Here is a 72,089-nt window from a genome sequence, read left to right as displayed (position 1 = left end):
CAGAGCAACCTTTACATGAAACAAATGTATCTTTGAACAATAAAGGTCAGGATATTATGGACCAAGTTTTTATTTCCACAAATAAGGAAGCGCTACATATAAAATCATAGAACACCTTAGATTGGAAGGGATCTTTAAAGACATTTAGTCCAACCACCCTGCAGTGAGCAGGGACACTTCTCAACTAGATCAGGCTGCTCAGAGCCCCACCAAGCCAGACCATGGATGTCACCAGGGATGGGGCCTCTGTCAACTCTCTGGGCAACCTCTTCCAGTGTTTAACCACCCTCACAGTAAAGAACTCCTTCCTAATGTCAAATCTAAATCTACCCTGCTCCAATTTAAGACTGTTGCCCCTTGTCCTCTCTCTACATGCTCTCGTAAACAGTCCCTTCCCTTTTTCTTGTAGGCCTCCTTCAGATGCTGAAAGGCTGCTCTAAGGTCTCCCTGGAGCCTTCTCTTTTCCAAGCTGAACAATCCCAACTCTCTCAGCATGTCTTCATAGGAGAGGGGTTCAGTTCTCTGATCATCTTTGTGGCCTTCCTCTGGACCTGCTCTAACAGGTCCATGTTCTCCCTGTGCTGGGGGCTCCTAAACTGGACACAGTTCACTAGCTGGGTCTCAACAGAGCAGAGTAGAGGAACAGAATCACCTCACTTGACCTGCTGGCCATGCTTCTTTTGATGCAGCCCAGGATGCAATTTGCCCTCTGGGATGCGTGCACTGTTGGTTCGTGTCCAGCTTTTGTCCACCAGTATCCCCAAGTCCTTTTCCACAGGGCTGCTGTCTATCACATCAAATTAATAAAAGATATCACTTAATACAAGTCTGCATTTCTAGAAGTGTTTCACATGGTATTTGGAAAGTGCAGGAGGCACATTAAAGTAACATGCCCTGTAAAGAAAATATGAACCTGCCTACTAAATTTTGCACATCTTTTTTCAACATCATTGTACTGAAAATAAGCTATTTGATTTCTTTAGCGAGAAAACAGATGAATGGGTGTTTCAAGAAAAGACTTTATATGTTAACTTCAAAATTTTATTCTGCTTTCACGCTTTTGAATATCATGTCTATATATCCAACTGGTCTTTCTGGAAAGGTTAAAAAATATTCAAAGTCACTCTTGCCTTCCACTGGGACCACTCACCTACTTTGTGATTTAGCAAGTAACAAAAAGTGGCATAAGTAAAAAGCAGCAAAGAAGAAAACAACAACAAAAAGTTTTAACAACAGAATTCAGAATGTTCTACTGGAAATACTATGGCATTCCTTTCCACAGTACATAATCATATGGCATGCATTGCAAATTACATCTGTAAATGAAAGATCCTCTCACAGGTGAAAAAATACGGTACTGTAATACAGAAACTTAAGAACATGGTATTCACTAATATCATGCAAACAACAGAAAAAGCAATTGAAGAAGGGAATAGTGACACAAGCCACCAGGTGGCAAATAAACTACAAATTCCAGTTCTATGAGCTGCAGTCAGGTGCAATGATTTCACTTTGCAAGTGTTGAAAGACACAACCTACATTTTTTTCCCTAAGTGGTTGAAGAAAGGCAAAACAAGGTTTTATTGCTCTCACTTGTCATACTTGGAAATCAGAAGAATCCTGACCTAAAACACGAAACAAAATGTTTTCAGACCAAGTCATTGTTTCATGACTCCTTAACTCACTAGTACATTTCTGGAGTGATTTGGAACATCCTTTCATGTATCAATCTCCTTAGAGGAGTCCTTAGGGATTTAAATTGGCACCTAGGGCCAGCTCCAATGTGTTCAAGCAAGCCTTGATTAAAAGGAGTTTATTCAGAAAGTAAGAGGAAGAAGAAACTGAACTGAAATGTACAGAACAGTAGGCTGATTTCCAAATGCCAGACTATACTAAGGTCTTTCTCTCCTTCCCAACTAAACACAGACAAATGTAGTTAGTCACCATGACTGGTTGAAAAAGACACTGAAATATATTAATATGCTACTTTTCCCACTGGTGATTCACTTGCAAACGCAAGGACAGAAGGTAAAAGTCCATCTTACAAAGGGCAAGGAGGAAAAGGGTTGTTTTGCTGCAAGTTTGAACAGTTTAGCCCAACCCTAGCTGAGACAGAAGGCAATTTTCAGGTCTCACATAAGGTCAGTTTCATTTAACCAAGGCACGGCCAGCCATGGATAGGACTTTAATTATTGTTCAGCATGACCTTCCCCCAGGAGAACCATGCTGTTTAAGGAAATCTGCAAAGACCAGAGACCAAAAATGGCAGCTTTCAAACATAACTTTGGCTGAAAAAACAGTATTTTCAAGACTAATACTGCACTAAATGACACGGCACAGAGTCACTTTAGAAACTACCCTGAAAAATCTCAGGCTTGTGTGTAGCACAAGGACAACAAGAGATCCCTATTACATCTAGTAGCTCAAACCAGTAACTACAGGTTTTAGTTCAACAGATTTTTTTTATTTTTTTTCAACATACAGGTGGCAAAAGGCAGAATAAATCAGTAGAAAGTGCCAAGGAGGAATTCCTCATACTGAAACAAACATAGAGCTGCTGCATCAGTTTCACATTCATAGTGCATGAAGAAGAATTTATCAGGAGAAAAAAGAAGTTTGCCCAGAACCTGCTGAACTGTTCAGAGGCTCTAGCTATTATTAGCTGTATGCTGGACCCCCAGGAAGGCTGTCACAACTCATTTAAATGAAATAAATTGACAGCTTGTGGACTAGTCCCTGTCAGAGCAGAAAATGTGGAAAGTGCACAAGTAACTCCAAGGAAACCTTTGCCTTTTCATTTCCTTCCCTTTTCTCTTTCCCTTTCCCTCTCTCTTTTTCTCTTCTTCTCTTCTTCTCTTCTTCTCTTCTTCTCTTCTTCTCTTCTCTTCTCTTCTCTTCTCTTCTCTTCTCTTCTCTTCTCTTCTCTTCTCTTCTCTTCCCTTCTCTTCTCGTAAATATTGCTATTTTCTACACCAATTTTAACTATCTACTTTTACTAATTTAGTTGAAATTTCACAACCAAGAGGAAGTTTTCTCTTTTTGGAGCAAAACACTTTACAAATTAAAGAAAAAGTTAATAAAACTTTGCCTTACTTTTCAATAAAACCAGGTTGCTATAGAAGGGCACATATTCCCCACTGTACTCAAGAAAAGATATAGCTGATTTAATCCATTGAGCTATGTATCTCCTTAGTGCTATTTGTAGAACTATGCCCTCATCACACACTGGATTCTTCATTAAATGGAGCCACCACTTTATTATCAATCAGATTTAAAAGTGAGTTTGGGCTACTATGGCTACATTTTCCCTGATGTGTTAGAAACTGTGGGTTTGTGATATTAATCCAATATCTATTCACTTCACTCCAGATCCCCCATCTAATGTTTTGTTCAATAGAAACAGATTGAAGCTTCAGAGATGGGGATATTTCAGTTGAGAAATTGCAAAGCTGTGACCTCAAAAATGCTGCTGCACCAAGGGACAGCCTAAAATCAGTGGCAAATCTTATGTCCATAGCTGGGAACTGAACGTCATCTAAGGACAGAGACAGCCAAGGCTGACAAAAATTGAAGCCACTTTGGTACACAGTATGAAAGAGGTTCAAGATATGAGGGGACAGACAAAGAGGTCACAATACTGAAAAAAATCACACCACATCAAGGAGATACAATGAAGTGAATAAATAAAAAACTGAACAAGACTAAAACCACAGATGACTGTGGGAAGTCTGCTGATGGCACTGCTGGCACTACGAGTGGGGATCAGTGAAGGACAGGATGGTGGTTGATGAAACGGACAGAAAATATGAGAACACAACAGGGAGGTTGCTTGACCTAAAGTTTGAGGAAATATTTAGAGCTATAAATGGGATGTTTTGTCACAAAGCAGGAGTTCAGAATAGGGGAGCATGAAATACTAACTTTGCCTAGCATGGCACTCATAATTAACAAGCTGCTTTTCATGAAAATGTGCTGCCGGGAAATTTTTTTAACAAGACCTTTAATAAATACACTTTATTCATACACCACAGTTATTTTTGAACAGCTAGGCAGCTATACTTGGTTTTTCTCCTCTTCTGTGCTCCCTCCCAGATGTACTTTTTCACAACTATTTCTCAACCCATTTGGGCAATGAGGTTGATGAAACTTTGTATGCAATATATAACAATGTGAAGGCATCAGTTCTGTCACATAAAATGCACTTCAGCAGTATCCTCAGCTTCTACTGCTCCTCACATCTGTTTTTCTACTGCATCTCTGTGACCTGCTATAGAATTCATGCCATCAGTTCCTTAAAACAAGAATGACTTCTACAGAGGAAAAAAGGTGAAAAAGCCCTATGTGGAAAAGGAGTGTATTGGCCCAGAAGCCACTGTAGGCTCAGTGCAGAACAGGTAACCTAAGTCATGAAGTGCCTTTGGCTCTTTGTGTTTAAGACCACCACCCTATGGAATTTAAACATTGCAGTGGGGGACAGAAGCCAGATATAGTTGCTGTTCATGGGCAGGGGAGTACAAGGTCAGCAGAGAGCTTACAGAAACCTCAGGTCTCAGCTATTTACTGGTTCTGCCAGACAATGAGATGGTGCCTAAGGCAGAGATGGTGCCTAAGGCAGTCTCACTCTTGCTGATTCAAGTTTTCAGGTTCTAATTTAGGGGCTATCTGCAGCACTAGAATTTCACAGTGTATCTGTGTTAAGATGGTTTTCTCTGTGAGTCTTTGTTTTTTTCCCCCTATCAAGTAATATTTTCTATTTCTTCAAGCTCACCCAAACCTAAAGTTAAGCCATCACATATAATTTTACATGTATGTATAGCAAGCCTGAACTCAATAAAAGGACATGGAGTTCGGTTTTAGCACAAGTAGCAAATATATGCTGACTGATACAAGTTTAAGAACAATGACCCATTTTTGAATTTTCACTTTGAGCCCTTTTTTACCTTCAAGCCTACAGCTGAAGAGGTAGCCTCTAACCCAGGAGTGAACCTTAGCCAACTGGCAACACAGTTGCTGTGATGTTTATGCAAATAGTAAAGGTATGAGGTGCCAGAAAGAAGGATGAGGAGACATGAAGAGATTAAAAAAAAGGACAAAGGCTCACCCTGTTACAGTTTGTCCTCATTCTATATGTCAGAAACCTTTCTTCTTCTTTAGATATTTCTCTCAAGGTGAATATATAGTAGTGAACAAGAAAGAAATTAATATTATTAAATATTAATTTAAAAATAGTAGGATAGAAGATTATGAAAAATAGCTATATTTTAGTAATCTAAGAAACAATTGCAGTAAGAGAACAGGAAAAGTTCATCTCTTCGTTCCATGCCAGCCAGCAAGTCCCAGGCTAAAACTTATCTATATTAGTGCACCATAATGTTAGTGTAATGCCTTATCAGAGAGACAGATAAAATAAATCCTTTTTTAAAATTTATTTGGTTAAAGGATATATTCAAAGTACTTCTCCTCTGTCTAATACAGATGCCATATTTTTATTATCTTCTATTGCTAGGGTAAGTACCGGAATGTCCACTGACTAAATAAAGCTGACCATGTGGATTCTCTCACTCTGTATATCTCAAATAACTTTGCTTCTGGTAAAATGTACTTCAGTCCTTCTCTTTCCTCATCCAGCTGCCTGAGACTGATTTCTAGAGGAAAGGATGCAATAGTTTTTGCACTCATTAGTGACATATGCCAGATGCATACATCTCCTCCTTTTATAATACTCAAATTATCTCATGCAAAATCTTAGGTGTCAGGGGAAAAAAAAAAGCTATTCTTTGTATTACTGAATGTTTGATAGGTATTTAAGCACTACCAATCGAAAACTACCTAAGTGCATTGGCACGGAGATGATCCCAACAGCCTCTTCAACAATCCAAGCCTCTCTCCATTGGAGAATAATTACACCAGTTGAGCACAGTGTGAAAATGAGGTTTATTCCTTCCTTTATGTTCATGATTGAAGTAGGAGAATATTTTTTAAACACCATTAGGTATATCCTTTTGCCTGCAAGGCAAATAAGTACTTATTTATGTATAAGCCTAAATCTTACATATAATTTCTATACATAGCCTCTATGACCCTCCACATGGCCTGCAGACTGCTACTGTGTGTTAAGAAACTCTGGGTCTTAACAGAGGAAATAAGCAAGTTCCTCTGTCCTTTATCCCCTGTACAGGTATGTTTATCTCTGTGTTGAAAGGTTGCTGGTACATCTCAATGTTGTATACTTCTTCCATCTTAAAACTATTTCTCTTTCTTTAAAAAGGTGCTTTTTTTTTTTTTTTCCTTGTGGAAAAGAATTAGCCAGAACCACAAGTATAAGGAAGAAAGGTGCAAACAAGAAAAAGTTTATAAAGATAAGATCTAGCAACTCACTTAAGTAAAAAGATGTCCCGGTGGAACTGCTCCTGCTTTTAAGACTAGATAAAAACAGAGGATGTGTAAGGAAGAAGAAAAGCTCTGAAGTACTGCAGAAAGTACTCAGCTTCTCTAGATCTCTTGATCTTCTGTACAATAACTACTGGCTTTTTCTTACACTTTGGGTAAGGGTGGTATTCATTTGAGGGAGATGGGGCAGAGGCATTTCTACAGAAAAACTGGAATTTGCTAACTCTCGCATGAATAATAATTTAAAAGAAATGTTCTCAATAGCATTTTAGACAAAATATTCAGAAGTGCAATGAATATGCACAACACTTTGGAGGAAAAGGCTGAGCTAGCAAACACCAGTGTACACTGCTTCACAGCAAATGGGTTCCAGAGGCTGCAAAGCTTTTTGCATTCATTCAGTGACAGATCAGCCTAGGAGAATGGTAGCATCTGGATAAGGGCAGATGGCTAAACTGTCAAATAATGACATTTTATAAAAATTCAGCAGCCTAAGCGCAATATGGTTCCAATCCCAAAGGCAGACAGGTAAACAATGGAGCAGAAATTATACCATTAGCATATAAGATTATTGATTATAATTATTCTAGGGGAAAGAATTCTTCTCAGAAGATTAGGCTGACAGGAAGATTGAGAGCTCTTTCAAGAAGAATTAGGTGACTGCTCCCTGATTTTGTTTAGGCATCTATTTTGCTACATTTTCATCTCAGAGGAGCTTGTTGTGATAAGTTTAGATAAAACAAAACTTCTCTGTGTAAAAATGTTCAAATCCACCATCTCTCTGATATTCACCTTCCTCTGCAAAAATTTCCACTGGATTCCAGAAATTTACCACTGACTCAGGGATATCTGCTAACAGAAACCTTTGTCCTTACAACATGAACGCACTTGAAAGCAAAAAAGTCTTATTGTTTGTATAGGTCAGAGAAAGAAATGAATTCATTACTATACCAGAGAAGAAGTAATTGATTATGTACAGAGAAACTAAAACATCTTTCCACTCAGCTGAACTTACATGGAGAAAAAATTTAGAGTTTGATTAGACATTCCTAAATCTACATAATATCAAGCTTCTGTAAAAAACAAGAAAAAAGTTTTTTCTGTGGTAACTGGCGTGTGTTTTGGAAGAAAAATAAATAAACTAGGAGAGGATACTTCCACTTTAAATATGAATTCCTGTTTCTCTTGTACAGGAGGAGCAGTAAAGTACCTTAGTGATGGTGAACCACAGGTGAACCATAACTTGCAGCTCATACTGTCATACTCGAAGAGAAAGTGGAGAGTCCTAGTTGAAATTTTTACATCTGCAAACAACCACTGAGACATCCAGCTATTCAGTTACCATGAGTGGCAGTAAAGCCTTACAGAAGTGACAGAAGGATTCTCCTCTCTCTTTGGTCCCTGCTTCCTGGTGTTAATGTGTGGTTGTTTTCCAGCTCCACATCCACAGGTATGCATCACTTGGCAGATTGCCAGTCTGCCAAGCACCCTGTTAAACTTACAGCTACCATGCTCATACAAGCACCTTTCCAGAGATTGGGCAGATAGACCTATGAAAGGCAGATAATCAGAGAGATAAGTCTCTCAAAACAGAGGGGAAAAAAAAAAAAAAAAATGGGGAAAAGAAAAAAAAAGAAAACACCCAAACAAACCTAGAAACCTAGAGCTATTCTGCTGGAAATATTAATAATATTTAAAATATTATAAAGTTTTCAAAAGTCTTCATCTGCTTTTCATTAAGCTCATATACATAAATTTCTGTGCTTTATAGTGCTTGACAGATGTGATAAAATTACATGGATGGTGTGAATTAACTGAAGTTCAATCTAAATAAAACTGAAGTAATACAGATTGGCAAGAAAAAGACTGTAAAAGAGTAAGTGAAGGAGTAAGGAAACCTGTTTTTTTAAATTGTGTATTATTTCTGGTATGGGTCTTTAACAGGCATTTCATATTAGATTTGCATTTTCTTAGTTCATAGTTGGCAACAGTACCTCAGAAAATATTACTATTCCTCTTAGATACTTCTTTTAACATTGTCATTGATACAGTGATAATATTGAGGATATCTTTAAGAAAGATCATTCTGCTTGGATACATCACAGAAATATCTATAGCTTAATCATCTGCAGAACAGATTAATCTAACCTCAATGTGTGTTGATTGCTATAGCTGAATGATATTAATGCATGTATCAATGCATATGCTATTAATTATGCAACAGTTTAGATCCAGAGTGAATTAATTGAATTAAGTGACATCAAACAGTTCAGAACCTTTTTTTCCCTCCACAGGAATATTCTCACTCTCAACACAAAGAATAAAACTTCCAATGTTAGAGCCAGAGTTTTCTCAAAGAAAACTTATTCCTTTTGAATTTCATTTTCTCAGTAAAATCATTAATGTCTAAAATGGGACTTGAACTGTTGTTTGTTTTGGTTTTTTTTACATTGATAGCAAGGATTACCAGAGGGCAGATAGGGTAGAGTAGTTTAACTCACCTGTTTGTAGTGGAGCAAATTGTCTCTTTCTTGCAAAGGAGAATCACTGGTAACTGCCAGGTACACAAAATGAGATTTATCTATCTGTAAATGATTGATTTAATAAGAGTTAACTGTTTCTTCAAAAGAACCAGAGTAAAATTCTGCAGCACATATCCAGCTGGCTTTTCTCGTATTGACAAGAAGTCATTTGGTGTACATAGTATTTATGGCCTAGAGTACATCTAGTTCTTAACTATATGATAGTAAGGACAGCAGAATCTGCCTTATAGAGCATCATAGATTTTGAGACTTGTTTTAATTACTCATGGAAAAGCAGAGAATTCTGTTCTTGCACATGTTAATAGTGTGGTTGTTCTTATAAAGAATTCTACCATCAGTTACAGAATCTTCTGCTCTGCTGTGCTCACTGCTAAAATTTCAAAACCGAATTCCAAAGTAACTGATCATGGTTTAAATGTTCTGTGTGTAACCACAATCATAAGATAAAGTTTCAGTTTGTTACAACTTTTACTGCTCTTCTTAATCTAAAATCTCTATATTTTGTTTCTTGTTTCTAAATTAATTTGCAACTTTCACTTAGGGAAGATAAATAAGCAAATTCATTCATATAGGTTAAAAGAAAATAAGACTGGAAAAGATACTAAAGAGCAACTCAAGCCATCTCCTTGCCAAAGAGAATAAACTATATCTGAGTTAATAAGTTAATAAACTATATCTGAGTTAATAAAAGAGAGAATAAACTATATCTGAAGTGCTCCCCACAAACATTTGTCTGACCTTCTGTTAAAGTCTTGCATTATAGCAGTTCCACAACCTGCATAAGGTAAAATATTTCTATAGTCACCTGCTCTTACTGCTTTTACCTGTCATAAATGTCATTAGCTGCAATTTGGCAGCTCATTTGCCCTCATGGACCTCATGCTTCATTTAGGAGTAGGACACAACTATCTCTGCGAGTAGACCTCAGTTTCCTGAACTTCTTGAATCAGCTTTAAAAGCTCTTGAAGACTGCAAAGAAAATGTAAATGAAAATGTATGCATGCAATGGATAAAGGTCCTGGTTTGCATGGTTTCACAAGGCAAATCTGGGACAAGTACCAGGGCTATGTTCATTCTACAGTAACATTCTGTTACTTTTCCTTTTAATAAGAAAAGATTAAACTGCTACTAAGTATTTAGGTATATAAGCTGTTACCAGCTCAGCAATCAAGTATGAAAATATGAAGGTGGGATGAATCCAAAAATACATAGGCACAAGCTAATTCGTATTCTTAATCTAAAACTTTTCCTATTCACAGGGACTCTGAATATGTCAATGTCCCAGGGGGGAAAAAAAAAAAAAAAAAAAAAGGAGAGAAAAAAGTACTATATTCTCATTAATGATACTAATCTGCAACACTATAGAAGCTAAGTGGCTAAGGGGAGCATATATTTGGGAGGGATTTCAATAAGCTAAGTGAAGGTACTTATGGTGCTGAATTAAGATACACGCACTTTTTGATAATTTCAACACCAAAAATATACAGAAAACTGAGATCTAGTTTCTGTGTATCATCCAGACAAGACAAAAGAATCAAAGTTGCAGCTGCACATTCAAATGTGAAAATTTTCCTAACAGAGGAGAACTTCCTGCCATGCCTCACTTTATTAGCTCATATTGTGAACTTACAGCTTCTCCCTTCAAGTTTAATAAAATAGTAATTTCTTATACATTAAAATGTTATTAGAGACTTGTGTAGGCTACCAAATTCCACTTGAGGTGTCAGCTAGCTCCCCATTTACTATAAAAACAGTTCAGTTATCTGTGATAGCATGCAGGCCCCTGTATATAAATACCTAATTGTGGTGCCTTAATCTGGACCTTAACCTCTTTCCAATGTGGGATTTGGTTCCCTAAAAAGCCACGTGGTGCCATTTCACGTAGCAAGGCATATTTCACCCAGCTTCCAGATTCTACTCCAAAAGATCAAGAATACTCTGTAGGTGATTTCTGCCAGCTCCATAAAGGTGTCAGATATGTTAGCTCAGTTGAAATTACACTAGAAGCCTGTGTTTAGACTACTAAATCTTTCTGAAAATGCCCAAAGATTAGTTGTCTACAGCTAAGCTTGCCTGTCTCAACTCCTTATGAATTCAATGAGGAGGAACATGTAAACAGCAAGAGCAATTCAGTTAATACATTAAGGATAAAAAAATGGCTTCAGGATATGCTTTTTTTTCTCCAGTGACTATAAAACGAAGGAAGACTGTCTCACCACAAAGAAAATTCAATTTTAGATGCCTAAACTAGGGCCTAAAGAGTAACGACCAAGAACCATGTAGTCAGTTCACTTTTTTGGTGGGATTCAGTTACTTATGTACAGGTCTCAAGAGCTGTATTAGAGAACCTAGCGTGTCATACCTGGTTGTCAGGACACAAGTCTCCTGTTTCCTGTCTCTCACCCATGCAGATGTTGCAAATACCATGGATGGCAAGAGTCACTAACATTTAGGCACCTGAATGGGTGCACAGATGTAAGGGTAGATATGGAAAGAGATGTATGAATAGAGATAGTAAAAATCTGTCAGGTTCTAATTGTCCTGATAGACTGTAATAATTTTTCTCTTTAGTTATGCTCTGGTCCAGATTTTCATATTCCAGCTGGCTGACCCACACTTGCTGGATGTGGAGAGGGAGCCCAGGATGGCTCCTGCAATCCAGACCTTGATTTGCATTGTGCTTAGAGTTAGGAATGTGATCTCCTTCTGCATCCTGTCAGCAGGGTCTGGGTACACTGCATTGCCAACAGTCTGTATCACATCAGTGCACAAGTTCTTCCAGGAACACACATCATGCTTCACAGAGGAGATGGAAACAGGTTTGTGGATAACACAGAGGAAAAGGAGAAGAGACCTTGTAAAGGAAGATTACAGAAAAGATGCTTACAAGCTGGTCAGGGCAATTAGAGCCTGGCAGTGTACTCAGGGTCTTTGTTAAGGGCTATCACAGAGAGAGAGCTACCCAGGATGGCAGGACAAGTATAGATAGAGTAAAATTTCACTTATTTTTTTACCTTGCTGCATATTGAAAAAGGCTGTCAGTCGGTTAAAATAATGTCCAGTAAATATGGAAGCAGTAAAACTAATAGAAAAGAAAGACTATTTCCTCTGTTTCAGAATCAGCTGCTGAAATTTATTGACATGGAGAGTCATCACAAAATACTGTTGGTGGAATCTTCAATAGGCTGAATAATTTTACAAGCAGATACAGCATTTGCTGTTACAAAAAGCTGAGACAATAATGCATCTAGATGTCATGCCAAAGGGCACAGGATTGTATCACATGCCATCAGGGTGGGATTTTTTTCCCACAATATATATCACTATGAGGTCACCAGAGTACAGTGTGGTAAATTTTATTTTCCCATAATGCATCACTTAATGTATAGTTACCAGAAGCATGAGGCTGGTTTGAAAGGAACAATGGCCCATTCTAAAACAGTTCTAATGAATATTTCAGGGGAATAAGTCCATTGAAAAAAGTCAAGTAAAGAATTATTCATTTGCCTCCTATATCACATGAGATAAAACAAATACAACTTATGTTCATGATAAAAAACCCTAACAGCAAATCTAATTCCTCCAATTAACTTATTGAATGGAAAGTGCTAAAGATTGGATCACTAAAGGAACTTGAATCATTAGAGGGGGAGGCAAGAAATTACTGGTTTAACCTAAGCACTCTGCAGAACCTATGTGAAGATGTAAATCAAGGGCCATGTTCAACAGTACATGTTATTCACTCTAATTCATTATCTTTGGAAGAATTAAAAGCAAAGAGACTGATTCATTTCAGTAATAGCAGTCTTTAAACAATGTGAGTTTTTAAAAGTAAACGTATTAAGGGAATTTAAAGGGAAAGGAAAATTTTAAATACTTTATATGGGTGAGGACTGCTTAAAGCCACTGAGTCTGATGCTTAAGAGCAAGTTGTATAGTGCTTATTAAAAAGAGGTCTTTAAAAGAGGAATAAAAAAATGCATAAAAATATGAGCATGCATACAGTAGAATTAAAAGGAAAGCCCTTAAAAATGTCTAAATGAGAAATAAAAAGGAATACAAAATTTGGTAAGTTAAATGTAAAATCATCACACAACAGCTAAGAAAAAATAATTGGAAACTCCTGGAAGAGGCATAAAACTAATAGTAAATATTTTCTTTAAACATATGTTAAACAGAAATCCTGTCAGTAAAATAATAGATATAATTAAGGTGAAAAAAAATCCCTAAGGAAGGTAAAGATATAGCAGAAATACTAAATAAATTCTTAGTACTCATCTTCATATTGGAGGAATAACCTATATTTTGGGGGGATATACTACATTAAACTAAAATATCAGTAACAGAAGTTTTAGGAGAAAGTGGTAAAATTAACAATAAATCTCCCAGATGCAGCAGTATTAACTCAAGTTCTAAAAGAATTCTTTATTGATGAATTGTAAACTGTGCTTGCTATTTAAAATTAGAACTGGCTCACTGGCAAAAGAATAAAAAAGTAGGAATAAAACAGAATAAAAAATCAAAATAAAATAGAGTAAAAAAGAATAAAATACTATAAGAGCAAATGTAGGAATTTTCATGCCCATCTGCATTCTTTAGTTAGCAAATTTATTGCAATGAATGTGAGGAGTAAAATGAGTAGACATATGGGTAAATGTGACATATTTGGGAACTGGGAGTACTGGGAGCACTGGGAGCACAGCTCCTGTAGCAGGAAGCCATGCCTCTCAAATGTATCAGACAACAGGAACAATCACATGGAGAAGAGTGTCCCAACAGTTCCAGACAGCATTTCCAAAGATCCAACATTAAGTCAGAAAAACCTGAGTAATTGGCTCAGCTCAGCAATGGACAAAGGGATGAAGTTCTCTTTCAGAAGAACAAATCAATCCAAGTGGAGAGCTGTGCCGAGACACCTATAGAGCCTCATAATCTGATAAGAGGCTATTCAGCAAAAGCTTCAGGTGCTCTGCACCATGTTTATTGCCCATTATAAACAAGATGTCTATGAAACTGAGACAGCTGTGAGGAAATACAGCAAAATACCAGTTGTTCAGGGAGCTATGCAAGGATAAACTGGTGCCCATACTTAGAAGTACTGAGCTACGTAAAGTCAATGTGCATCACAGAAGAAATCTTAACCACTTCATTCAATCACAGGAAGGATGTGGCCTCCAGGTAAACTTTTCAATAAATTTTTGGAAGAAACACACTAACGTTATAGACTAGTGTGTTACGGGCTATATCTATTCTACCTGGCTGAGCTAATGTAAGAAATATAGGAGGTGGCAAGATTATCACAGGAGGAAGCCTTTAGAATAGCAGTAGAGAGCAAGGGGAAGCCCAGTGGCTCAGGTCCTCATCAATAATAAACCATCTCTTTTATCCAGCAGTCAAAGTGGAAAGATATCTGTTCCATAAAAAAAAAAAAAAAAAAAAAAAGAGATGCTAGGCTTCAATTATGTTTGTTTGCTGTCCCTCTGCCATTCTTTGCCCCCGCAGTGCTTGGTAAACCTCTGTCTATTAAACTGACAAAGCACAGAAAAAATATGATAATATACCAGTGGTCAACAAGCCAGCCTTTAAAGAAAAACACTGCTGATAAGATAAACAGCTTGTGATGTACTTAATTACAATATTTCATACTCATTTAGCCATCTCCACATCATAGCACTAAGAAAGTGGATTTCAAACAAGAAACAAGACTGCTTCCCACAAGCCCAGAGGGCTAATTATAAAATAGCAACTTTTTTTTTTTTTTTTTTTGTTTGGTAGCAAGCATATTTTTTTCCAGTAGAATTTATTGAGCTCATTACCAAGCTGCTTATGAAATGATTTGAAATGAGGCAACATTAAAGCATTCTGAAAATGCCTTGTACTTAGTCATCTTGACACTTTGTTTGAACTTGAAGCATTAATATGAAATAAATGCAGCAGCCCCATGTTTCTGATTCTATTGTTTGACAGCACATTTAAAAGCTAGAAGATGATATGATCAAGGATTTTTAATCAGCACAGTAATTTGTAGGAGTGTCTCAAGTATTCATAACTTTGAAAAGACCAAAGGGATATGCCTGTGAGAAACAAGACAGGTACAGTGCATTTCAGCCTAAAATAACACAGCAACGTGAAATAGGGAGTGCAAGCACTGCTGGAACTGAGGGGGTTTTATTGCTTTTTACAGGCAAGACTGAAAATTGAAAGATACACATCAAAGCCACTAAAGAACTCCACACACTGTACCTTATTAGCCTGGTTTTACCTTCTGTAATCACATTATATAATATGCATCACCAGATAAACCTGCTTGGGGTCAGCAAAGGGGCCACCATAAATATATTTGAAGTGAAGCCTGTGAAAGTTTTCAAAGTGGGAAAAAAAATCTATAGAGAGGAGTAGTAAAATCCATGGAAATCTATAGCGTATTAAGGTGAAGTCTGTGAATAGCTTTGCTTTTCATCGTTCTCCACACACATCCCTGTGCATTACTGTTTGAACTAATAATTAGAGCCAATGAAAATGCTTCTCTTGAAAGAAAGGATTTAACATCATCCTTCACTTTAACTGCATTCTAATGTTCTGCCTACCTTATTACAAAGCCTTTAAAGGAAAGGGGAAATAATTTGTAAGAGAAGAAATGGGCACTAGTAGTACAAACATTGAATGTACCACAGTGAGGTCTCTCCAAGCATCCCCAGATGTGGTTTACAACAAAGAGGGGGCAGATTCCAGCCTGATGTGTACCTTGAGGAAACAAAAAGCTCCTTTTCCCCTCCAGTACTTGAGGATGTCAGAGAGAGATGCATTCAGACTCTTCATGGGGTGCAGTTTGAAACAAGAACTACAGCAGAACAGCTTGCAACCTCCTTCCATCTTATGCAGGGTTCTTAGTATGCTTGATGACCTCTTATGCACAACCCTAAACTAATAAGGAAACACCAAGATAGATGTGTTGGGCTGTAATCTGGAAAGAATTCATTAGCTAAGCAGGATCTAGCCAAGTCATTACTTAGGGCACCCCTGAGGAATTCCCATGCAGTTTAGAGAAACACTATCAGGCCCCTATTTTCTGAACCTGCACACCTCTGTTAATAAAATCTGATGTCTAAAAGAAAGCACACTCTGACAAAAAGCAAATACATTGCAACAAAACAAGATGAACAAAACAGAAAGGAATAGGAAACAAATAAATGCAATGGCTGTCCAGCTGCAGCATTTGCATCTCTCATGTTGATCGACTATGTGGCTGGAGAATTCAGCACCTGATCTGGCAGGTGAGTTGAGAAAGGATTTCAAGAATAATGAGGTGTCGTTTTTTCCATCATAATTCTGAGCTTTAAAGATGTTTTCACCAAGTAGAAAAGCAGCTTCCCTCTCTAAATTTCTTACAGTAAGGGCACATTATCATGTAGACCAAGTTACAGTGGCATTTGCTGTCTTAATGAGGATTTAAATGAAACTCTGGAACACTGACGAGATTTCAGAGTATGGTCTGCATTTTTGAAGTTGGTTTATGCTTCCCTGAGATAAGAGATGAGAGATCTCTATGAGAAGCAATCATAGGAAAATATATATATAAGCCAAAATATTTAATGAAGATGTACAGTTTATATTGCACATTAATTCTTTGTGAGAGTGGATAAAATATTGATAATAAATCCAGACCTTTACACTAGTATTCTCTAATTTGAATCCATGTAAGCTGATAGTGAATAAAAGCTGTGACCATTTTAAGTTCAGTAGCTGGTATGAAAAGACATTTGCCAGGATCCTTCTTATGTCATTCACAAAACAGTGGGGCAATATCAGAAAGCCTATACTAGTGCCAAATATATTTTTCCATATTATAGAAAAACAAAGATTTAAAATTTATACTACAGAATAATTAATTTCTTCTGTGAAAGGCACAGTTGGTTTTATTTGCATGCCTCAGTCCACACTCATACCAGGACAATTTTGGATATGCTCTTTGGTTTTTCTTCTAAAGGGGGAAGGTAGCACCATCCCTCTCATCAGTGACAAAGTCTGGTGAGGTGTTTGATTCAATCTTCAAAATATCCCCTCTCCCACTAACCTACCCACCCCTAAAGGGGTGAGAAGGGGAAAGCTCTTTACCTAGCTGTGACGTAGAGGTCTATGTGGAACATGAATTAAATTAAAAAAGGTTATTTTTTAGATTAGGTGTACAGTTTCCCAATCCTTGAAGGAAAGTTTCTGTGTTAATGGGTTATTCCATACTTGTCTACAACATTTCTGGTGCTTTTCTCTGAAAACTCTTCTATTTTTCCCAAATGAGACATTGTCTGAGTCTAATTCAGTGTGATGATTCTTGTGCTTCTTTTATTGCTTTCTTCATATAGTAAAAGCTTAAGTTTCCCACTGTTCTTGTTAGTAGGTTTAACTTGTTGGACTTGTTGAAAACACAACATTGGAATTGATATATAGAAGTTAAATGGTCGTGATTTTCATGTGGGGGTAGGAATAAAATTCTCTGCAGTACATAGTATTAGTAGTAGCAGAGTAGGAGCATAGTACTAGTAGGAGCAGAGCACAGTACTAGTAGGAGTAGGAATAAGGATTTCTCCCACCCCCACTGTTCCTCTGACAGAGAAGTCAAATTGGGGTAAAAGCACATTAACTCCAAAACCTCCAGTTACTTCCAGTGAAGATGAGGAGCTGCTAGTGAGCAACAGCATCTGAAAAATTCAAGCTTTCCCAACAGATCTGGAGACTCTGGTAGCTGGGAAGATTACAAATGCGACCAGCCAGTGAGAGAGGAGGGAGGTCAAAGTTTCACTATGGCTGCAGATGGAAGCATAATCCCAAACAGCTAATGTCTGAGAATACATAAAAACCTGTACTATCGTTTTCATTTTTCAGATCAATGAGACCTAGCATTTTTTCCCCAGCCTCATGATCATCTGTTTTCACTTCTGACTTTTATGAACTACGGCTCAGACATTTTAATGAAATTTAGTCATGGCTGTGCTCAGCCTGTGACAACAGACTGATCGGGGAGCCAAGGCTCTTTTTTAAGAGAATCATCTCAAGCTGAGGTCAACAGTAAAATTGGATCTCCTGCTTCCTAGGCAAATGCTCCAGCTACATAGGTGCCCCAGAAAAGCCAGTCAAGGGCACCACCAGCTGCCTGCAAGCTTTGGGCAGAAGTGAATGCTGCCAGTGTGAGTCCAGTTCTGACTCCATCCCTTTGCATCAGATAGCTGCAAAGGGAGCCTCAAAGCTCTCCTATTCTAAGAGACATTATCCAGAGATGTGCAGCACCCAAATGTACTGCTTAGCTAAGCAGCTTTACATCTTCATATGCACAGTGTTAGGACTTCTATCATTGAAGCTAATTTTCTGGCAAAACCTTAATTGACACTGCTTGTAGTTTTGCAAGTGCATGAGCAGATTGAACAGAGTTTTCCTGGAGCATTTTGTCTTTCTTATGTGCCTGTGCTCAACGTTCAAGCAAGTGTGCTTGTTAACATCTTAGCCAAAGTGCTTTGGAAAGTCCACAGATGAATGTCTGTCCCTTAATACCATTTTTAATCTGAACCCCACTTCAGGTGCCAGTCTGATATCCTGACAAAATCTAATGCTTACTCATTTATCTTTAAGAATCTGGATCTTTAAAAGTTCAGGTGTAGTTAAAAAATCATTGATGCTAAGAGTTCTAGTAATTTCTACGGCTTTTTTAGATTAAAAGGACTTTAGCAAAAAAAGGTACCAGTGTATTACACCACTGTTGTGTAGTCACTGAGGATCCAGCCAAATGGGAAAAGATAAACGTCATAATGAAATCATTAAAGCATTCATGGAGGGTAAAAGAGACTGTGATGGCACAATAACTTTTAATTATTTTTACTCATTTGTTTTAGGTTTTGAAGCTGGGTTAATACTGTCCCCTTTCTTGCATATCTTCAGATGGATGACATGGTAACATATTCTAACATAAGATATTCATGCTGGTGATGCCAAGTACTTGACAGGAAGTCAATTAAGTGTTGCAACAACTACTGGAAGAAACGTTTAAACATTCTCAACAATCTCATCCTGAGCATAAGAGTGACTATGACCACAGTAAGCTGTGTGGCAGCCACCCCTGGAACCAGGGTGCCAAGGCATTTATGTTCAGAATCAGCAGAGCTAAGTAGAAGAGTTTTGAAGGAGCAATGAAAGGCACCACAAGTCTGGTTCATTTAAAATCATCTGATCTTCTTTCTAGTTAAACATTATATAAAACCTTTTTCAGCTCAGAAAAAAGGCTCAAGAAAATAACTCCCCAGCTGGTTTTTGCTGATAACTAGAAGCACTAGGAGAAAGCTGTAACTGCATTCTTTAGGAATTCCTGACTACTAGCCAAAGCAGCACTCTATATTATATGACTGTAACAAGACTCCTCCTAATAATATTGTAATTCATGCATGAAGACACTTTCACATATGTTTCATAGCTAAGCTTGCTTAAAACGCATATCTGTTTTGCAACTCTTACAGATATTTGATATGAATCTAGAAAGTACATAATCTTCAGTTTAAGCCACCAAAAGGGCAGATACTCAAGACTGATGAAAGCAAGTAAAAATTATACTATATCTTCCTCAATCCTGCTTAATACAACAGCTTGTAAAAATTAGAATGGGGCTAAAAGGGTTGAAGTTTTGTCTACAAGTGGCTCCACAAATTCCTGTACAGAAACGATCCCTGAAAGCAGGTTTATACATAAATTCCAATAACGTCATATTCACCAAGCTGACCATGCCTTCAGACTATGGCCTACTATTGTCTCCTTCTCCTAAGAGGAAAGACTTTGTAATATCCATAACTGGCAAAACTAGACTAGACTACTTGAGTTTAAAGGGACCTATTACAATCACCTAGCCCAATTCCTGGACCTCTTTAGGCCTGACCAAAAGTTAAAGCATGTTGATAAGGGCATTGTCCAAATGCCTCTTAAACACTGACAGGTTTGGGGAATTAGGCACCCCTCTAGGAAGCCTGTTCCAGAGTTTGACCACTTGCTTGGTAAAAAAAGGCTTCTTAATGCCCAATCTAAACCTCCCCTGAAGCAGCTTTGGACCATTCCCACATGTCCTATCACTGAATCCCAGAGACAAGAGCTCAGCATCTTCCTTTCCTTGTCCCCTCCTCAGGAAGCTGCAGGGAGCAGTGAGGTTGCCCCTAGGGCTCCATGCTCCAATCTATTTAGATCCCTCTTTAAGGCCTATTGTCCTACAAGAGATACAACAGCTCCTCCCAGTTTGGTATCATCTGCAAAATTGCTAATGGTGCATTCAACTCCTGCATCTAGATCATTGATAAATATATTGAACAGGACTGGCACTAGAACTGAGCCCTAATGAATACCATGGTGACTGGTCACCAGCCACAGAGAGCCCTGTTCACTGCATCCCCCTAAGCTCTGCCCTTCAGCCAGTTCTTCACTGTGGGAAGTAGTGAGGATGATGTGAGTGATAAGAAAGGAATGTGCAAATGAAGGCACTTGCTTAAGAAAGGGACGGTTGAAAATTGCTGAAAAACTGGAAAAAAACATAGAGTTTTTGGAAGGACTCTGGAGAGGAAGCTGGGCAAGGGCTAGCGTATAAATAGGACCCTCAGTTTAATAAACTTTTGTCTCAGTTTGGAAGAGTGACTGAGCCTGTACCTCAATAAGCCACACTTCACCCAGTGCACTATGAAAATGTTCATCCTATACCTAGCTGGTCAACTTGCCAGAAGGATGCTGTGAGGGGCAGTATCAAAAAACTCACTAAAAATCCAGAAAAACTACATCCTCCACCTTCCCTTCATCCACTAAGCTAGGAGAAAAAAATGGAGAAAAGACTTGAAGTCAGAGAATGGTATTAAAAAAAAATATTAGACTCACATGGAAGCTCTAAAATAACCTACTTGTATAAGTAATGTAGAATCATAGAAGTTGGATTGTGCCAGACATGTATGGATTTTTTCTTCCAACCCTCTGCTCAAAAAAAAAGCTAACTAAAGTTAAAACAAGTTTCTTAAAGCCTGGTTTAACTAAACAAAAATCACCAAGACTGAACACAAACCTATGCAACAAGACAACCATCCCAAATACCCCCGCAATCTTTTGTTGCCTATTAGATCTTCTGCAAGTTCTGGCAGACAAAGGAGATTCAAGATAATGTCTGCAAAGGAAAATAAGTAATCTAATAAGTGTTCCACTCTTCTATTGTTGTTTGTAGCACGGAATGAGCAAAAGCAACACCCTAGATCCCACCTACATCAAACCAAAGCTGTCCACCACAGGGCACACATTATGTGCTTAAAGGAAGGTCTTTGGGATTAGTCTGGAGTGCTCAGCAAGTGACAAGAAGTATCAAACAATAAACAATAAAGTAAGCAATAAATAGTTACTGCTTGAAAGAAAAATAGCTAAAGATTAAGTGAGGAAGACTAGATTTTTGACAGAATATTAAATATGCACTAGGAACCACATATGGGATTTGACACCCTGATCCTGTGATTCTAAAAATAACATCCACGTTGTCACAAAAGCTAAAATCATTCTTAATATTGAGAAATTTTAATATTTATATTTAATATAGCTTTTCTGTCTGCTGAGTAATGGCTCAGAATTTCTGCATTTTGTAATGAGTAGCACTGTGCTTGCAGGTCGCATAACACCTACTCATAATAAGGAGACACATACCAGAGAACTGTGCCTTAACTAGCCAGCCTGTTGCTGACACCTTGTAACTCACCTATTCGGCTTTCCTTGTATCTTTGTGAACCATTTTCTCTTTCAAAGCCAACTGTTTAATTAGCAACCAGGTAGGGTTAATTAATTACACACTTAGCTGTGAGTCATCAGGGGAAGATGGAAAGAAACAAGGCTCTACTATTACCTCACTTTCAAAAGAGCAAAACCTACTTTCCAAAAAATCTTTCAAATACCTTTATACTTCCTTTACAAGTCTCTGTGTGCACTGCTAAAGTTAAGAATCTACCGACTTTTACATTATAAAATCATTTGGGAGCTCCTGTACCTTCTGAGTGGCTGAACCAATTCACCTCAGGTTGAAACATCCTACAAGTTTTCAGCTCAAAGGAATTATTTTTTTTCCCCAGAGAACACAGAACAGGTAAAAAACCATACTTCTGTAGGTACGGGGTTTTTTTTCTTTGTTTTTCTTACTATTCTATACATCAAAACCACTCTTACATTGTTCTTTTCAAAGATGACATTTTACCACCCCATAACACAAAGGAACTTAGCACTTTATGCCCTATTTGCAAAAAGAAAAGAAAATACAGTGGCTGTGTAGCTGGTGATACACCTTGAAATTCAACAGCTCTTTGTGAGCAGTAACTGGTCCCTTGCACATGTGGCTGCACTGAGGAGCCATGGGGATTCATGAAGCACACACTGCATGTAGCAAAGGAATGGGGGAAACTAAGGCAGATATCCAGAGATAACATTTTTCAAGCAGAGAACGAGACAAATTAGTATGGTAGGTACTCTAACTGTTCATCATTTAGCATCCTCTACAGTGGATGTTGTGTTTTTTCAAAACTACTATATAAAATGAAAATATTACTGTGCGGAGGCACTTCTGTGATGAAAAAGTGATCCATAAAGTGTAAGTGATTCTGCTTAAAAGAGTCTGAATGTCCTGCTACCAATTTATGGCTCTAGTTCAGGCAAGCCTGGAATCCAGAGTATATTTGTTATTCTTTACAGCTACTCACTCTGTAAATACTGTCTCATGTCCCCACAATTTTTCTTTTGGTTCAACAAAATTCTTCAGAATTTCAGTCTTCTCCACTTTTGATTCTCTTCTGTATATTCCTGACCTTCCTCACATCTGACCAGTCTCATTTAATTAACCAACAAAGTAAGAACAGGTCACACAGTCAGTTGAGATGTCAGCCTCCAAGTGTATGCTTTCTGAGACAGTTTTCTTTTGTATCAATGCCAAATTTAGGTTTTAAAAAAAGGTAAGGACATATTTTTGCAACTATCTCATGTGAAAATACATTCTATGCTTTCTTTCCTCCTTTTCCCACAAAATCAGCCATCAAGCTTGTTGACGTCTCAGAATGAGAAGAGGGAGCTGGGTGCATCAACATATACTCATAAATATCTTCTTTAAGTATTTCTGTCTTACTACTGTCTTCCATGTGTGCCAGGGCAGATAATTTGCTCATTCAACAGTTTTGGTTGTTCTATGTATAGAAGAAGGACAATATTCTCATTCCTGATAAATGAGCTCCAAAGCAACATTCTGTGTTAATAGCAAATGTTGTTATTTCTGCTCCACTGGGTATATTTTTAAAGAGTTTTCTTGACGTGTTTGCACATGATAAAGAAGTGTTAAGGATGCAAAACATTTGACTGCAGATGTGCTACTTCAGTGTTGCTTTTTCTGGATGCATTCCTGTTTTATGTTCAATGTTTCATCCACAGGGATGAAATGCAGCCTTATAAATGATGTCATGGAAAAGAGGAATCATCCAGTTCATGCAATCAATCAGAGTCACTAGGTGTCATAAAGTAAGAGGGTGTCAGAATTCAGAGTTTGATCCCAGTAAGAACAGTATGCATCCATTTATTTCACCAGAATCACACCAGGATTACACTTACAGAAAGCAGAATTTTATGACAGAACTCTTTATAGGCAAGAAAAACAAGTTAGCTAGAGAAAAGTGTTATTTAGATGTATGAGCTATCATAAGAACAGCAACTTACCTGCCTTCATGAAAGTGACCCTTTGCTGAGCTGACCTTACCCCATGTCCCAACAGTGTGGCAGAGATGAGGGTACATGCATGCAGCTGCATTCCTCTACTTTGCTCATATAACATCCTCTGTAAGAATCAAGACCAATTCTACAGCTGATCTGTAGAGAATTATTAGAGGATTAGTTGAATACCATTGTGTTAACCACCATTGTTTAAAATAGCTGGAACTTGGGCATTCATGCTGTTCTTTACTGTTTTTATAACATGGATGGAATCTCTGGAAGAGAGCTTAAGGCCAATAGATAGAAAGTCTGCTACGGGATAACAATATTTCCCTTTGCAGGCAACCCAAAACCTTATGTCATCCATGCAAAAGCTCAGACACAGAGTGTCCTAGGAAAGGAAGACAAAAAAAGAAAGACCATGGCCTCATATTTGCCCACTCATACTGAATGACTGTCATTGGCTTATAAAGTAGGAGTAAAGTGTAGACTAATGGAAAACCTATTAATTATGTTGTTAAAAATGTCAAGAAGTTTTTTAAGATAAGTGGTCTAAAGAAGGCAACTACACTAACTAGCAAGTAGGTCAGCCCAAACCAGACAATTGTCAGATCCATCTTTTTGCTGTAAATTTAAATCCTCTACTACTATCTTTCAAGTGCAAGTACTTGGTGTTACCGTGCAAACCTATAGTTTAGTTTCAGTTCCACACTCACCACCCCAAAACCTGTCTGTGCATGCCATCATACCATTGTGTGACTCAAAGTTCAACCTATTCAGTGGTATTTCTTCTGGAAACTGGACAGTTTTCCCATGAAGTTTGCTGCTTACATACACTTCAAAGCTTGTAGCTGGGCTTCAAGGGGTGAATGATCTTGAAAGTTAGTTTTCTGCACTAGTTCTTGTAGTCATTTGAGGGCACAGTAATGAGCAGATCCTTGAGGCATTTGAGGGCTGTGTTGGATGAGAGATTAACATGTTACGACTTGATATATTCTGTCAAATCTACTAAACACTAGTAAATGCATGCTCTTAGCTTGCTGCAAGGGCAAGGTGCTGTGGCTTGCCCTAAATCTCCCTGTAAGAGACAGTAATTTGGTTGCAAGGCTGGGCCCTTAGTTTCTGTCCAAGGTATAAAAAGATACAACCCACCAGGGGCCTCTGCTTTCATACTTGGATTTTTTTTTTCCCTAAAACCATCCTTTGAAACAACCCATTTTCTCTTCTTCTTTATTCCCACTGAACTAAATGCAGGGCTACTCCTTTTCAGCTATAACTGTATTTAATTCATAGTCCTGTGTCTAAAGTACAACAGGCAGACAGGAAGAGCTTTTCAGCTCTCCACACAAAGCATCCCTGGGACCCCTCCTAGACTACAGTGGTGTGATTGTGGCCTTCCTATAAACGTGAGCCCTAGGGAAGCAAGAGCAGAACTTCCTTGTTCATTAAAAGATAAATAAATACATAAAACTGATTGCAATTTTACCATTGGAAATGAAAAGATGAGGCTGGGTGCAGAAGAGGGTTAGAATTGGAACCTCATCACAGATAGAAAAGTGAAATATGGTAATTTTCATGTTTCGTCTCTTGAGAGCTTGTCAAAGTAAATATATTCAGAGACCATATGCAGATATTCCTATGATTTTAGGCATTGTGCACAACTGTATGAAAAAGGGATTAGCACAACAGAAATAAGCAGGCCTTTTCTTAGTTCTTTCAAAGACATAGCAGAAGGGAGAAGAATCTCTCTCCTAATTAGAAAAAAAACAAATATAAAAAATTGCCGGACCAAAAAAAAAAAAAAAAAAAAAAAGAATAAAAAGCAGAAAGCACACTCAGACTTTCTACTGAACTTTTAAAAGGAAATCACAGTGAAGGGATATCTGTAGTAGATATTCTCAGAGATTAGGAAAGTCCAGTTTTTCTTCACTCAAGGGAGAACATTTTTTTTCTCTGTCTATGTCAGCACCGGTGCTGACATAATTTATATGTTCAAGCTATCATTTCTCTTTCAGTCTTAGACAAGGTGTTTTCTTACTTCTGTGCTTGGCTGATGTTTATGTTATTCTGATGAAAGTGAATAATTTCCGATATTTCTCGATACATCTGTGGTACCTATCTCTGTACTGCATCCCAGATTACCTTTCACTATTAAAAAGTATGTTTATGATTTCTGAAGTAATTACTTGTACTTCTTTTTCCTCTGCTTAGCTGAGAGAATTTAGGAACAATTATAACAGATTTCACCAAATGCTGTTTCCTGACCTTTGTATTGTTTGTAACCAGAGAACGTATCTGTCCTGTGCCAGGCAGCAGAAAAATGGGTGCCAGTGTCATGGAGGTTCAAAATCTCTGGGTCACTTTGGGTGTGACTGCATGTCTAGTGCCATCCTGTCTCTTCTGAAGTGCAGCAATGAGTCCCCCGGGAACCACTTTATCCCCTGCTTGCAAGCTACAGTGGAGCTACTGAGTTCCTTGGCTTTCCAAGTTACACAGTGTACAGATATTGCTTCCAGTAATATGAAGTTCGTGGCTTATGGCTCATGGCATCAGGAAAAGGGACTGCATCACAAGACTTCTGATAAATACTCCTTTAAATCAGTGTATGAAAGAATTGTTAAATACTGTTACAGATGAGATTTTCCAAAAACATGTAGATGCCCCCATACTCCTGGTATACATTCACAAACCTTTTAGAGGTTTGCATGCTTTTGAGTAGCAGGAGTCTACCTTAACATGTTTTTAAATTCAGACTCTACCTCACACCAATTTTTCATTATCTGGAGGATCCTCACTTTCCTAAGGATGTATTTTCAAAATCCTTGCCATTTTTTCATAGCATCATAGATAAACATAAAGCAAGGTCCTGTTATTAGTGTATAAAGCCTATTTGATAACCCTCATTGGTGAAGGCCCATTTAAATCAATAAAAGAACTATGAAACATGTTTCAACACTTATTATAGATTAGAAGCTAAAACCCAACTAGATATCTTGTAGATAATAGGTCATTAAATTTCACCCAGCTAACCTTGCTTTTGCCTTTACTAAGTTATGCTTGACTAAAACACACTTTCTAGAAGGACACCCACCCTTGAGATGAGGCCACGAAGAATCTAATACTTCCTTCAACAGCATGTTGCAGCATTTAATCAATATCAACGTTACTAATATTTTTAAGTATCTGTTTTCTTCATGTATTCGGCTTCAGCTTTCGTGTATTGATTCTGTCTTCCTATAGTGTGCACTTTTAATCTTAAACTTGGTCTTTTTCTTGGATTTCTTTTCATTTTTCTCTAAAAGTCATCAGTAAATGTTGTAATCAAGTTGTCTCTGTGATATCATTTTTGTAAGTCAAATTGAGTGAAATCTTCAGTCCTTCCCTTGCAGACTATTTCCTCGCACTAACCCTTTTTGCATTTTTTTTCCCTCCCCACTCTTTGGTTTCCAAATTCACCTGCAAGATCTGGAGACCAGAACACTGTGAAGTATAGGCATTAATTCATACACTGAAATGCAGCCAACTGTTTTAATTCTTTTTATTGCTTAACCTGTTTTCATGTGTAGGATCTCTTAAGGACTATTTTTTTGTCATAATATTAGGAAGACACGAGATTATTTTTCAGAAATGGGCTCCTCAAATGTGATACCTAAATCTACACACACTAGTTTAGTCTGGTTTTAACTGAGGCCATTCTAGCATGATGTCTCTATTCAGGAATTCTATATTTAAAATGTACCTAGGAACATCTTGACTTAAAAGATTGCTTATTTTTCAGTCTCTCTTTTGATAAATTCCTGCAGGGTGCAACTGCCTCCTTTACAGTAGTATTTTCAAAAGAGCTGTCACTTAATGTAAAATTAAAGCTATAAAGTCACAAACATTTCTGAAAATATGTAAATTATGCTTTATTTACTATTAATGGTGACTCTACTAGGAGAAGAAAGATTGGTGCACTAACCCTATTCTATTTATAAAAATGGACCAAAGGCAGACAAGCTCACTTAGGTGATGTGGCCCTTTAAACTTCCAAGCATCCTGGATCACATGGAAACTCAAGGCTAAGCAGTTAGCATGTTAGCAATTAAGAAATGTTCTTATAGCTAATCTAATAAGTAAGCTTATATCTAAGCTTTTTCTGCCTCTACTGAACTTTACAAGTCTTCAGTGTGACAAAGTCTCTGCTTCTCAAGCAAAACTACACAAACCAAACAAGTTCTCTTCCCCGGTTGCAGGGAAACTCCAGCTGGCCCCAGCCTCAAAGAGCCAGCTCAGAGGAGTTGGTTAAAGCCAGCAGGATACCTGGGCTTACAGAGCAGAGAGCTGAGACTACCTGTGTTGAGAAGCAGGCCAGCCAAATCAGCCTACACATTGAAAAAAACAAACAAAAAAAAACCCCAAAAAAACCACCTGCCATGGAAGTTGCAGCTAAATGCCTTATCTTCCTACCAAGGAATGAAGTCCACATAGTCAGGGAGCTTGTGTATGTACCGTGTTATCCAAATACTTCACTGAACAATTCTAGCAAAAACTCTTAGTGGGAATGTCCAGGGAGCCCCCTCACACTCCTGGGGTTGAGTTCATAAGGCATCTCTCACCTGTGAGAAGAGAGAGATACTTTTAATAAGTAATTGGCATGGAGGAGAGAAAACGTCCTGAAAATCTCCTGCCATTTGCCTCTTACACATAAAAAAAGTCCAGAGGCTGAACTTTGTTAGAACTAAACCAGAACTGAAACATTTTTTATGGAAAGAGTCTGACTTTATCCCCTCTTCATAAAAGTGGGCAGCAATGCCCTGAAACACTGTCTGTTTGCCCCCCTGCTCCCTCTGCCATCATTTTTCCAGGTTCCAGGGTCACTGTGCCAAGAAATCCCCTGTCATACCAGAGGCCACAAAGCCACAAAGGGGTCAAAATGCTCCCTCCCACAGAGTTACCCTTTAGCTCTAAGAGTATTTGTCTTACAGTTTCACCAGACCTTGCTAGATCAATAGGACTAAGCTTTTCCTCACAGGGAGATATGTATGCCTTTATCTGTGGTTGAATGCTTTTTTGAGTGTTTCTAGGCTTATTTAGCTCTTCAGTTGGACACAAAGTACCATGTTAAAAAGATGACAAACATTTGAAAGCAGACTCTGTACTTTCATCACAGACTTCCTGCTCTAAGCTTCAATTTTAGTGGGAGACTTGTGGCTCCATAATCGTATACACATAAGGAAAAAAATGTGACCTCTGTCCTTCCTCATAATGATATTAAAAGGCAAAAAGCTTTTACTTTTTTTTCCCATGAGGAACTTTTCCTTTCCTTTGAAGATACTCTATTGAGATAAAATTTTCTTACATCAATAGTTCAATATACTTTCACATAAACATACTTCATTTTGTTTCCACGTCAGTCTAAAGGGAATAAGGATGGAACAGGCAGAAGTTGATTTTAATAAATTAATAATAATGGTTCTATCCTGTTTAAGCTTCTACATGTGCTACTTGATATAGAATAACCTCAGGCTAAGAAAGTCTTCAATGAAACCCTTCAAAAAGGAACATGGATTTGAATTTAACAATAAGAAACTTTATATTTACACCCTAGCAGATAAAAGAGATGTTATCTGTAACATGGAAAGGTTAAAAAACACTAAGCCTAAAGTAAATAAAGAGAAGTACAAGCAAGTGTTCAGCAACCACACTGGAATTTGCATCAAGATGACAGTTTTCGAAGAAACATCCATGGTTCAGGACTGCAACACTGACTGCCCACACGCATTTGAAAATTGTTTTGGTTCTGAGATGTCAGGATTCCTGTCCTGGTGATTTTTCTCCTCTGGGAAACCTAAGGGCACCGATTTCTCTCTTTCAAGTCAGGAAATGAGGGGAAAATACACTTGGTGAATCAAGTTCCCCTTTCTCCCACCAGCTGCTTCAGTGTAGAAAATTTAAGATGATAACATGAGAAAAAAAAACACAGTCCTTTTGGTACTTGAGGTTTGGCATAATGATAAATATGAGAAAACTTCCCTTATTCTTAAAAATGAGAAGTGACTTCTTGAAACATATGATGCCTTTGTAGCTTTAGCTTAGATTTCAGGTATATAAAGGAGATCTGTCCATAAAGGCCTGCAGTGGCAAAGTTACACTGATACATCAGGATTTTCAGGATCTAACCCACAGCCTGGCCAGGGCCTCTAACACCTCTATGGCTGGATTGCAATCCCCACTCCCGTTGTGTCCTCCTACAAACCCCCCTTTTCTCAAAAGAGACAATTTCAGAGTTCTTAGAAGGTCAGATGTATGTGTTTGGCTCAATATCTCCATCCTTATTTTTGTGCACAAGCTACACATTGACCCTTCTAAAAATTACACAAATGTGGAAGTTAAAATACAGTGAGATTTCCAAAGTTTTAAATCCCTTGACCACTATAATAAGGAAAATTTATTTATTGCATTCTAGGGATGCTTCCAGCAGTAAGTGTAGTTGTTCAGTCTTAGTAGGCAGCTGGGTTTGGAGACCATTTTCTACAACTGCAAGAAAAAAAGCTGAAATTTAAACCTCATAAGGGTAGCTCACTCAACAAAGGGGAAGTCTTTTACTTCTCAACAGTGACACCTCTTGATATTCAACAGAATATTACTGATAACCTTCAAAGATAATTTAATGCCGTCTGCAGGACAGAATACTGCAGGCAATGCTGTGTTTTTCAAAGGAAATATTTTTTTCTCAGTTTGTTCAGGAAAAAGCAGCTGCACATCTAACCTATTACTGTAATATGAGAGGCTCAGGAAATGAGAAAGTTTATAGAGAAGCAGCTCAGAACATTGAATCTGTATCTTCAGAAAATGACAGAATTTTGATTTAGGCTTTTGTCATGAAATTGCAAAGTTTTAAAATTGTCACAAAAGTACCTAAAAAGGCATTTTATCATCTTTGCATCTTTGAACTTTTCTCCTGAAATGTTAATATTTTTGAACATGAATATTGAAATTTATATCTCCCCTTAAAAATTTTTATCAATTCACTATTCTTTGTTAGAATTTTTTTAATGAAACTTTTCATATGCATAGTCGCTTGAAGAGCTATACCCAAATGTCAGCAAAGACTCTGACTCCTTGCATATTCAGTTAATAGAATTTATTACAGTCACAGTTTGACATATTAACTCTTCAAAATGTTACTATACTGCAAATGAGAATTCAGGTTTTTAAAAATGCCAAAGAAATAAATATAGAACTAAGAGGAAACCAACCCTTTAACAAGTATCTTTCCAGAAGGATATGGAATATGGCTTAGCTTTCTGATAGCTGAGTTAGTTGGCTCTGACACTGTATTTGGGCTCCAGCCATGAAAAGTTTAAATAATCATCCTTTCTGGGCCAGATACTGAGTGTTAGAACAAGAAATTTTGGCTCATATTTATCTCCATAACAGATGTTGATTGGCCAGCTGAAATTTGTTCATGCATTTTATGAGTAAGTGTACCCTTTTGCCAATTCAACAGAAGCATTTGTGAGAAATCCAAATGCATACATTTCTGCTGGAGCTCCAGCTTTATTCTGCTTCTAGTACAAGTTCATTAGTGAAATAGCTGTAGATCAACCGAAAATAACTTGGCATTTAAGTGTCCTCCATTGGCACCCAATTAGCATTATGGAATAACAAGATGAATGAAGAAAATCTCTGGGGACTGTGGCATAGATAGCAAATGTGAGACCAAAGAGTTAATTCCTAGCTAATAAATTCTCAAGGCACTGGAGTGACTTAATTGTGAAGAGGTTTAATAATTGACTGCCAATAATAGACAGATTGGAAATCGGAAGGTTTATTTCAAAACCAGCAACAGCTTCACAGAGAGAGTGTAACAGCAAACAAAAAAGTGCTAACCTACAGGGAAGGAAATTTGAAAGCTGTGGGGAAGATTTAGGAACAGCAGTGGATTTAAGGGCACACTATTATGTCTCCCATTATGCTTTAAGAGGAGCCTTGAACAGTACCTACCAGTAAAATGTTGATGTTTTTTTGTTTGTAAGAAGTCAGCTGTTACTTTTGTCTAGTAGCAGAGGAATGCTTGGTGCTAAAATCTGAGATGCACACTATGCCTGCACACCATAACAAAACCCAGCTGCCCAGGCTTTGCAATGTGTCTTGGCAGCAAATGTGAAAAAGCACATCAGACACAGAGAAAACAAAATCCCAGAGGTGAGACACATGAATGGAGATGCTCTGGGTAGTGAAATTTACCATTTAAATAATGAAGGGGGATTTAAAAAAAAAATATTTAGCTAAAAGCTTTTTGAAAAATCTTTTAGCCTCCTTTTTAGATTATTAGATTATTATTAGACATTAGATTAGTATTACTGGCTATAATAATAATATTTTTTCATTATTATCTGATAATATTTATTGGATTTTTATCTAATTTGATTATTTTCTACTAATAATTTTTATCAGAGCCAGGAATAATTTAATGCTGTTTTTTGGAACCACATTTAGCTCTCATGTATTTTCTGAGGCCTTTGTAAGGAATTAAGAGGATAAAAGTACTTAATGTTCTGAGTTTAGTGCTTTATCTGGAAGTGGATAAACTCTATTCTTCTGCAACTGAAGTGGGAACACCTTCATATAACGGGCAATTCCTGAGCAAACACCCTGAGACTGGTCTTCTGGTTATGTTTTAGAAAGAGAAATATTTAAGTTTACTCTTACCTATTTTCAGCCCATTTATCTATATTTGGTTTTTTGAGCCAACTTAATCCAGTGAACATACACACACGAAAACTCACACACCCAGAGGAGAGACACATACACAGAGGAAACAAAAATAAATTAGCTGAGCAAATAGAGCACAACATGATACATGGAATCAAATGGACACAGAAGCAGACACTAAATAATCCAACACTATTAGAAACTCAAGGCATCTAAATACCAAGGATTTGTCTTCAGTAATAAGTATTTTCCTTCCTTTTTTGACATCTGCTGACCTACATGTCTCATAACAAGAGATTACTCATATTAGTGTTGTGCATTTTTTTTAATTAGTTACAAAACCTCAAACTAATGGCTATAAAATGATTTACCAATCCTCCACTGATCAAAATACCTTGTTTGCAAACACAGTACCATACCAGCCTAATTTTCTGGTGGATTTTATCTTCCCTGACTTTAGACAACTAAATAAAAATTAAGCATCTAATCTAAGATAGCCATCTGGGGTACATCTATGATCAAAAGAGACAAGCAGCCAGGCATAGAGAAGGGCACATCCACTTCCCCCATTACTTTTTGTCACCTTGTGTAACCAGACCTTTGTTCTTTGCTAAAGGCACAACCATCTCAATATTTAAAAGATAGAGCCTCAATATTTAAAAGATATGGGTGGTACCACAAGATTATTTATTTCCCAGGTAGCACATCTCTTTTTTGCACCCTCTACATGAAATCTGTGAAAGCAGGCAAGATAAAATGTGGTTTCCATCACTTTGGAGTTACCATAAGAATGATGCTACAAAGAGTTTTGGCTATCTGATATGACATAATACCTGCTGTCCCTTCAAAACAAATCACATGTTTTTTAATAAAATGTAGTAAAGTCAAACCCTCAGTTGGAAACTTGAAAGCTGCACTTTTATTCTTGAAATGGATAATTATGAAAAGGACAGTTAAAAAAAAATAGATTCAACTTTATTTTAGAGAGGTCTTGAAGCCATATAAGAACAATAACCATGTTTCTGATGAACAAGAGATAAAATAATAATAGTAATACACTTTCTTGAAAGCTTTAAAGTTTTATAAATTGCCCACAGAGGTTTGTGAACCAAGGTCACTCCGTCTCTTTTCATACTTGTAATTATCTAGTTCCAGCCTGATACACTAGCCTTACTAATTGGACACAGAGAAATCCCTTATCAGTGAAGTTAGGGAAGGACCTATGAAAAGGATGTGGGAGACTGCTGTAACTCAAAGAAGAGGAACTGAACAGAAGGAAAGCCAATCAACTGTACCCCTCCGAGCTGTGAGTTTATAGGAAAAGCAGAGCCTCCTTGGATGGAGGAATAAGTGGCCAGCAGGTAGTTACACATGTCATTGACCTCTCCCTGATAGATCCTGCTGTGAGGGGAGCCAAATGCAGACTCACACCTGCCCTTAATTTCTCAGGGAAGAGAAGATTTTTAGCCCTACCCTGGGCTTTGGGGTGTGTAGGTGATGAATATAGTGCTATTCATTTGCATTCCCATATCCCCGAGAAACTCGTACATACTTTCTCAAACCCAAGTGAGGAAATTAATTGGTCCTGTCTGTAGTTTAGCATTTTCGTGCACATTTGACAGGTGTGATGCACATAGTGAAGTCTGAAGCTCTGTCAATCTCTATTTTGTGGCATAAGAAATGTGCATATTTATACTATCCCTGACTTTGATTTCTCACCCTTCTCTTTTCCCAGCACTCCCTGCACATTCTGCAAGGTTGTCAGTGATCCTTCTCCTTAAAATTATGGCTTGTCATTTAAACAACAACTTCCTTCCATCTCAGGTCTTTCATTTTGACCTTGGAGTGTGACGCTAAGCAGCTCACATTCTCTTCTTACTCTTTTTCTAGTATGAAACTTGTTCATTCATTACGTCTTCCATTTCCCCTTTGGCTAGATGAGACTTTATATGTCACTATATTTCCTGTTCTTCTGCCCTTAGATATTTTTCCCAGTCCTCAAATGCCACCCGTCCACAGGGAAGTCCAGCTCTAGCTCTGATTTTCACAAGCTGTTTTAAATCCACTGCCACAGGGTGTTTCCACCTAAAGAAACAGCATATGACCAGCAACCCAACATTATCCTTAAAGTAGAAGCCTACACACAAACTATTTCAGAAATACTGGACTCTTTATTCCCTAGAAGATATCACCAAAACAAAGGAATGTCTATAATAACATCAACTAGAATTCAAAAGTTACACAGAGAAAAAAATTATTCAAGCTTCCAGAGAAAACACGGGGATGTTGTTGGAGAAAGCAGTTCATTATGTTGCAGTTCTCCTATTATGTTAATATGAAAATATTATTCTTGTTTCACATGTGTGAAGCTTATTTGTTTGTTTGTGAGACATAAAGCTGACAATTTTGATCATTGTAACTGCTAAAAATTTCCATGGCATTAGCAGACTGGCAGATTGCTGGAAGGCGGATCATATTCCATTCACCTGAAACTGCTTTTATTAGTTAACTTTCTTCCCATGTTCCACTATTGTGTGATTTCATAGCACACACTGGGTACATCTCAAACAGATTCACAGACATGGTCTTGGCTCAAGTCAGAAAGTGTCGTACATGTGGCTAAAGGCAGAAATCCAGTGCTGGAGGTCACATCTCCCAGGCACTTTTTGTGAGCCCATTTGTTTCATAGAGTAATAGAGTTTAAAGGTGTGGACATGAGACTGCTCTATTCAACTGGCTTTCGTGTCAGAGAACGGTCTCAGCACATTTAGCATCTTCTTGTGGTAATAACCAACTGAAAAAAATTCAGAGATGTCTCTATTCAATTTATTCAGCATTTGGTGGATTTCTACATTTTAAAAATCTGAAATCCTACCACCCCATAAATTCAGTCCTACCATAATTAAACTACAGAGACATTAAAACATAGGATTTGCTCAGTATTAGGAGAGAAAATCAGAAAGTTTTATTATTTTTTTCCAGAAGCATAGGGCTATGCTATTCATATATCTACTCTTACATACTTTCTTTTAAGAAGCAGTTAACAAATTGAATGGATTTTTTGCAAAACTTTACCAGAAGGATATTCTTCCCTGTGTATTTGCTTCACACTTCTTCCCTCTCCTGTCAGTATATTGTTTTGTTTTCCTCCAGCAAAGAGGAATCAAACAACATTAGACAGAATATTTTAAAGTGGTCAACTACTGGACAAACTGAAACTGGCACCCTACAGTTCAGAAAAAGCATTATCATCTCTGTCTCTTAGGTCTTGCCTCCCATATAAGAGGTCTTTCAATGAACTGGAAATTCCTTCTAGCAGAGATGCATCTTATACCCCCAAAAAACAATATTTGGCCAACGCATTTTATACTGACAACGTGCAAAAAAGTTTAAGTTGTGAATATAGGTGCTTATATTGCTGGTTTTTTCAATACAAAAATGTCACTAAATATCATATCCTCTAACCAACACAGCCATAATGAAAAAAATGCTAACATAGACGTGGTTTTAGTCCTGACTATAGTGATAATAAAATGTCTTTTTCATCTACTGACAGACTTCTTAGAGAGTTAAAGTTTGTGTGCAACAGGTCCATGGCAAACATAAAATCTTATCAGATGTAGGTGTTTACTGTGGGGTCACTCCTATGTCCCAGCTTGTCATGGCAAGCTCCTTTTATCATGTAAAGGGCACATTTACACTTGGAGACCAGTGGCAGTCTTACATTTAAGACTAGCAAAGCCTTACACTTTTAAGACTAATAAAAAAGATGAGTAAAGTAGATATCTAATGTGTGCCTACCTGAGAGCATTAACCTCAAATTAGTAATCCACATTATACATGCATATACACAGCAAAATGGAGTCCTGCCCTATGTGGCTTTGATTTCAATCTAAGTTTTATTCAATAGAAAACATCTCTTTTTTTTCCCCATTTTAGCAGATATTCCAGCAGTTTTGTAGTTAATTTACTGGTTTTCCCCTTTCCTTTACCATCACCTTCAACAAAAACTTTTTCAAGCTGAAATGCAAGATTTTATGTCTCATCCATCCTCTATTCATCCTGCTTTGGCTAGTGTCAAAGATTTGGTAAAAACATAAAAATGAAAGGAAAAAAAATCAGATATTAGCAGAGAAGTTTTGAGATGGCTGTTAAAATTGGGGGTTTTATGGGAATTAGCATACTGTGGACCTTAAAAAAACTTGTTCTAATTATATATATATATAAGAATATATATATATATATATATATAAAGAAGATAATGTGAATGCTTCTACTTCTCGTTCTTCTAGGAATGAGGTTTGGACACCTCTTGATCTCCCTTACCACTGTTTGGCCTGAACTTCAGAATGTTAAAAACTGCCTCTTTTATGATATTTCAGTGTTTGTAATCCCTGCAAAGAGGTGAAAAATCGTTAGCAGGTTTATTTTCAGTTTTGGGCAAAGGTTGAGAACACTTTTCCCATTCTCTCTTAAAAACAGAAATTCAGACTCAGTAGCAAAACAGTGACAATATCTTCCAGGCTGAGCCTCTCAGTTCCCAAGAGGAGACAATATTCCCCCACTATAACAGTAGCCAGGAAGAATGAACAGAGGTTCCAGTAATAAATATAAACACAGAGACGTCTGGTTTCTTTCTGCTTCAGAAGCTATCAAGAAAATTTAATCAGGCTTTTCTTTTCCAGTCAATCCTCAGATTATTTTAATACTTTCACATTCTGTATTGAAATTCTGTCACCCTTGTCAGTGTTTTTGCCTGATGGCTGCATGCAGTAATTGCTAAACAATTTGTTAAAGCATGATATTTTTAGAGAGGTCTGTTCACTTACCATCTAATAGTAATGCCATTTTGCAGGGGTCATAAGGGAAGAACATATTCATTATGAGAAAAAACAAATGAATGGCAAGACATAATCATGTTTCTGTCTCATCCCCTCTGTCTCTCCAGCCTCTTCTAGACAGAGGAAAATAGCACATACCAACCAGATTTTTACCATAGGTAGGACTAGACTGGTGTTTTCTTCCTTACACTAAATTATGTAGTGCTTCTGCAGAAAGTCTGTACAAGAGCTGAATGTAAATCAGAAAAAGATACAATTGTAGAACTAAAAAGCAGCTTCTCCTCTCTACAGCCATGTTGATATATGACATTCTAGTGTGCACATTTTATAAAATCATGGGACTACTGCAGTACCTCAGATATCTGGGCATGATAGCACTAATTTAAAATGCATCCTGACCTTCATATGAAATAACAGACTCAGACCTGAGTGAATGGAGCAAAAAAGGGGTGCCTTTAGTGCTAGAGAGATAAAGATGCTTTCTATATTAAAATTACTGATATAAAAATCAACTCCTGGGTTTTCTGTGCAACTGTTAAACACGGGGTAATATAACAATCTGTATGTTCTGCTCTAGCTTCAGGAGACAGGGAGAGAAATCCCCTTTATTTCAGAATAGGAATACAAAGAGCATCAGCAAAAGAGAAACATACTCCATGAAGTTTTCAAAGACTTCACTGTTCATCCATTTTAGCTCTTACTTTCTATCTCATGAACCACTTTCATTGCTCCCTTGTTTATCATCAGCTAGTTTAAAACAAAACAAAAACCACTTGTTGAACTAATTGCCCGTTTTTCAATACTGCAGTGGCTTTTAGTGCCAGTCTTTACCCTCGCTTAAGATGGTGATATGTAATGCAATACTTGCATTACAGTCTTTTACACAAAATAGAAACATAGATTCTGAAAATCCTTTAAGCTTCTCTGCAAGCCTGTTTCAGGTATTTTAAAACTATGCTAAAATAGCCAGTAGATGTGTAGTTTACATCCTAAACAAGGTTTCCATGACCTTCTGAATCTATAGATATTTATAGAGCCTGGAAGGAACAGTGTTAAAATTATATTGTGTTTAGCTGAGTGTAATTTTCACATTACACCCTCCCTAGAACGGGGTTCCCTTTGGAAGGTAGGTGGAGAGGAATGTAACAAAAGTGTAAATCACAGTGGCAGCTAATGTAATAATGTAATAAATGCTGACACAAAATCATGCAAGTCCCACACAACTCACTAATGAGTCAACCACTGGTCTTTCAAAAATCGTGAGTATTAATGATTTTACTACCTTCTGCTGCTTTGACTAAATCACTATTGTAAAAAAGCACTCAGCCTCCTTTCTCATATTACTTATAAACAAAACCTGTTTCACCCAGGTCACGGGAGAGTTGTGAAATGGAATGAGCACATTACCATGACTTTTAGTGAAAACTAACCCCATTTGCTTGTTCTGAGCTATTTCTTTTTCTATTTGCAGGCACGTGGAACCGTCTTTTCAACTCCAGTTTCTAACAGACCTGAGATTTGTAAGAGCAAATTACACTTAGGCATTACCAATGCAAATCTTGTAACTTTAGAAGACCAAAGAGGCCTTCATCAGCTCCATGGTTTTGAGGCTGCCCTGTAAAGTGGAAAGTAATGGTTCTGGCAAGAGTAGGAATATTTTTCTATATTGTTTACCGGTCATGAACAACACTTGAAGTGCCATTGTCAGCTCCAGCTTTGTTTAGAAAGTAAAGCAACACAGAACAATGCAAGCTCAGATGCATTTCAGCAGTCTTGGGATGCCAGTTCACATTTACAGTCTTCACATTTAGCATCTAAGCTAAAAAGGCCAAGGCTGGATTTATACTCCAAACCTCAGTATGTAGCCTGGTGCCTAAACCAGGAGGTTACTATCATCAATGAAATTAAAATAAAAGACAGTAATTTCCAAGGTCAGTTCCACCAAATCCTCTTTTTGTATCTATGTTTGAATTTTTTAGTATACACCATAACCATGGCCTGCCTTTCTAGAGAGAATTGCAGTGTTATAATCCAGTAACAGAGACAGCTGAACATAGACTAAAATTAAAGATTTTAACACATGCATTTTGAAGACATGACTTTATTTATGAAACTGCCAATGGATGAGGACAAGTATTGTGAGAGGTTTTTTTGCAGGAAAGCAATTGTTCTCCTAGTCACGCCTGCACCAGGGATGTGTGTGTGTGAGATTGATCCAGTGATTTCTGATACATCACAGCAAGAGCAGTGATCCATATAACCAATTATTTCTGTACCTTTACTGACATGGTGAATCATGTAAGTTTTTTCTTCAGATGATAATTTCATCTCTGCTTTACTTTGTGCATTTATTTCTTTATTGTTTCCCTTAGCTGAACCTTGTGTGGCATGAATTCATTAGTGTTAGGTAATGAAGTGGAGATTCAGGCTTATAAAGAGGAATTAACACAGACAAAATTGCAACTATATTATAGTACCTCCATCTGTTTTACAGAAAATTTACACATTCTCATTTCAATTAACTGTGATGGTCAAAATAATTGTAACATCTTTCATTCCCAAACATCACAATAAATAAAGATATCATTACTTCTTTGAGACTTTGAGTAACACTTAGTGTAAAACATAGACATTTATTCAAGTTTTATAGCCTTGCCTTTATCACCTTTTTCAATAAATATCACATTCTAAATAAAACAAATGGAATAGCTTCCTTTTGTCAGTTAGGATTAAGGTAATACTTATTAGCACAAAAATAGTGCACATTGTGTTGTTTTAGGCAGGACTGAAAACATTTATTATTTTTTTATTTCTCAGAATCTTCAAGGCATTGCATTTTTTCAGTTAAACTCAGTCTGAAAACACATTATTCCAGAAGTGAAGGAAAACAAAATATCAGTAAATTAAAGCTAAAATTATTTAATTTTGTATTCATGTAGTCATGTACTTTGGAGTCCAAAACAGGAAGAAGGTAATAAACATCTCTCAAATCTTGGTGTTTTAACAGAGACACATCTAGGAGAGTTATAAGTTGGGGATCAACATTTTACTTCTGGCTCAGCTGAACATGTTCAGATGTCTAAATGCAGATGCCAAAATACCAGTAATTTAGATTGAATCTTGTCTAGTCATGCCCCAAAATATGAGTGGCAACCCTGAGGCACTACCCCTGAGGAATGTTTTTTCCCTGCCTCAGAGAGACACCAGGGCATCACTTTGACAATTCCAAGACATAAGTGGAAAAGCTAAATACCTGATATCTACAGCCTTGCAAACACTCCTGACATGTACACTGTGGAGACCTGCATGAAAAATTTAACTTGATTTAATTCTACCTCAGGCTAACACAACTTCAAACCTCAGTCCTTTCCTGTAGCTATCAGGAAAAGCTTTTATTAATTATAATGAGACTAAGATCAAATATTTGAACACTTTCACAAGAAATATTTGCTTAGTTTGACTGTAGATCAATGGTGGACAGCAATACTTAATCAGGAAGTATTTCTTACACTCATCCTGGAGTTCTTTTCCTCAGCACTTCCAAACCTTGTGATGACAGATAATCCTTAGAACATCCTCACTTTTCCAGATTATTCTGCATTTCCCCACGAAATATAAAATCACTAATCAATTAATAAGACAAGCAATGAAAAACATTAACTCAATGCAGCTTTGCTGATTCTTGCACTCTGTAGCAGATGACCCTTCTATAACTAATGGTAAAATTTTGTTTCTATTGAATAAAAGATGTAATGAGCCTGCAACTTTAGAAGACTTGAACTAGAAATTCAGGGTTTATGTAATAAAAGACCCACCGCCCTTTCTTGAAGACACTATTTATAGATAAATAAATGGACAAACAACTCTTAATCTTACTTTGTAGACTTTACATCAGGCTCTAGAGAGAAACCAGGCAGCCTTCCAAAAGAATTTTTACAGCCAGCACAGTGAAAGCAGTCTATCAGTAACAAATGGGGAAAAAGCAAATTCAGCTGAATTAAAACTGCCCTAGAAAAAAAGGAAGAGAAGACAACAGTGATGATTAAGAAGAAAACTGGGCATATGGTCATCTTATTCTACTGCTGAAAAGTCTTAATGAATCATGCAAAATTAAAACCCTCTCAAGACAAAAAGAAGCACTGTAAGTAAATACAGTGCCATGTGCACCTGGGCTTTTGGAAGAGGAGTGAATAAGAATAGTTGTAGGGTTGTCACATCAGCACCTAGTCAGTTAAGGTATTACTGGGGACTACACAAGACAGGGGAAAAGCAGAGAATAGTCAATTTGAAAATAATGTAAGTTACAAAATGTATAAGGTTACCAAAAGGTTTGGGGAAAACTGACTTACCTGAGATCAGTGAAAGTTGTAAGTGGCACAAAGAAGGTATGGATATGTCCTGTTAGAAAATACTACTCTGTAGTCCCTAAGGAGCTTTTTTATAGAGCAATACCCATCTGAAATATATACTTTTTCCATGAATCACACTTCGCTTACGTGAAGTTTCTCAAGAATCATTCTCCTGATGAGAAAAGGCTACAGGCTTCACATTGTAAATGAAAGAAACTGCAGAATTTCTTCAAGTCCAGTTTTTATTTTTTATTTTTTTTTTATAAAGGGAGACTGCCTCTGCGTCTTTATTTTCCACTCTCTTTCTTTTCTTCTCAGTGCCAGAGCTGTCATATGCAATCACACACAAATTAAGGGTAGCAGATGAAACAATAAAGGAAATCAAATGCAGAATCTGGTTTCCAGCAGGAAAGCTGTCAGTTCTATTGATTCTTATTGAAAACAGGCAGAATTTCATCTTATTTAACTAAAAATATCTCAGAAATGTCCTAAAAAGCTTTATACATTTACATGCACTCTTGCTCTGCCATCTCCATAACCCAGATAGGGGAATATGTTGGCAATCACTGGTTTTCCTTTAGCCTGTCATCTGGGTTTCCCTCTCTCTCTCTCAAAAAGAAAAAAAACAAAACCAAAAAAAGCAACAAGAAAACCCAAGAAACGTACACAAGGGACTTCTGCTCTTAGATGCTGCTATACAGGGCAGACCTGGACAGAGTAGATTGCTGCATCTGGAGTTGCACAGATGAAGTGACCTAACCAGGTGTTTCACATTCAGCTTTTGTGACCGGGTTCATGGTAGGGATAACTCCTATCTGCGTGCAAATGCTCTGCACTCCTCTGAAATAGTCAATGAATATCCATTGGGCTTCTGTGGAAGCAATAATGATCTCACACTACAATCACCACACATATAAAGACATATAAAGACCGGGAGAAATTGTTCTGCTGATCTGTAATTGATCATATACAAATTAGTTTAAAGGATAAATTTTGCTTTCTGATCCTCTCAATCTTTTTTAAAAGCTGTAGGAGTTGAAGTACCTATAAATTAATAATACATCTTGCTACACACAGATTTATTCAATTGACATCACCAGTAAAAATGTTGCTAGATTCATTGAGATTGGGGAAATGCCAAGTCCTTTTAAAAGCCCTTTTTTCTGTCTTAAAAAGGTAAAAAAAAGTAAGTATTTCCAAAACATGAGGTGTGTGTATAGCATTACATTTCAAAATAATCAGCCGCTATAAACCAATGTAGATCTGTTGAATGCATCTGAACTGTGCTGAAGTACAACTTTGCATTGTTACTTAACCATGGGACATTGCTGGATATATTTTTCAGTATTTAGTATTTTCAGTATTTAGTATTTGAAGAGGAAAATCTAAATACCTAGCTTATAGGTAAGTGGAGAAGAGAATATATGAAGAAGTTCCTGATTTCACTGAGAATATCAACTTTATCTTTCACAGCAGACAGATGCTAGTCTTTATCTCCTTATATATTATATGGAAGTATTTTTAAAAAAATCACAAAACTGCCTCTGCAAGAAATCCATACTAACAGAAAGATGCACTTTCATATTTATACATCTATATATTGTAAAAAGTAAAATCAAAACCAAAAACTTGTCCACTTATAACCATGTGGTCTTATCTACAGGCTTTTGTGATATCGCAAGCTTAGTGTCCCCAAACTCTAAGAGAAAAATAGTCCCATTACACAGGGTTATTCATCTGCTTCTGTGTTGGTTTTGGTAGCGTGGAAATGCAAAGAAGAAAACTATGTTCATGTTTTTAAATAACATGAACAAAAGAAATGTATAGCTATTCAATATTGTCCTGCCTTCTTTTACCTGAATTTTCTTTTCTGATTATGTTCTTTTTTCAGACATCTCTAACTAGAAAATATAACTGCAAGAAAGAGGGTCATATATTTTCTGAATCCAAAGTTTTCATAACTTCATGTTAAATCAATCTTACTTAACAACTGTGCTGATAGCCATTACGATGGCAACAAATGAATACAATTCCAGCTGACATTATTTGGAAAGGGCTGGCAAATCTCAAATAAGACAACGTCCACATTTATTTGAGGCACTTTTCCAAGAAAAATAAAGTTCCTACTACTAGTAAAAATACAGGTCAATTAAAAAAAAAATAAAAGGACTGGCCTATATCTGACAGAGGAAAAATAATATTTTCTTGTGCCTGCTAGAGTAGATAATCCATGTTTCACTGAATTCCTACAAAAGTGGAAAGAATCAGAGAATAGGTTCTTGTTTGGTGAGTTCCCAAATGGCACAGAGGGAGGACCAAACTCCCTGTGTATCAGACAGTTTATTCTTCCTTATATGTGAAGTAAACTTAAAACTTTCAGGATGAAGTTTTTGAAATTCAGGACCTCTCTCTTTCCTCTAAACTGGTGCCTACACCCATTCATTTAACTCTAATCCTTTGTGAAAGAGCAGTCACAGGAGGTGGAAGCAGGAGCTGGGCCTGCTTTGTGCACCAGCTTGGTGGTCCCTGAACCTGCCCAGCAACTGGGCAGTCAGTCATTTCTCTAAGGGGTCAAGCTGGTTGCACATAGCACTCTATAATTTATCCAAACACTGCTACAGGCAGTGCTTACTACAAGGAGACAGTTCCAGGTTTTGTTAATTTTAGGTGAGTGCTTCAACCCATATGTTTCCTCTAAACTGAGCCTACAACTACTTTCTGACTTATTTCAACTGAAGAGATGATGAAAGACAATACAGTTGCTCTCCTCAGGTTTGTTCTACTGACAGATACTTTAAGATGTGGGCTTGTATGTTTAAAGAATGGGATGGAATTAAACTTGAACTCACATTTCCAACATCAGTGGCTTAACTTATGTGTTCATTACAAAAAAGACACAATAACTCTTTTATGTTTTAAAAGAAAGTAGTGGCATTACCTGTTTATTTGGATCATCCTCTACTGTGAGCATCATCTCAAGATGCTAAGGAATGCCTTGTAGGCATCATCTCCTCAGATGTGAGTACTAAGGTGGACATGGAATTACTTAGGTCTGCCAAGACAAGGATGTTTCTGGGTATCTTCAAGGGTATGTGGCTAACCCTATCTTAGGATAAAACATACCTGACACTAGAAAGAGCCTAGATGGACAGTTAGCACACAAATATACACATATATTCCATCTAAGATTCTCTACTATACTTGCCTCCCAAATCTTTAAGATCACAGTGAGTATTTTTCCAGGACATCATATCCATGTGAGAAGTGAGGTAGAGTGCCCAGATGTTCATGCTGTAGATTGGTGAAGTTCACATGGCTGGTGAAAGCAACTGGATTATGTGAGATTAGAAACAAGGTATGTTAACCCAGGTAAATGTGCTGTGCTGCTACTGTGACATCAACAGTGTTATCCTATGTGTGGCACACAGGTGAGCTTCACTCACCTAAGCAGATTGCATCCCCCATACCAGAATTTTAAAAGGTAAATATCCATCTCACTCAGTAATAAGCAGGAATCACAAACATATGCCCATGAATCACGTATATATTGTTACTTTATATAGGTCTTGAAGGACATTATTAGCCCTAGAATTCTGCTGTGGGCAATTTTCAACTAGCTCTGGGAAGAAAAAAATTGCAGAGTACAGTGTGGAACTTGGCATTAAGCACGTCTAGATCATTCTGGTGATTTTCACCACTCTGCATTACTTCGCTTCATAAATGATAACAACAAAAAGAAAGAAGGAATTCTCAGAGGGCAAAACATATTTGCATATACAGCCAGAGAACGGGTGACAGAGTCTGGACTGAGTTCTTACAGATCAAGCACAGCTTTCTTGTTCTTTTCCTGCCATACACATTACAGACCTTTCATAGTTCTGTTTGTATACATGGGATGTAGGCTTTCTCACTTGATAGTAAATAATCAAAGGAAAGGAAAGGTGCTTCATTAAATTTTCTTTTACTAGCACCAACTTAAAAGCAACAGAAGGGAAAAAAAGGCAGGAAACAGAGATTCTATTACTTAATTATTTTTTTAAAAATAAAGTTCATTAATCAATACCATCCAAGAAGGAGGAATAAATTAACTAATTAAAAATAATGCTTTTTCCTCTAAAGGAATTTTCTAGCAAAGCAATGGAGAATCATTTGGAGTAATGTATATTGAATTGCAAGTCAGAATTGTAACAGCAAGGATACATTAGAGCTGAGAAAAAAACTCAAGTCCATTAATTTCCAACCAGAAACACCCCAAGGAAATATCTGTGAAAAAATATCTAAAACCAATGTTTCTATTTTTCAATCAATTCTACCCAAATGTACAAAAATAGGAGGGACAATTAAAACTACGTTATGGTATTTTCTGGAAAATAAAATTTGCCCATAATATAATGATGCTTCTCAGTTCTTATTCTTAAGTAGCGTCCTAAAACTAGCTGCATTAATTTTAATGGCATAAATAGTCGTAAATGATAGAAAAGGGTTCATGTGATCTTATGACAATATTAAGTAATTGAAGAAGGCTGGAGATTTCTAGTACAGAGATCTCAACTTCTTAGTCATGTGTCAATCATCACCATGAAAAATCTTTCGACTTTCTATTAAACACACAAAAGAGGAAAAAAAAAAAAGAAAAGCCATTTAAAATTAAGAAAGGAGAAAGTGCTATTAGCAAGGCATATTACTCATTGAAGAGCCAGAGGAGGGCTGTGTGCTGTAACCCCTTTCCTGTCACAGAGCCATAAGCAACAGGCACCAGCAGACACCAACCTGCACACATATGGCAGCTCTGGCACTGCTCAGGAGGAGTGAGCTCCTTTCTCCTGTGCCACCCAGGACATCTTCATGGACACATTGCTTCCCCCTCCCAGGAGGAGAAGAGGAGGCCAGGTGTGGACAGACATCAATCCCTACTGAGACTTGCTTGGATTGCTTTAGACAAGCTCTCTTGGAGGTAGAACCACTTTCCTGTGACTCGCCAGTACCATGTACCTTTTTTCTTTTGAGCGCACTGAAGCCCAAATAAAATGTGAATTTTTCCATAGTAAAAGGAACTGTCATATCACCAACTGTTGTGGCAACTGACGTGTTCCTTGTAAAACTTTGATGAAGCAAAAGCATGGAAAATACTAATTCTAATGCTTCTTTCTATACAAGTGTATTAGAAAGGAGCAGGAGAACCTTCAGAAGTTAATTTTTTCACTGAAAGTGCAGCTACTGCAATACATGCCTGGATAAACTAGTGAGGACAATAGATTCCTCTGAGCTTGATAAGCTGCTAAGAGGAGACATCTGAGCTCTCATGTTTCAGGGGATGCTCAGTCCCTAGTTGAATTACTGTTGTTTTTTCCAGAGCAGGCAGGCCCTGTAAGTTTGACTTTATGTGACAGCTCAAGCACATATTCTTAGCAAAGGACAGACACAAATTTCAGGTAGAAAAACAAACAAAAAAAAGACACACAGTCTTGAAAACACTGAAACAAAAGGGGTTTTTAAGAAACAGAAAATTAAATGCTATGTAACTCCTGGCTTAAGAGCAGTTGCTTAATACAGTCCAATAGGTGCAAATCATGGCACAGCCTTAGAGGTTAAGCCCTGTATATGGGACAATGCAGTAATTTCACAGCTGTGAACAATAGCTGAAATGTTCAGGTTCAGGATATTTTCAGGCTGATTTTTTAATTCATGGTCACCTATGACAAGTGGATGGGGCAAAGGCTGTGGATGATGTCTACCTAGACTGTAGTAAAGCCTTTGACACAGTTTCCCTCTAAATTTTCCTGGACAATCCGGCTGCTCATGGCTTGGGCAGGTGTACGCTTCACTGGGTAAAAAACTGGCTGGCTGGTCTAGCCCAAATTGTTGTGGTAAATGGAGTTAAATCCAGCTGGCAGCCAGTCACAACTGGTGTTCTCCAATGCTCAGTAGTGGGGCCAGTTCTCTTTAATATCTTTATCAATGATCTGGATGAGAGGATCAGAGTACACCTTTAGTAAGTTTGCAGATGTCACCAAGCTGATCTGCCTCTGGGTAGAAAGGTTCTGCAGAGTGACCTGGACAGGCTGGATTGGTGGTCTGAGGCCAATTGCATGAGATTCAACAAGGCCCAATGCCAGGTCTTGCACCTGGATCACAACAACACCATGCAATGCTACAGGCTTGGGGAAGAGTGGCTGGAAAGCCACCCAGAAAAAAGGACCTGGAGGTATTGATCAACAACCTGCTGATCAGCATGAGCCCATCAGCGTGCCCAGGTGGCCAAGAAAATCAATAGCATCATAAATAAAATGGGAAGCAGGAGAATGGAAGTGATTGTCTCCCTGTACTGAGCACTGGTGAGGCTGCACCCCAAATGTTGTGTTCAGTTTTGGGCCCTCACAACAAGAAGGACGTCAAGGTGATGGACCACCTCCAAAGAAAGGCAAAAAAGCTGGTGAAGGATCTAGAGTATCAGCCTTAGGAGGAGCAGCTGAGGAAACTGGGATTAGCCTGGAAAAAACAAGGCTGAGATCTTATCACTCTACATCTGCTTGAAAGGGAGCAAGAGTGAGGTGAGTGTTGGGTCTTTCCCCAGGCATCAAGCCAAAGGACAAAAGAAAATGGCCTCAGGTTGCACCAGGGGAGGTTTAGATTAGATATTAGGAAAAAAAAATTCATCAAAAGGGTTGTGAAGCACTGGAACAGGCTGCCTGGGGAAGTGCTTGAATCACCAGCCCTGGAGGTACTTAAAAGACATGTAGATGTGGTGCTTAGGGATACAGTTTAGTGGTGGACTTAGCAGTACTAGGTTAACAGTTGGACTTGATGATCTTAAAGGTCTTTTTCCAACCAAAATGACTCTATAAATGTCTGATATTCAGGGTCTTTGAACAGGAAATAAAGCTCAAGCTCTCACCCAGAAGCAAGGTGAAAACCAGAAAGCCAGAAGAAAACCAAATGTCCTTACTGGAGAGAACTGTCACACTCTTAGGCATCACAAGATTGTGATCAGGCAAGGAAATCTTCAAATGGAAAAAGACAGAAGAGTAATAAATTTGCCAAGCACAGCAACAGTGTTCAGAAAACACAGAGGGGCCAGGCAGTTGGACAAAAGTCCTTACTGATGCTTTACTATTAGATGCATGTAGGTAAACAGTGAAGTTTAATTTAGCAATACTCTTCTTAATATTTTACAGATGCCATTTTTCACTGGTGTGTTTTATATGTTACTGAAAACTGTTTACGCTGATGTATATTAAACAGTTATTCATTGTCAGATGTTAAAATGCTACATTTTAAAAATATACCTGCTTCTGTATATCAGCCCTTCAGACTAATTCTTCTAGCAAGAGTATCTCAAAGAAGTAAGCATCAGCATTCATAGTAATAGTTTTCTTTATGAATTTTACCTTAGCAGTGCAGCAGATGAAGTAACAAGGAAACTGCCTAGCAGGTGAATTTCTATTAAAGGCTTTCTGTGTCTTGGCAGTTGCTCACAGAATTGATATTCTTTCACAAAACACTTTGTATCAAGGAATCAGCATTTTTCTAGTGACAAGTCATTTAATAAGAAAATTCCTGACATGGTCCAACTACAATGCCTAAATGGCCATGATGCATTTTGGGTGGTTTAAAAAGTGTGACAGAATGTAGAATAGAATTATAGAAGTGGCTGGGTTGGAAGGGACCTCAGAGATCATCAAGTCCAACCCTTGGTCCACTACCGCTGCAGTTACCAGACCATGGCACTGAGTGCCACATCCAGTCTCTTTTTAAATATCTCTAGGGATGGAGAATCCACTACTTCCTGGGGCAGCCCATTCCAATGTCTGATCACCCTCTCTATAAAGAAATTCTTTCTAATATCCAACCTAAACCTCCCGTGGCACAAATTGAGACCGTGCTCTCTTGTCTTGCTGAGAATTGCCTGGGAAAAGAGACCAACCCCCCCCTGGCTACACCCTCCTTTCAGGGAGTTGTAGAAAGTGATGAGGTCTCCTCTGAGCCTCCTCTTCTCCAGGCTGAACACCCCAGTTCCCTCAGCCTCTCCTCATAGGTTCTGTGCTTGAGAATGTAAGTTCATTGCCAACTGTAAAAAAAAAAAATAAAAAAAATAAAAATAAATAAATAAAAAAAAAAATCAGCAGTGTGCATTCACTGGAGAAAACAAGAGGTTATTGTCTTTGCAGCTTCATGATTTAGCTGTCTCCCCACATCTCATGGGGTGGAACATTTTTAACACATTCCAGAATCACTCTTCTGAAATGGCAGCCTCACTCTTCCCAAGACAAATATCTCCAGCCCTGACTGACACCAATGCCTATTTTAGCCAGTCATTAGTCACCACACTATCAGAACTGCCCTGTAAAAGCACAATCACATCAAACTACAGTTTCACACCCATGGACTGGTCCAACATGCTCGTGTGAAGAATGCCTTTGTCTCACATCCACCCCAATCTGCTCTTCTAGTCTGTGGTGCTTAGCAAATAAACCCTCATGTAACACAAAGTACATTCTAGTCTGATGCTCAACATATTGCCCTCTGTGGTGAAAAGATTTCTCAGTCTGTCAAATAAATTCTTCTTAGGACACCATCCTAAGTTTCCATTAAGCTATAGGAAATAAAATATTTTATAATGTATTTCCAAACACAGAGTCATTTGTTCTCTGAGTGCCCCAGGAATGTTTACAAACTAGATTCGATGAGAATGCAGGCTGGATAGTAAAGCAACTCCAGTTAAAAGGACATTTTAAGGGTTTAGGGCAATAACGGTCCAGTTTATAGAAGTATGGAGGCAGAGGCCATAGAAAGGTAAGGGCTGAAAATGAAGGGTAATAAAAACTACGATTTCATTCAGTTGTTCTACAGAAATCAACAACCCCATCCCCTCCTACCTTCCTCCATTCCCTAGAAGGTCCTTGTTACAGCTGCAGTTTATAATTTGGATCACTTGAAGGAAGAAAATTTTCCTGGGAAATGGAAAAGTATTAAAACTACTCAGGTAAATTGAGATCATAAATAAACTGTTCAAAATACTTGACGATAAAAAAAAAAAAAAAAAGAGCCCCAAAAGAAAATAGTGTTTGAAGAGAATGAGTTGCAGTTCATAATGGGAAGAAAGATTGATTTTTATAATAAGGCAATGACAGAAATCTGAGAATTTCTGTTCCAGCTCTGTCAGCAGCTTTTTTTTGTGACCCTTACCTGTAGCCTGACTTTGTTTCTCTTGTAGTCAATGGAAATTTTGTCATTGTCTTTCCAGGAATCAGTGTGATTTAAGAAATTTCACCACCACTTGTTGACCTCATATCCATCATGCAGCAGTGCAATGCAGAGATCCCTGAAGCTGCACTGGTGGCATTCAGCTGGCACAGCCTCACCCCTTCCAATACAGAGATCCTGGCTGGGGATGAAAACAGTTGTTACCCAGTGCAGTGCTGACCCCATGTTAGCAATCTCTTCCTCTCAGCCCATCTACACAAGAAGATTTTTGATGTTATAACACAGAGCCTAAATGAAAGACATGACAGCTGGACCAGTCATTCCACAGGACTCACCTAGCTCAATAACCTACACTGCAAACTCCTGCATACACCAAGACATCATTGTGTGAATTTGTTTCAGTATTCTTTCCTTCTGTAGGAATTTATTAATCATTTTTTACTGTGGGTGTGGGAATGTTGAAATCACCAATATTTTATCTAACCTACTAGATCCAGATCACTACACACTTAACCTGATTCAGCCTAGAATCAAACAGCCTTCCCACCTCACCACTGCCTCCCTTTGCTTTATTTTAGGATAAAAACAAACAAACAAACAAATCTCTTTATTGAATGAAACATTTTGGGTTTAGATCTATCACAGCCCAGGCACACAGTTTTGAGCCCAGGCTCCATCATTTTCATGATTCACCTTCCCATTAAAGTTCACTAAGTAGGAGGCGAGAAGCAGGGTGCCCACAGGATAGGTAGCATGCAAATTAACATAATAAATAGAGATGCCTGTGTAGGAATTCCATTCTCATATAATGAGTCTCCCAGCTGAGTTGATATATAATCCTGCTTAATTTCAGTCAATCATCTTTTATCTTTTTTTTTTTTTTTTTTTTTTTTTTTTTAAGACAATCATGCAGCACAAAAATATCCTAATCTTACTAACCAAGTGCTAATCCATGCTACTTTTCTAATTGAGCAGTATTTAACTTAGGCTGTTTTAACACAAGAAGAATAAAATTCATTGTTCAGGTTGCTGTCACTGGCCTTCCAAATTACATAGGACAAGTTCCTTCGGCAGCCTCTGTCTCACTTTCCCAGTCTGCAAAATGGGTACCACAATATTGCTCTGCTCTTGAGTGCTTCAAATTTTATAGAAGTTTTTTCACAGTCACAGTTGGGAAATGACACTGGAACTCAGCAGAAGACTTATGCCATTAGAGGCAGCTCTGGTTTCAAGTGAGATGTGTAGCAAGTCTAAAGTATATACTGTACCTTACAACAAATGCAGTTGAAAATTCATTAGAAAATAGCAGTGAGAATTTATCTACTTGATTTATTCTGCTCAAATGACACGCCTGGCTTCAACAACATTTACGCTGTTGTATGGTAATGGAGACCTGGGTCATGGAAGCTTTACTGGAAACTAAAGCTTTTAATAAAAATATGTCATGTTTATGAGAGTTTTCCAGGATTTCATGCTTGCTCCTGCTCCAGCAATAACGCTATTTTCTGTCCTCTGGGCCAAATGCTAGGAAGGTTTTTCCCCAGCTTGTTTTTAATAAATACTTTTTTCTGGGAGAGTCATGTTGGGTTCGTGACCCTCTTGGCTTGTAGGAAGAAACCAGCCTCCCAGCAATCCTTCACTCACCCCTCTGCAAGACTGACGGGTGTGAGAGTGTGGTTCACTCCCCTCCTGCCTGGGAATGAGAACATGGGGCCCAGCCATCTCTCCAACTTGGCAGGGAGCTATCAGTGCTCCTCCTGTCCCTTTCCCTCCCTCTCAAGAGATCCAGAGACAGTTTCTTCTTGCATTCCCACTGGGATGGAGGGAAGAGCGGTGCTCCAGCAGCAGAAAAAGACCCAGGGGATTGAAAAATGTGGGAAGTGCTGGTTCCCAAGGTCCCTCTGGCTTACAGGACTGCCTGGCCTTTCCAGGGGGAGGTGAAATGTCACATTTAGACCAAGGCCATGACGTTTACATGAGAGAGGACACAGACTTCTCCCTGTCTGCATTCCCATGGTGGAAACTCTCCTCTATCTTTACCCCCTCTGTAAAAGCCACTCACAAACTGAAAGCACAAAAGACTTGAATCCTGGGAATTACTCAGTTTCTCACCATGAAAAACGTGCCCTCGATGAGAAACATCATTTTGAGTGAAGAGTCCTCCCCAACCTCCTCCCTAAAGCAGCAAGTGCCACAGTCAGGGTGTCATTTGTAGTTGTCACACTGCATTCTGGCATTATTGCAACATTAAACTTGAATTATGGAGTTATGAAAGAATGGTGGGGTTTAGAAAGCAGAAAGATAATCTTACACTGCCGCATGTTTACATAATTCCTGACACTTCAGGTAAACAGTGAAATGTAACTTTAGAGGCACCGCATCATCCTAACAAAATGTTTAGGTAGGGAACTGTGAAATTATTTATTTTTTAAACCAGAAACCACAGTGTCCTCATCCTGCTGCACAACATTTTTGTTTGTTTCACAACTGCAGTCCTGAAGTGCTTTGTGTTGTACAGGAAAGCTACCAAGAGATATTTTCTATGAAATTTTCAAAAGCTTTCTCAAAGAACACAGTACTTCCCATTTGTAGAGGGGACATCTAAAAAAGCAGCAAGAGCCACTGCAAAAGGAGGACTTGAAATAAAACTATTCTCCTTAGAGAAGCTCAATAGGAAAAAAAGATGTTATTCTTTCCAAGATAAAAGTATTTTCTTTTTTTTCCCTAGTTATCACTTTATTTTTATATGGAATCTGGAGATCGTATTTTAAAAAACAAAACAAAATAAAGAAACAAAAACTTATGGGTTAAATACAGAAATTTGGGACATATTTCATTAAAATGTTTTATTTCCATCAGAAGTTGGCATTTTTCATCAAAAAAGAATTAGCATTCAAGTAAAAAAATAATTTCAAATAAAAATTTGGGTTTGACTGTTTCTAGGCTTAAATTCTTCTCCAGAATTTCAACTGCCATTTGAAAAGAGTTTCCATACTTTTGCTTATGCACAGCCACAATCATTTCTGATGAAAGAAAATGGTAAAAAGTCATTCTGCAGATAGAAACACCTATCACAACTTACTTGATAGTATTATGGCCCAATTTTGCAACTTACCCATAAGATCCTTTTCTAAAGAAACTCTCAGCTAAATAATTTATGGTTCACAGAATGAAGTTCATCTGGTTATGGAATGGATTGGTGATAACAGATAACTGATCTGCCTAAACAACAAAATTATAGATAACTGGCAATAATCAAAAGAATTCACAACCAAATGAAACACTGAAGTTTTAATGACAGGTACTTAGCACAAAGATCAAAGCTAATCAAATTAGTTTTCACAAATTAATTATCTGAAAAGTTTAGGGGAGAACTGCTTGTAGATATGCTGTGATATGGTTTTTTACTGTTTAATGACTGCATGACTAAAACGCCTGGGGTTTAATCACAAACTGGTGAGGGAGCACTCTTTATTTATGGCTGCCCATGTGAATCATTCAGGACAATTTCTGTTCCAGAACAGGGTGACCTGGACTCTATAAAATAGAAGTATCCCATTTTACTACTCTGAAATGATTGCAGAAACTCAAACTATGTTCAGTGAACATTATGCCAACAAAATAGAAAGAACTTTTACAAGATTATCCTGAGAGAACATTTTTGTACAAACATTTCTGTACAAACATTTCTGTAACAAGTTACTTGCTTTTCCTGATACTCTCGCTTTCAAATCTACTCATGAATAAAATCTCACTCCCCTATGTTGTGCAGACACACAAATAAGATGCCGAAGGGCTGTAAGATTTACTATCAGGAATATTTACAAATATTATTTGGCCACAGTTACCTCCAGCTGAGCCATAGACACTTTGCAGCTGCCATGCACACTACAAGGGAGTGAATCAAAACCTTTTCAGAAGAAACAGAAGCAGAAAGGAGAAGTGAGGAGAAAGGTGTGTATTATATTATACATACAGATTTTTTTTTTTTTTAAAAATTGCTTTAAAATGACTTTCATATTCTCTGTGAAGAAACTTCTCTCTATAGACTGCAAGTTCAGCATTTTGATGTTCCAAGGCACTGGAAACTTAGGCCTGCAGGGAAATTCCTGGCACAATCTTCCAGTGGTGGGGAATTGTTTTTCTGACAAGAAGCAAGAAGCGATGAAGGATGTTCTCAGGCCAGGAATTAGTTTTGGTTTCCTCACTACTACCAGATACTTAAATTTAAATAAAATACTCCCAAGGTTTAAGAAAAAGGAAGAGGTGAAGATTTCCTATAATAAAAGAAGATAAAGCCATTACATCTGCATTTAACCCTTGCCTATCTTAGAACTTAGAATCATATAATCATGGAATAATTTGGGTTGGAAGGGACCACTAAAGTTCATCTAGTCCAACCCCCCTGCAGTAAGCAGGGACACCCTCAACTGCTCAGAGCCTCATCAAGCCTCACCTTGAATATCTTCAGGGATATTCAACTCAACTACCTCCCAGGGCAACCTGTTCCATTTTTCTACCGCCCTCATGGTAAAGAACTTTTTTTTAACATCCAATCTAAATCTACCCTACATGTGACTTCACACGTGTGTGCTTCTGTGACCCCATAGCCTCTTGCCAATAATAGTATTAACATGTAAAAGATACAGTTTCTCCCCCAGCTCAAGTGCACTGCTGTATCTCAAGGCCTTCTTTGCAGAGGCTGCATCTCCATTTAAAAAAATAACCTCAGCGGAATTCTTTCCTCCAAACTATTCAAACTGCTTCTGAACCTTTGGGATAATGAACAATGTTTCCAGCAGTATACGGGAAACCTCGATGTATATTTTCTTTACATCTGTAACAAACATCACCGTCTCCCAGAACTCCCCATGACTGCACATAACCAACAGCTGTTTGGAAGCTGTAGAAGAAGCAAGAGGATGGAAGTCCTCAGAGCATTTTCTTCTTTTACAACCCTAGAATCACCAAGACCATCACAGGGTCATGGGAAAACTCAAGCTGGAAGGGCCTTCAGGAACTCTCCAGTCCAAAGAGGTGGGTACACCAGCCTCCACAGATCAATAAACCAGATCAGAGCCGAGGCTATTTCTGCATCCTTCTTTACTACTGTCCTCAAGAAATTACCTGGGAGATTGAACCTCATCCTATCAGACTCAGATATGACCATGGTGATCCACGACTTTGTAACCACCAGACAGGTCAATATCAAACAGATGCATCTGAGGATTTAATTAAGTATACCAAAGGCAATATTCTACCTTATTCAAAACCCACCACATGTGTATCACCCTGATTATTCCCTTTGTTTAACTTGGAAGACAGATAATGGCTAACTGAGAGCCTTCTTTCTCTATGTCTATGATTTGGTGTAAAAGAAATTTTGTATTGCAATGCTGAAACGACTTGCAAATGAAGGGAGATAGCACAGTTAAGGGTCAATGGTTCAGCACCTAGATTATAAGAATTATTATCTTCTGAGACAAAACCAAGATACTACCCTGCAGTAAATTCTTTACGCAAATAATCATACCCAGTCATGTATAGTCAGGCATAAGATAAGACAGAGAAAGCAAAAGCAAAGCACAAAACTCTACACTGATCTTTCTGTGTCACCTGCAGACAGAAAAATAAATAAGCAAGTAGAAAATGTCATTAATTCAACTTACAAAATTACAGAGGCGTGCATATAAACAAAGATCATAGAAACATACACAATACCACCCCATCATCTTTACATTTTACATTTTATCATCTTTACATTTTATCATCCTTACATTTATTTTAAGAATAAAATGATACCTGATGATTCACACTTGGCCTGTCGCGGCCCTTTTCCTGCATCCCCAGACTCTTCTGAATTATGGACTGTGCTTCTCACTAGAAAATTTATTTTCTCTCCTTGAAATCCTCTCACAGCTTTTAGACTGAGGATGAGTGGAAAGTGTCCTGCACTCTCACTTATAAAAGTCTGATACTCTGCTGATCAGACTTTCTTGAGCTCAGGAGAGGGTAGTAAATTAGGCATTCATGTATTTCAAACAACATAAGCAAATGTGAGATTCTTCTCTAGTTAGGTATAGTTAATGCTGCTTCCTCTCCCTTCTGAAAGAGACTGTTCTCTAATGAACCAAATATTGTCTGGCAGTGTCCTTCATTTTCATCCTTTTTGGAAAGACTTTCACGCCTGCTAAAATCTTCACAGAAACTGAAGTGGGAGTCTACAGATAGTATCTGCTGTAAGTAAACCCCAAAAATACAGGGTAGAAGTAGGAAGCAGGAAGAAAAACACAAAGATAAAAGCTTTGTGGGTTGTCTTTTTTTTTCCTGTTTTCTTTAAGTAAGTAGCAGTTCCTTCAGGGCAGCCCAGTAACCAACAGAGTATCCTACAGACCGTGCCTACAAATGATCTTTCCTTACATTTCTTATATATGGCACAAATTATCTGTTATGCATAGTCTCAAGTTCTGGACAAAGCAGATCAGGGTCCTGTAAGAAAAAAAGAGCACCAGGTACTCCAAGATGAGACACTAGTTTATGATTTTGGACATAGTGAATGATTTTTTTTTTCTTCATAGCAAACTTGACTGTATGATCTTCAGTAAGTTGCCTCACCTTCCTGTGTTCTCATTTCTCATCTGTGAAGTCGGGACAATAGGATTTTCCAGGTATACTGTGAGAAAAAAATACATTAAAGACTGGGAGATTGCCCAGGTAGTACAGTGGTAGGAATATAAAGGAGCCAAAATACAGTTTTGTTACTGAAGGTTGTCATTAAAATACTGAGTGTGCTCCTTATTAGAGCCGGCTGGAACACTTCCCATCAAATGCACACTGATTTCATCATTCGGCTTTCATCAGAGCCCAAAGCTTTTAAAAAAATATCAGTTTTGACAATGTTTTTGAAGGAAAGGTTTCTTTGATCCAGGCTGGACACTTTAGTTATTTCCAGAGACAGAGGTCAGGCTTTTCAAAGCACCTGAGAGGTTTATCTTTGACCCTATGTAGAAGAAAAGGTTGAAACCTAAAAGGCTACTATGCTACACAATCACCATTGTCCAGCCAGTCCTGCCACTCCTGGCTCAGAACACACTGGGGAGAAGAACTCTTATGCTAAGCAAAGAAAGTGCCTCTTCCAGAAAGGCCTTGGAAATGAAACTGTTGGGCAGGCTTTTCAGCAGCCACCAGCTAATCCATTCAGAGTCAGCCAAAGGGCTTGGTCTGACCTCCCAACTTTGGCACCAGCCTGAGCTGAAGCCAGAATGTTTTAAACCTGCATTTGCAGGCCAACGCAGTTGCCTTCCACCTTGATTTCTCTTTTTCTCTCTTTTTTTTTTCTTCTTTTGGTTCCAGTCCCACACCAGGGATATACAATGCCACTCACACAAGATAGGGGAAGTTTAACCCAGGAGGGATCTGCAACATTTTTCCTTGATTCCTGCATAAATGCTTTGAAACAGGGTCCCTCCTATCCAGCAGTCCAAAAAGTTCTGCTAAAACCATTACATTTTTCATTTATTTTATTTATATATATGCATATATATATTAGGAATAATAAAAAATAAGCGAGCATCTTATTTTTATGTTTTGTTTAGGAATCTGCAGCAATTTCAGCGTAACCTGATTTGAAAAACAACACACTGGTATCAGCTGTGTTTGGGAGCGTACTGAGGGGCTGGGAACGTTCTCATCGCCTGGCTCATAAAGCATAATAAAGAGGGATCACTGCAAAATTAAAAATAAATTATTTAAAAAAAAAAAAAATCCAAACAAACACCTCCCGGCTTTCTTTCCTACGCCACGTCCTCCAGGCCATTGCGGGTTCCCGGGCCTCTGACAGAGGCGGGGGACGGAACGGCGGGGCGGGACCGCGGGACTCCGGTGCCCCCTAGCGGGGAAACACCGCCCTTCCCCCGGAAGGCGGCGGAAGGGCCGGGGCGGAGGGGAACGGGGAGAAGGGGGGCTCTGTGACCCCACCCGCGGCCGAGGGCTCAGAGCCACCCCGGGGAAGGGCAGCTGGGAGCACGGAGCCCCGGTCAGAAGCTGTGGTCCTGACGGGCTGGCACAGCCTTTACCCGAAGCCCGCCGCGCCCCTCTCCAGCGGCCGAAGGGTGGAAGGGAGGGGACGGGCAGGGCTTGATGGAAACGTGTTTGCTGGGCTCAGCGCACCCCCGGGAAGAGCGGGATGACTCTCTGCTTCCTGAGCATCTCGGGGCTGAGTGATTCCGTGCAAGCAAATGCGGACTTTCCCTCCAATGTTTAATCTCTGCCTTCTGTCTCCCTGAGGCAGCAACTCAAAGAAAATGACCCTCAAAGGGTATGATTTTCTGCTTCGCACAAAGCTTGTTATCCTGGGGCTGCTTTTTCTGTTTCCTCTCTTCTATTGTCTCTCTCTCCTCCCCTCTCCAGAACAGAAAAGATCATACATCTCATCAGGATCTGGGATCTGTGTTCACGGGAGATTCTTATTCTTTTTTCCTTCTTTATTTTTTTTTTCCTTTTTCCTTTTGACAACTTTCTTTTCATAAGCTGAAAAAGTTGGGTTTTTTTTTTTTTTTCAATATAATTGTATTCTGCTTATAGTGCTTTGAAGTAGTGACAACTGCCATGAAGGAGATACGCTGCTTACTGTTTTATGAAAAAGACATTTAATGTGAAGTACCAATCATTTAGTTTTGTGATTTTTTCTGTCTGTTACAAGCTTCCTATTTTTGGTGGGAGGGGGGTTAATTTTGGACATTTTATTTTGTGGGAAAAGTTACAGATTAATTATCTCTGGTGGAAAAAATCTGTGCCTAACATGTTAAAAATAGCCCTTCCTCAATTCACTTTTCCCTTTTTTAAGGCTTTCAGAAGTCCTTCATTTTCGGCTCGGTAGAAAGTAATTTTTTGTAATTATGATCTAAGGATAGAAGAGAGTCAAAGATTCAAGGAGATCTAACATCCTATATTAGACTGAATTAAATAGAAAAAAAGAGCTGAGCTTTCAGGTGCACACACCTAACACCCAGAGGATGCCCTGCAGACCCCATAGTCTTTTTTTCCCCCATGAAACAAATATGGATAATCTTAAACTCCCATTACTGTCTCTGCAAACAACTGCCATTATCATAAGGAGTGCCATAATACATTTTATGTATTTCCAGTTAACAGCAATCAGGAATAAGGAATCTAAATCTGACCATTGCAGATCTATTTTCCATAGACCGATCAGACTCTTTTATGCAAATTTAAGTTATTCAGTGAAACTAAAATAAAGCGGCCTTCATACCCACATTTTGTCAAAATTAAGGACATGTCTGATGTTGCTGAGGTTTAACAGTTCAGCCGAGTCTGTCAGTAGCATCTCTGCTGCCTCCCTGCCCTGGCTGCAATGCTTATCTATACACGTGCGTTTAGGTGTTCATCTGGCTCTCTTGCAACTAGGAATAAATTACTTCAGCCTCCTGCTGAATCAAGATTTATGTACAAATGCAGCAAAAGGGATGTGAAAAAGCAGGCAGCTCAGGGAGGTGTTTGCTGCAGACACAAGGCTGGGGTATAGCTGCTGGTTGCAGGTTTGGGCACCAACAGCTCTGGCTGCATGGACCCAGCATTGGAGAGATGCTCTGACCACACAGGAAAAGAGGGACACAGGATCAGGCAACCCTATATTTGGTGTGCAAGGATGGATGAGACACCAGCAATGACACTGTACATGGCATTACTTGGAACAGACGCACAGAAACACTCCAAGAGGCTTGAGATGTTCTCATCTTTGCAAGATTTGCTCACTTGTGTTATGCTTTCCATGTTTTTTTAGTGGCATTCCCATGTTTATACTACTGTGTTTGCTGCTGCTTGACCATTTGCATGCTGTGCCTGTCTCATCCAAGTAATTTGGTGCTATTTGGTGCTACTTTCTTCCATGAAACATCTTTGCTGCTGACTTAGGTAGCCTGTTCTTTCATCTCCACCATGGTTTAATAAAAAATTTTGGACTGTTAAAGTCACATGCTCTTCTACGCCAGTCTAAGGATTTTTGATGCCTTTTAAGACTCTAGGTTTTCTCCACTCTATTATTGTGCCCCTTCACAGTTAGTTCCTGCCAAAGAGGAGCTCAGCCAGGGTCCATTGTAAGCAGTGGGAAAATAGTATTTCAAATACAAGTTATGTCTTCTGAGGCTTAGCTTGCCCAGGACTTGGAAAATCAATTATTTCCTTCCATGCTAGCTCACAGATTTTGCAGAAGGCAATGAGAAAAAGAGGACAACCACAAGCGATGGGGTTTCTTTATCTTAAAGGGAGGAAATTATCTTGTTTCATGAGAAGAATTGCTTGCTGTAGTAGGAAAGGCAGAAGTGTTTATGGCCATGAGGTAGAGGCATTGGCACAGGGAGTGTGCCTTCGATCCATGCGCATGGGACTTTAGCACCTGATGAAAAGCATCTCAATGATCCCAGCAGGAATGAATCTCTCAGGCAGCACCTGGGAGTCTCATGGCCACCGTTCTTCTTGGTCCTCAAGTCCAGTTATATCCTAATTTGATTAGTGAAAGTGCTCATCTGCATTTTCAGTCTCTGCCAGCCTGTACCATTAGATCTCACCAGTCAGGTACTGTACCAAAGCTTTTGAAATGGATGTTATATGAGGACATACTCAGATATTTTTATTTGTCTAGGGAAGTTAAATCATGGAAACCCTCTGAGAATACCATGGATATTAGTGATGCCTCAGAAAGCTTTCTACCTTGCTGTCACAGTTACCTGATGGAGATTGTCCCACCTTGAGGATGGGGCTAGAGACTGATACAGGAGTGCAGTTCCTGCACAGGGAGGAGGCAGCAGCCACTGGTGCACAGCTCAGTGCCCTTTCTTACCCTGAAGGTGCACCCCAGGTTGAAGGCTTCTGTTGTCCCATGATGGGATTTCAGTCTCATGCCTCTAAAATCTCAATGGAGTGAACCACAGCTGCAGCCCAGTCTGGAATAGTCAACTGAGAAGTGAGAAGAAAGCAGGAAGAAGAATATGAAAGCAAATTTAATAATTTTCTTTCTCAGATACTGTATTTATTTAGATTTTGAAAACATCGCAGATTTTCTGTGCTCATTTTATGTGGTTTTTAGAAGGCCATTTCTCATTAAAAGAATAGGTGGAAAAAATGTCAACAGCTATTTCAAATATATAAAGTTCAACACCTGCATAAATATCTGGAATACCTAAGGAACAGTCTGTGGGTGGTTTTATTCTGTGAGTTAGGTTTGAATCTCCTAATAAAGTATATTTGCAGTAAATATAAAGGTAGATGCAGAACATTATTACTGAACCTGTGCATACAGATATTAAAGCTGAAGTATATTAATAGGCTATGCCACCTGATGAATAGTGTGTGTTTCTACAGGCCAGAATCAGGTGAGTTAATGAAAAACTGCTGTAATTAGGTGACCTTTTTTTGTGGTGCATTACATACTGAAATTTTGTTTGAGTAGGTGAAGTCAAAGGCAGGTATTTCCATCAATTCCTGAAATGCATCTTCTCTCCACGTCAGAAGAAGCAAAACTATTTCATAAAGACACAGTTCACCAGATGTTGTCAGCGGGTACTTCTGACTTTTAAGGGCACAGCCATCTACAGAAAAACTTCCAAATTTTTTTCCAATGTTTTCTTTGTGAATCTGTAAGAACCCTAAAATGTTAGGGTGCACCATATTTTTATCTGCTAGCCAGTGACCTTCATGTAGATAAAGAAGGAGTCAGCAGCATGTGGGAAGTGGAAGAGGACTCCTCTTGCTCAGACTCCCTGCCTCTTGTCCCCTAAGCTTGCTGTCCTCCTCCTCACTGAATCTCCTTCTGGTTTTCTAGTATCCCACATCAAATTATGTGAGGGCTGATTCCCAAGGCACTGATCTCTTAAATGGCATGGGCTCATGAACTGTCCATGGGAAAATATAGGTAGTTTGCCCTGATTTTCCAGTACCACATTCTGCAGGCTTTCCTGTGTAACATTCTGCAACATAATAAGCGTTTCCATTACATCATGCATGGAATGATTTTAATATTGATCTAACGTTTTACACAAGGAAATAGTGCAATACTGCCTTATAAAAATGACTTTCAAATGCTAAATGTCAGCATTTTTAAGAAACGTGAGAACAGCTGTACCTGGTCAGAGACAAGGTCAGACTGATTTAGCATTCTGTCTCCAAGAGTACCCAATTCCCTAAGTGCTTTGTAAAAAGTGTAAGATGAAGGCAAGCATAATAGTGATATTTGCCTAGGTTACTCTCCCGGCCTCCAGTAATCTGCAACTCAGGAGCTGTTGGCATTGAACTTAATGAAAAATACCAGGAAAGTAATAATATGTCAAAGTAACGTGTACGCAAGGCCAGTTGTATATATACACATATATAAATTGAAAACATATAAAAGTCTCTTAACGTCTAATCCAAAGATCTTTCAAGCAGAATGTTCTTTCAAGCCTTTTTAATTATTAGCCTAACAATTAAATGGGTTAACAGGTAAACTGCTTGCTAGCCAGCCCAAAGCAAATCCTCCTTTTCATTTTCATCCTCCTCATCAGTCCTCCTCATCAATAAAATTAAACACTGAGTGGCCAAGGATAAGTGGTTAAGCAGAAAAGAGAAATAATATAAAATGAAGCTTTGATGGTAATGTTCTGGGAATTTAGACTTAAAGCACCTGTGTGTCAGAAAAGGCCAATGTATCCTTCAGATCTTGAGCCAAAATTGTAAAAAATTACTGCTTAAGGTTAGGCACCTGGGGCTAGATGAACAAAAGACTTGGTACATTACAACAGCCATTGGTGCTTTGCCATCAGAAGCCTCAGCCCAGCTGGGTCTGGGCAATTCTATACAGTTCAAGGCAGAGGAGACAACCAGTTGGGAGTCAGATTTATAGGACACAGAAGGAATTTAGACCTTTATGCTCCAAACTGTCATCCTTAAACCCCTCATTCAGCTGCCACCTAAATCTGGATATACCTAAAATCTATTACTGACTCAAACTTTTACCTTAATGTACTCCAGGTCCCTGGAGTAGTTCTGGGTTTGCGTGTTGAGCGTTGCCAAGTGTGGCTGCTTTTGATGCTGGTGATTATCTGGGGACTTATGACTAAATCCTTAGAAAATGCAGAATGAAGGCATCCTTCTGTGAAAGCTCTTACAAGCAGCAAGCTGGAAGGTGGTGTCACAACACCTCTGGAAACAGTATCTTCCTACAGGTCAGGCTGCATGAGGAAAATGCTCATTTGGACAGGACCTCTGCCACAGCCACTGCTTCAAACATGTTTCTCAGATGACGATGTCTGCAGACAAGAGCCTTTTTCTATAAATGCCAGAAATCCATCTGCCAGAAAGCAGTTGCATCTGCTTCCTTGCCCCTGTCCTCCATGCACCCTTTCTCAGAAAGTGACCAATCCAACCATTTCATTCAACTCGCAGTCAGAGGTGGTCATTGCTTTTCACCCAAGAGCCCAGCAGAATGTCCTTGAGGAGAGATGGCAGAGATCAGTTCTTTGTCCCTCCTCAGACCAAAGAGATTTGAATTTATGTATAGCAATCCCATCACAGTGGCTGAGGTACAAGGCAAAAAGATATTTTGGAAAAGAATTTTGCTCCTTTAAAGTGTTCAGCTTTCTATGAAGCAGTTCAATGTCTGTTGAAGCCCAGTTTGCTTCCACTTCTGGCAATAGTTATTTCATTGACTTCAAGGGTGTCCTTTGGTAGCAGTGATGACCTACATAGGCTAAATTCTGTTTATGACTGCTGACCATTCATAGGTAAAGAAGTCAGTCCTCCCCACATGGGTCTTTTCCATTCATTTCATAGACTATTGTTCCTCTTCCTAGTTCCAGACCAGCAAAATCATGTTGGGAAAAGTGTGACTGTGACCAAGTGTTTGGATTTCTCCTTCCATTTTGCAAGAATGGCTTCAACAAAGACAATTTTTCCACCACAAGGTTTGCGTTGAACAATGCCAAAGCAGCCAAGAAGAGATAACTGACTAAAAGCCTAGCTTATTCTTTTGCTAACTTGTTTCTTGATATAGGCAAATCCCTGAAGGGGATTTTTTCATTATGATTTTATTTTTATTCTGTGGCATATGATTTATAGGACACTGAGAAATGCATCTGCTTCACAGTTTGCAAGGTTTTTTGAAATCCATAGATTGGTTTTGCAATGGGAGCATGACATATTATTAATATGCCATAGTTCAGGGTGAAGTGTATTAACATACTTTTAATTTAAAAAGTGGAGCTAGAGGAAAATTAGACAATAAGCTTGAACTAAGATGGCAATATTAGTGTTAAGTGCTATTATAAATAACATTATTTGCATGTACTAGCTGTATTATCATGAACCACAGGTATTTATTGCCAGTAGGGAAAATACAAATAGTTCTTCAGGTTGTAAAATAATTATCCATTACCTTTGAAAACATTTTCCCCAAAGAGTGATTTTTACAAATGTTAACAGCAGAGGCGAACTATGTTTTTATTATTATTCCTATCTACCTTTTTTGTTTTGTTTCTTTTTTTATTTTTTTTTTTTAAATAATTCTCTCACTGGGCACTCTTCATCCCATTTATGCTTTGTAATCACAGCCAGTTCTTTTCCCTTTTTGTTTTTGTTTTTTGATGTTTTTTTTTTTCTGCTCCTCCATTTCTGTTGATAAGACTCCCTTGTCTCCTCTTATTTTCTTCCATTTCATCATGTTCTTCCATGGTGTCACTTTCAAACACAGAATGGCTGGCTTTTTAATATCTCCTCAGACAGAAGAGGAAACTTTAAAACATTGTCCCTCAGCTACCACCAACATTGTACTGTCACCTTTTAGAAGGCAAGGATACTTTGAAGGTGAAGATGCCAAAGATACACTTTGGACCTGTTGATTCAGACATGACCCAAGGAGTGGGACAGCTGAGGTCCCTCTGTCCCTGACTCACTCCCCCACTGGTGATGCTTTCTCTTTCAATTCTTTTCAGGACTATTCACACTCCAGGACAGATTTTCACTGCCTGTTTTTCAAGTTCCCAGCTCCCAGAAAGGCGGATAGGTTCTTATTTAGCAGATACGTTGGGCAAGGTTGGTGTTTGGACTAGATGATCTTCAAAGGTACCTTGCAAACCAAACTATTCTGTGATTCTAAGGCACTTTCAGCAAGACTCAGCTAGCCCATGTGCTGGTTGAGCTCCTTGTGGCACAACATGGCATTGTCAACAAGAATTGCTGAGGTCATAAGTGAAGATTAAGTATTTGTTGTCTTTAGATATTTAACTCCAGATTGCAGACAATTACCTTTGTCCATCCTATATCTAGCACCTAGCTAACACTGAGATTTTAACCATATTTTATCTTCATTTTAGGTAATACATACCTAAGGGTGTATGTATTTTTATTGTATTTCTTTCAGTATCATTAAAGTGTGTGAAAACAGCTTTTGAGGTGGGTATACCAAGACTGATACAAAATTCTATAAAAGTATCACAGACTGTCTGGAATTCTTCAGGCACCTAGAGTACACCAGGTCAACCACAAAGGCAGCATTCTGGTATCCTAGATTTTCACCAAAGGATGCAGCAGAAAGCCTCCCCTGACTTCAATGCACAGAGACCACATACTCACAAGTTTTATCAGCTTTATCTGGATTCATTCCCTTAGGTGACCTCATACCTTACCTATATTGCAATACATCATACACCCATTTATGGGTCCACTCTTAATGTTTAGAGGACTAACATGGAAAACAAAGTCTCCGTATCAAGTCTTTTTTCCCACTTAAATTCAGCTCTCTCTAATTTAAGACTTTAAATTGGCTTTGCTTTCTCTAGGTTACTAATTAAGGGGAAAATGCTGTAATTACTTGGTCATGAGGCCTGGTATTAACTAGTTGCATTTGTTATGAAAATACAGGGGATGGGTTTACCACATTAGATGAGAGACTCACACAAAGGTGGAGTTGATATTCATATGGTAAATTGCAGATCCATGTGATAAATTTCATTTATCATGCACCTTTGACAGGTCTACCTGGGTTCTGCCTACTAATCTGTCTTTGTCAGAATTCATCCTGGCATTCTTAACCTCTGAGCAACTCTCAAGCATCTGCTGTTTTTTAACATTCTTCCACAAAAGAAAATGGAAAAAGAAAAAAACACCACCTCATGCCCCCACCTGGAAAACTAAATAAGTTTTTGTTCACCATGAATGCACAAATTCTTCAAGTTCCATTGTGCTAAGGAGGAAGATGAGCAATACTCAGTTCTGAAGCAGGGTGATGTTTGAGGCTCTCCTTACTCTCAAGAACACAGAATCATGTTTCTTTCAGGGGAAAAGAGCTGATAAGCAGCTGATAAGCAGCTCTTTCCATCTGAACTAGCACATGTTTTTAGCTTGGACATACTGGCATATACAGACCTCAAGAGTGAAACACAGTGATTTATGGACAAGCTGCTTAAGATAATTTAGAGGTAAAGAACTGTATCAGTAATTCGGAGGCCTATGTAGTCGTCTCATAATAGGAAGTTAATTTGGCTTTAATATAGGAGGAAGTGTACTAACAGTATCAATTAGAAAAATCATAAAACCTCCTGAACCATTTCTGAAATAATTTTTATGTTAACTTTGTAACATAGCTTGACTGCATATGTGATATAAAGGCTTTATTGGTACCTGTTTGGGATGAACTGTGTAATAAACTGTGGGATTCTCCACAACTAATACACATCACACTGAAATCTAGATTAAGCCACCTGGCTAAAATTATTTTGCTTTTATTTAGAGATTAGGAAACTGCAACTATTTTCACCAGCTAAGAATCTGTCTCCAAAATACTTATACATATGCACCTTTACTTTTTTTTTTTTTACTTTATTTTTATTAAAATGTTTTTATGAGGATAAGATTGAGAGAGAGATGAACACAACACATATTAATTAAAGTATTCAGACTTTGTACTATCTATCTAGCTAAGTACATAGTCCCAAAAAGGACTTCAATGAATGGACTGCTGTTTTAATCTTGTATCATTTAGTGAAATTCCAGTTTAACAGAGTTTGCATACATTTTAAATTAATTTGATAATGAATCTTTCATTTCACAGTCATTTACAAATGAACATGTATTTTCTTACTTATTCACAAATATGGACAGAGAGATAGACTTTTCATATCTCCCAAATACAGACATCCAGTATAGAAATTTTTGAACTCCATGACTTAATTTTGGCACCATTACAAACAACTACACACAGAGTTTTCCAACTGGGAAAATTTTAATTATAAGTCAGTGACACTTGAGCTGCCTGTATTATAGCATATATTTTTTTCAGAGTTAAATTATCTAGTTCTAGAGAGTATGGTCTAAATTACAATGAAAATTAATTAATGTTAAATTAATTAAAAATCAAATTAAAATTATCCAATAGACAGTTTTAGCAAGAGTAATGACACAACAAAACTATTCCCAAGAAATACTTTACTTCACAGAATGCTCAGTTCACTATGAGTGTTCAGATATTTGTGTTGGCTGGTTAAGTGTATCAAGTAATATTATATTGGGTTTGGATTGTAATTTTTTTAAATTTTTTTTTAGCTAATCAGCAGAGTACATAAAGGAACTCCAAAATTTAGAATTCAGCACAAAATCCAACACCAGCTTCAAAGAGATGTTTGATTGTTAGACATCAAATTTGCTTATCTCAAGTTTTTCACACTAGTCCTGCTCATTTGGTGAATATTTGCAGAAAGCAAACTCAAGCATTATATCAACACACTTGAAGTAAATTTATTTAAAAATCTGAATGGAGATATGTAGTGTTTGCCTAGAGCTAGAAGTAATAGGGTTATGAACACATCATAAATACTATGCAAAGCTTTGAATTTCATTGCTGAGACACATTATCAAAGGTCATGCTATCAAGCAAGACATAAACCACAAATGTAGGATCATCTCTTATCTAAAAGTTTAGAACTGTGTTGGAAATAACAAACTTTGAAGTGACTCCAACATAAGCATAATAGTGCTTGGGGATTATGTATGTGTCTTCAAATACAGTAACAAAGCAAAATTATATTTGTGGGTTTCTTCTATGTCTGCAAAGTTTTCATAATTCTCATAGAAGTCATGTTGTGAAACATGTAATATGATCTTCCACAAATACTTCCAGAGATGGATATGCTGCATCAAGATATGTAGAGTGTTTTTCTTCACACCACTCTTAGCTAACAAGTATTTTATCACATATATAGACTGCACGCACATAAAGCAATGAACTTATGCCCTCAGGAAGAAGGAAAACATTTCTTTTCTTTTTAAGGATCTTTCACTTTCTGCTTTTTTTTTTTTTTTAATGGGCCATTCTAATCTTTTATTTTGAAGTAAAGCAAACAGTGAAATACTGTGGAAAACTATAATTATCTGGGTTTTGTAAAGGCTCAACACACACATAACAATTGAGAGCAAGGAGGAGAATTGAGAGTCTCTCAAGTTTTGTCTGAATACCTGGCCATCAATCTGGTTAGTGTGGAACTTTAGATTCTCCTATGTATGTTGGAGGCAGCATCAAAACATATCTTGGTTAAAATTCTCAAGATTAGAGTGACTAGACCCATGTTCATCAGGGTGATTTGTGTCGGGGAAGAGGTAAAAGATGGCCTTTTTTTCTGAGCAAGGCGCTCTCACCTTTTGTGAGTGGGCAACCTGCAAGGGAAACCATTAGATTGTTCTCTACCAGAAGCGCAGTTTCAATTTAACTGTTTTCTTATTGCTGTGGGAGAGACCAAAGCTTATCAGCTTTCGTGTTTTGTAGGAAATGAAAAAGAATAGAACTGGATTACTTTCTTTTTTTGTGGGTCTGAGGTCAACTATGAACAGCTTTTGGGTCAATCTCCCTGCCTTGCACTCTTGGATCCGGAGTATTCTCGCCGTCTGCGTAAGGCTGGCTGCTGACAGCAGGGCTTTGCACTGCCTTCTTAAAGGTTGGAGAGGTGATGTATTAAACTGCCAGGCTTTTGTAATGCCTTCAAGCCATAGCCTTAAGATAGGCAAAAAATCTGGGTCCCAACTGCATGGCATGGGCAGTGTTAATGCTAGGAGTAACTTGTTTTCAGCATTTTTGCATTGATAAGAGCCGAGAGAGAAAGAGAGTTATGTTTAGTTGAGTGGAAGATAACAAACATGCAGTGCCACATTCCCTCTGTGTGCTCTTTGTTATCAGCAGGACTAGAGGCATTATGTACTGTACAATGAAAGATAACCATAGAGTGAGAGATTGCTGGCTTTGTAGCTGTATTGATTAAACAGGACAGCAGGCTAATCAGAAAAAATGTTACAGGGATGGGAGTCGAGCCACTTGGAAAACATGAAAGATGGTGGCTACACTTGAAATGTTAATTTTTTAATAAGGTTGTGGGGCAGAAAACTCTTTCCTTATTTTTTTTATTAAAAAAATTTAAAAAACAAACAAAAAAACAACAAAACAAAACAAAAACCCAACAAGCTATACAAAGAGAGGTGTATCTCCATTACCAATTCACAATTATAGCTGTATTACATTTTTCTGAGACAGTCACAAGACAAAACACAATAGAGGCTTGAAGCCTTGCTAAGTAAAATTCACAGATCAAGAGATCGTTGACATGTGGATAACTTGCCAGGTGAATGGGTATACCAATTAACTCAATAGTTTGAAATCTTTGATTTTTTTTGCATACAGGAATAGTTAAATAGGGACTTCAGAACCCAGTCTTGTGAAAAACAAAAGCAAAACCCAAAAACCCTTAGACATCATTAAGGCTTATGTGACTCTTATTTTTAGATTCTTCATTTGTTTCTTGCTTTGCTCAGCTCTAAACATTTAGACCAAGATTTTTCACAGCATATATCTGTGTCAAGATGAATTTGCTTGCAGGTAACATGTTTGTATAATTTGTCTTCCAAGCTCTTGCTCAGTCTGGGGCAAGGAAGGGACAGAGCCACACTGGAATAGGATGGATGTGCTAGGTGTATGGCCGCAGCACATAGCTGCAGAAATTCAGGCCAGCTCTGCAGGAGCAGCCCAGAATTATGAAGATATAGAGGTAATGTAAAGTCATTATTCTCCCTCTTGACTACTGGCTTTGAGGTCTATGTTGCATCTCCTAGAGGCACAATATAGATGCTCGCTTAACGTGCTTAGCATCAGAGGGGAGGATTTCACTGAAAAAGCCTCTTTCCATGCTACTAAAATCTCTGTCCTAATTTTATCAAATTGTTCATGTTCCTTTGGGGCTTCATTCGTAATCCTCTCCAGTGGGGTGTAAGCTGCTGTATCTCTGATCCATCTCTCCCCACTAGGAGCTTCCTTTGCTACCTGCTGTCTTGTGACATAGCAATTTACTATTGACAATGTTAACTCCTGGTAGTTTGATATGATGACTTGGTATAGCAATTTCAGCTCTTTCTTGCCAATATATGTTGCCAAGGATTCATAGGTGTGTCTGGCCAGACTTCATATTTTCCCCAGAAATGTGGGGAGGGGAAAGAAGAGGAGGAAGGTCACAGAAGGTACAGCACTTGCGTTTCTGTATTGGAGAATGTGTCAGTCCCAGCTCACCAGGATGACATATTTTAGATGCTTATTGGAAGTTAAATACATTGCTTTACCCTTTCTTTACCCTTTCCCATACAGAGTGATGCCATTTACAAGCAACTGAGAGAGCAATTTATACTACTACTACCTTTGACAAATTGAATTTAATAAACAGTAGCAGTTTAGTGCAGATTTAACAAATCTGCTCATTCTTCCACAAGTTCACTCCTCCACTCCTGCCTTTGCCAGGCTCCTGGAGCCTACAGCAGTCCCTTGGCAATATTCAGCATTTAGGCTGTAAGTTGTCCTTTGTCTTACAGGAACAAAAGTACTCCCAGGCACATTCTGGGTTTACCATGAACTGCAAAGTGAGTCATGATATAGTGAAGGTCACACAGATGATCTGCAGCTTGATCCTGCACCCACTCAAGTCAACAGCCTAGCCCTTCTTCCTTTAGATTGGAGCAGGATTGAGCCCACACTTTTGTTATGCAGCTGCAGATATAGTGCTCTGTGCCTTTCCTATTTCTTTTCATAGAAGCCTATCCAAGATCTTTGTCTGAAGCTCCTCTAATTTTGAGGGAATCACTGATACTGGGAGGTTTTGAGATCTGTCCTGGATCCTTCAGTATTTTATTTTATTTCAGATCAGTAGTACTGTATCACAGAGTTTGATTTGCATGAATTTTAAAGCTGAAATAAGGCAACCTTCTTTTTTTTTTTTTCTCCAGCTAAGCCTTCCTGCCAAGTCAATATTTAATTAATAGAT

This window comes from Calypte anna, chromosome 3 (assembly GCF_003957555.1).
Source record: "Calypte anna isolate BGI_N300 chromosome 3, bCalAnn1_v1.p, whole genome shotgun sequence".
NCBI lineage: Eukaryota > Metazoa > Chordata > Aves > Apodiformes > Trochilidae > Calypte > Calypte anna.
Note: the sequence above shows the minus strand (reverse complement) of the source record.